This window comes from Polyodon spathula, chromosome 14 (assembly GCF_017654505.1).
Source record: "Polyodon spathula isolate WHYD16114869_AA chromosome 14, ASM1765450v1, whole genome shotgun sequence".
NCBI classification, from domain to species: Eukaryota; Metazoa; Chordata; class Actinopteri; order Acipenseriformes; family Polyodontidae; genus Polyodon; species Polyodon spathula.
The window spans coordinates 462,372-532,060 of NC_054547.1; the positions used below are offsets into that span (position 1 = coordinate 462,372).

Consider the following 69,689-nt stretch of genomic DNA (forward strand, 5'->3'; position numbering starts at 1 on the left):
TGTTGTTATGCGGTGCTGTGGTAGAGAAGGCGGGTGAAGCAGCGTGTGTGTGTGTTGTTATGCGGTGCTGTGGTAGAGAAGGCGGGTGAAGCAGCGTGTGTGTGTGTTGTTATGCGGTGCTGTGGTAGAGAAGGCGGGTGAAGCAGCGTGTGTGTGTGTTGTTATGCGGTGCTGTGGTAGAGAAGGCGGGTGAAGCAGCGTGTGTGTGTGTTGTTATGCGGTGCTGTGGTAGAGAAGGCGGGTGAAGCAGCGTGTGTGTGTGTTGTTATGCGGTGCTGTGGTAGAGAAGGCGGGTGAAGCAGCGTGTGTGTGTGTTGTTATGCGGTGCTGTGGTAGAGAAGGCGGGTGAAGCAGCGTGTGTGTGTGTTGTTATGCGGTGCTGTGGTAGAGAAGGCGGGTGAAGCAGCGTGTGTGTGTGTTGTTATGCGGTGCTGTGGTAGAGAAGGCGGGTGAAGCAGCGTGTGTGTGTGTTGTTATGCGGTGCTGTGGTAGAGAAGGCGGGTGAAGCAGCGTGTGTGTGTGTTGTTATGCGGTGCTGTGGTAGAGAAGGCGGGTGAAGCAGCGTGTGTGTGTTGTTATGCGGTGCTGTGGTAGAGAAGGCGGGTGAAGCAGCGTGTGTGTGTGTTGTTATGCGGTGCTGTGGTAGAGAAGGCGGGTGAAGCAGCGTGTGTGTGTGTTGTTATGCGGTGCTGTGGTAGAGAAGGCGGGTGAAGCAGCGTGTGTGTGTGTTGTTATGCGGTGCTGTGGTAGAGAAGGCGGGTGAAGCAGCGTGTGTGTGTTGTTATGCGGTGCTGTGGTAGAGAAGGCGGGTGAAGCAGCGTGTGTGTGTGTTGTTATGCGGTGCTGTGGTAGAGAAGGCGGGTGAAGCAGCGTGTGTGTGTGTTGTTATGCGGTGCTGTGGTAGAGAAGGCGGGTGAAGCAGCGTGTGTGTGTGTTGTTATGCGGTGCTGTGGTAGAGAAGGCGGGTGAAGCAGCGTGTGTGTGTGTTGTTATGCGGTGCTGTGGTAGAGAAGGCGGGTGAAGCAGCGTGTGTGTGTGTTGTTATGCGGTGCTGTGGTAGAGAAGGCGGGTGAAGCAGCGTGTGTGTGTGTTGTTATGCGGTGCTGTGGTAGAGAAGGCGGGTGAAGCAGCGTGTGTGTGTGTTGTTATGCGGTGCTGTGGTAGAGAAGGCGGGTGAAGCAGCGTGTGTGTGTGTTGTTATGCGGTGCTGTGGTAGAGAAGGCGGGTGAAGCAGCGTGTGTGTGTGTTGTTATGCGGTGCTGTGGTAGAGAAGGCGGGTGAAGCAGCGTGTGTGTGTTGTTATGCGGTGCTGTGGTAGAGAAGGCGGGTGAAGCAGCGTGTGTGTGTGTTGTTATGCGGTGCTGTGGTAGAGAAGGCGGGTGAAGCAGCGTGTGTGTGTGTTGTTATGCGGTGCTGTGGTAGAGAAGGCGGGTGAAGCAGCGTGTGTGTGTCGTTATGCGGTGCTGTGGTAGAGAAGGCGGGTGAAGCAGCGTGTGTGTGTGTTGTTATGCGGTGCTGTGGTAGAGAAGGCGGGTGAAGCAGCGTGTGTGTGTGTTGTTATGCGGTGCTGTGGTAGAGAAGGCGGGTGAAGCAGCGTGTGTGTGTGTTGTTATGCGGTGCTGTGGTAGAGAAGGCGTGGGAGAGAAGGCGGGTGAAGCAGCGTGTGTGTGTCTCGTTATGCGGTGCTGTGGTAGAGAAGGCGGGTGAAGCAGCGTGTGTGTGTGTTGTTATGCGGTGCTGTGGTAGAGAAGGCGGGTGAAGCAGCGTGTGTGTGTGTTGTTATGCGGTGCTGTGGTAGAGAAGGCGGGTGAAGCAGCGTGTGTGTGTGTTGTTATGCGGTGCTGTGGTAGAGAAGGCGGGTGAAGCAGCGTGTGTGTGTGTTGTTATGCGGTGCTGTGGTAGAGAAGGCGGGTGAAGCAGCGTGTGTGTGTGTTGTTATGCGGTGCTGTGGTAGAGAAGGCGGGTGAAGCAGCGTGTGTGTGTGTTGTTATGCGGTGCTGTGGTAGAGAAGGCGGGTGAAGCAGCGTGTGTGTGTTGTTATGCGGTGCTGTGGTAGAGAAGGCGGGTGAAGCAGCGTGTGTGTGTCTCGTTATGCGGTGCTGTGGTAGAGAAGGCGGGTGAAGCAGCGTGTGTGTGTCTCGTTATGCGGTGCTGTGGTAGAGAAGGTGGGTGAAGCAGCGTGTGTGTCTCGTTATGCGGTGCTGTAGGGCAGTACTGAAGCTATCCCACTTTCTAAATGCGCCAGATTCGTGTTCTAGACGGCGTGGAGCCGGCGAGCGGGTTTGTGCCAGAGCCCCGGCGTGCTGATTTTCCTGACTGGGAGTTTGTAGTTTATTTTTGTTACCGTGCCGGTCGGTAGGTGGGGATGCTAATGTGAAAGCTGTTTTCGTGTTCATGTTCATTGACCTCTATCGATATCTCTCTGTCTGTATTGTTACACATCTCCAATGCCAGCCTGTACCCCCTGCGCCAGGTACACAGCGGCTGCGTCACACCAGCGCATCGTACCAATTGTGTATTAGTCTTACCGTTCCTTTACAGTGGCATTATTACAGTAGTTTTAAATGCTTTCTTTGCTCAGATCGATCTCATTTGTTGCACTCGCTGCTTGACCAGGAAAAAACACAAATCAAAGTGCGTTTCAAACATGTCTGTTCACTGAGCCTGCAGCCCTGCCCTCTGATATTAAGCTGATCGACTCTGCACGCTTGAAAATGTGTGACTACACGCTGGCATCTAATAATATAGGGGCCGAGCCGCCCTGGGATCACTACCTCACCCAAATAGCAGCATTCTAAAAACTGATCTCGTTTCTAAACTATTTTAAAGCCACGGGTCTCACAGTGTGAGCTTTGGAATAGCACTGGATATAAACCGTGACACACTCTACCATATTACAGTAGCCGACAACTGCTTTGTAATTCTAGCATATGGTGCATTAAAACGCAACACTCCTCGTTCACGGCCACACAGACCCTGATAACGCTACCGCGACTGCCCAGCAGGGGGCGATATCGCCATTACATCCTGAGCACGAACTGTATTCTACACATGAGGCATTCTCTCAAACACTATCTCCTAGATTTGCTATAACTCAACATGAAATTAAATATATTTAAATAAGAAAAACGTCTTTATTAATGTCTTTTAGCATTTTCCTAAAATATGAACCGTCTCGATTATGCTTTTGAAAGGGTAGTATCGCCCCCTGCTGCTCACTGCAGACATGCACCACACAGGTTCTCTGGTCCATATACAGTACAATGTCTGTTTTAATATCGCTAGGCTAGTTTTGAAATCCATATTCGTTCTACCATTTCACAGCATTATTTTAGGCATTCTTGGCGTTTTTATATTACATCAACTGATATAAAATAGTTAGACCTTGTTTGTGAAATAAATAACAATAATACCACCAACGATAATGATATTAATAACACTAACACTAGTATTAATACTAAAAGCAATATCAAGAATGAAAATACAAACAACAACACTTGCATGTCTCTGGAGTGGATGGCATCTAATCACAGGATAGGGCTGTGTAGTACCTGGCATTACTGCTCCAGACCGGAGTGTCTCTCTGTCTGTATCTCTCTCTCTCTCTCCCTCTGCTCTGTCTATCTCTCTCTCCCTCTGCTCTGTATGTCTCCCTCAGCTGTTTCCCTCTGCTCTGCGGTATTTCCCTCTCTCTGCTGTGTGTCTGTCTCTCCCTCCCTCTGCTCCGTCTGTCTGTCTCTCTCTGTATCACTCTGTATCTATCGCTCTCTCTTTTACTGGTTTCTGATTTCTTCAGTTTCTGTTTCACAACATCAGACACAATTTAGGTGAGTCAAAACAAGTTTTTATTTCCATGTTTTTTACTTAATAAAAATACATTAAAACACGTCAGAATAACTCATTTGTAGTTCAGTAAACTCAATCTTGAACACACAGCAACAGCAGACAGAGGCTGCATGTAATCCCACAGCTTGGGAAGATTTCCTCAAGGGAGCCTCACAGTCATTTTCCACAGTTCAATAAGCACCTTTGCACTGAGGCTGCAGATTAAAACTATGCAGTCTAACACTAGTACCCCTGTTGTGTGCTGTGAGCTGTGCTGTGTGGTGTGTGCTGTGTGCTGTGCTGTGTGCTATGCTATGCTGTGCTATGTGCTGTGTTGTGTGCTGTGTGCTGTGCTGTGTGCTGAGCTGTGTGCTGTGTGCTGAGCTGTGTGTTGTGTGCTGTGTGTTGTGTGCTGTGCTGTGTGATGTGTGCTGTGTGCTGTGCTGTGTGCTGTGCTGTGTGGTGTGTGCTGAGCTGTGTGCTGTGTGCTGTGCTGTGTGTTGTGTGCTGTGTGTTGTGTGCTGTGTGCTGTGTGGTGTGTGCTGTGCTGTGTGCTGTGTGCTGTGTGCTGTGTGTGTGTGCTGTGTGTGCTGTGTGTGTGTGTGCTGTGTGCTGTGTGCTGTGCTGTGTGTTGAGTTTGTGTGCTGTGTGTGTGTGTGTGTGTGCTGTGCTGTGTGTGCTGTGTGCTGTGTGTGTGTGCTGTGTGTGCTGTGTGCTGTGTGCTGTGTGCTGTGTGCTGTGTGCTGTGTGCTGTGTGCTGTGCTGTGTGTGTGTGCTGTGCTGTGTGTTGTGTGCTGTGTGCTGTGTGCTGTGTGCTGTGTGCTGTGTGCTGAGCTGTGTTGTGTGCTGTGTGTTGTGTGCTGTGTGGTGTGTGCTGTGCTGTGTGATGTGCGCTGTGTGCTGTGCTGTGTGCTGTGCTGTGTGCTGTGTGCTGTGCTGTGTGTTGTGTGCTGTGTGTTGTGTGCTGTGTGCTGAGCTGTGTGTTGTGTGCTGTGTGCTGTGCTGTGTGGTGTGCTGTGTGGTGTGTGCTGTGCTGTGTGCTGTGTGCTGTGTGCTGTGCTGTGTGCTGTGTGCTGTGTGTTGTGTGCTGTGTGCTGTGCTGAGCTGTGTGTTGTGTGCTGTGTGCTGTGTGCTGTGTGCTGTGTGGTGTGTGCTGTGCTGTGTGCTGTGCTGTGTGTGTGTTCTGTGTTGTGTGCTGTGTGTGTGTGCTGTGCTGTGTGATGTGCGCTGTGTGCTGTGTGCTGTGTGCTGTGCTGTGTGCTGAGCTGTGTGGTGTGTGCTGAGCTGTGTGCTGTGTGCTGCTGTGCTGTGTGGTGTGTGCTGAGCTGTGTGCTGAGAACACTGCAGGACTCCTGCTTTGCTGTAATTTGCATTCAGTCAATCTACACCAAGTCCTGGCACCAGAGTGCAGTGTCTGAATGACTCCCTCAGCAGTGTCCTGCGCTTGGGTGAGTGAGCGAGTCTCTGATTGGTCTGTCAGTGAGTCTCTGGTCTGCGAGAGTGTGTGTCTCTGATTAGTCTGTCAGTGAGTCTCTGGTCTGCGAGAGCGTGAGTCTCTGGTCTGCGAGAGTGAGTCTCTGAGTGAGTCTGTCAGTGAGTCTCTGGTCTGCGAGAGCGTGAGTCTCTGATTGGTCTGTCAGCGAGTCTCTGGTCTGCGAGAGAGTGAGTCTCTGATTGGTCTGTCAGTGAGTCTCTGGTCTGCGAGAGAGTGAGTCTCTGAGTGAGTCTGTCAGTGAGTCTCTTGTCTGCGAGAGAGTGAGTCTCTGAGTGAGTCTGTCAGTGAGTCTCTGGTCTGCGAGAGTGTGTGTCTCTGATTGAGTCTGTCAGTGAGTCTCTGGTCTGCGAGAGTGTGTCTCTGATTGGTCTGTCAGTGAGTCTCTGGTCTGCGAGAGCGTGAGTCTCTGGTCTGCGAGAGCGTGAGTCTCTGGTCTGCAAGAGAGTGAGTCTCTGAATGAGTCTGTCAGTGAGTCTCTGGTCTGCGAGAGTGTGAGTCTGGTCTGCGAGAGAGTGAGTCTCTGAGTGAATCTGTCAGTGAGTCTCTGGTCTGCGAGAGAGTGAGTCTCTGGTCTGCGAGACAGTGAGTCTCTGATTGGTCTGTCAGTGAGTCTCTGGTCTGCGAGAGCGTGAGTCTCTGATTGGTCTGTCAGCGAGTCTCTGGTCTGCAAGAGTGTGTCTCTGATTGGTCTGTCAGTGAGTCTCTGGTCTGCGAGTGTGTGTGTCTCTGATTGGTCTGTCAGTGAGTCTCTGGTCTGCGAGAGTGTGTCTCTGATTGGTCTGTCAGTGAGTCTCTGGTCTGCGAGAGTGTGTCTCTGATTGGTCTGTCAGTGAGTCTCTGGTCTGCGAGAGTGTGTCTCTGATTGGTCTGTCAGTGAGTCTCTGGTCTGCGAGAGTGTGAGTCTCTGGTCTGCGAGAGCGAGTCTCTGAGTGAGTCAGTGCGAGTTGCTCCGGTTCTCACTGCAGGAAGCGGGACAGGTCCTCCTTGATCTCGGCCTCGTCCCAGGGCCCGTGGATGTTGTCCTTGTAGAGCTGCAGGCGGATGAGCAGGAGAGGGCAGAGCAGGGAGACAGAGAGCAGGAGCAGGGCGAGAAGCACGGCACCCACAGCTGAGACACTCAGCGTGCCCGCCACGGCCGCCATGCACACCAGCGCCACGGCCGCCACGTAGCCACAGGGGGCGCTGGCCTTGAGCCTGCGGAGCAGCGTGGGCCAGAGAGCGAACACCTGGATGGCGCAGGTGACGGTGGCGAAGGCGTGGAGCGGGCCGGGCAGCCGTGAGGCCAGGCAGACCGAGGCGAAGATGGCCACGTTGAGGGAGAAGCCGCTGGACACCATGTCGGGCGGGGCGCCGTATTCAAAGAACACCAAGTGGGCGAGCAGCATGAGGGAGGCCATGGCATAGACGGTGTCGGTGCTCACAGCCTCGGTCAGGGTCTTGAGCACGGGTGAGAAGCCGTACGTGAACGCCAGGAAGATGACCGTGCTCTTCAGGTCAGCCCAGCGGCTCCGCCCACACCGCACCCGGCCCCTCCCCCAGTCCACCAGGTCATACAGCACGTAGCCAACCAGGGAGCAGACCAGCCCAGCGACAATGAGCCAGTGCGGGGAGAGCAGCCCCTGGTCCATGTACCCCCAGAGAAGGACGAAGATGCACACGCAGGACAGCTGCTGCGCCACCAGCCCCGACTCGTACACCACGTTCCAGTACCGGTAGTGGCGCACGTACATGTTCTTGCGCAGCTCCTCCAGGAAGCGCCGGTCCACATAGTTGTCAGGGAAGGGCTGCTGCTCGTACAGGACCTTCTTCCAGGGCACCACGGGGGGGGGCCCGGGCTCTCCCTCCGCCCCCATCACACCGCAGTGAGGGGCCAACACACACAGAGCCTGCTGGACAAGCATTCCAATCAGAGTTACTGACGAGACAGCTGCATGAGCGATCACTGCGTCACTCTCCACAGTGAAGGGTCGTTAGTGTTGATTGGGCTGACTTACCATTCAGAGCGACACAAGTGAAGCAGCAGCTGCTTGGGCTTGTGTGGATCGCTGTTCTCCACAGAGTCTAAGCAGCAAACATTACAAACCCAAGTAGCTGTTTCTTCACTCTGAATGGTGGATCAGCCCGATCAGCCCGATCAACCCTCCCATGAGTGTTAGCAGCTCCCAGGGGCAGGGAGCTTGAAGCTGCAACTAGTATATATATCACATTAATATCACAATGAGCAGGTAACACAAGCTATTCATTATAGTTAAGGTTTTCATTTTTTTTTTTGTTCGGTTCGGGTGTGTTTATCGGTTTAAAAAAAAAAGACCTTTCTAAATAGGTCTTCGGGGTGTTTTTTCCCGTTATTATCGGTAAAAACCGAAAGCTTGAAGCCCTTATTATAATATACGAGCAAGAGCGCTCTCGCCTCTACCTTTGATATTATTTGACAGTGTATATAACTAGAACTATCGCGACGGCTTTTCTGTATGTGAAGAGAGCGGCTGCGTTCACGGAGATCTTTCTGTGCACAATCTGACCGATGGGTTGGATAAATTGGTCCGATTCTGCAATCTGCAGCGTGATCTCCCTGCACTCAGCCATGGGCTCTTTAATTCATCGCAAACATTTGCTATGCGTGAAATACAAACAGACGATACTCACCGACTGCTGCTGCTAAATCAGCCTCGTTCGCCGTCGGAATGGCATAAAAGACGCTGTCTTAGTCTGCTCTCTTGCTGCTCGTTAGTTAAAATAATAAATACATGAATTAAGTAATTAATAAATACATTTTAAACATGGCGAGAGAGAGAACTCCGGAAGTGTTGGTGCACTCCGCTGCCTGTGTGACAGTCTGCGCCTCGGCATCTTCATGATGTCACAGCGCCCTCTAGCGGCTTCAGATGCAATACTCTGCAGTGTGGATGTGCTGAGAATTGTGACGAGGGGGAGGGGAGGTGCCAGCCGGAATTAGACTCCCATTGCATAGCGGTTTGATCTGTTCCTGTTTTTACTATGAGTTTAACGAGACACACCTGAGCTTGTTACCTATACACACTGTGGCTGATCAATTTTGTGCTGTTCAGGTGCGGGTTTGTGTTGAGATTCTGAACAGCCCTTTCCTGTGCAGATCCTTCCTATTGGTGTGGGGTCTCCTCTTGTAAAAGCTTTCCAGGGTTGGGGTTAGGATTGGGATAGGGGTTGGGGTTAGGGTTAGGGTTGGGGTTAGGATAGGGGCTGGGGTTAGGGTTGGGATTGGGGTTTGGCTTAGGGTTGGGTTAGGGTTAGGATTGGGGTTGGGGTTGGGGTTAGCATGGGGTTAGGGTTAGGGTTAGGGTTGGGGTTAGGGTTAGGGTTAGGATTGGGGTTAGGGTTAGGATTGGCATTGGGGTTAGGGTTAGGATTATGGTTGGGGTTGGGGTTGGGGTTAGGGTTATGATTGGGGTTAGGGTTGGTATTGAGATTGTGGTTAGGGTTAGGATTGGGGTTAGGATTGGGATAGGGGTTAGGATTGGGGTTAGGGTTAGAATTGGGGTTAGGGTTAGGATTGGGGTTAGGGTTGTATTGAGATTGTGGTTGCGGTTAGGGTTAGGATTGGGATAGGGGTTGGGGTTAGGATTGGGGTTGGGGTTAGGGTTAGGATTGGGGTTGGGGTTAGGGTTAGGGTTTGGGTTAGTATTGGGATAGGGGTTAGGGTTAGGATTGGGGTTGGGGTTAGGGTTGGGATTTGGGGTTAGGGTTAGGATTGGGGTTGGGTTAGGGTTGGCGTTGGGGTTAGGGTTAGGGTTGGGTTGGGGTTAGGGTTAGGGGGTTGGTATTGGGGTTAGGGTTAGGATTGGGGTTGGGGTTAGGGTTATACTCTACACTTACTATAGCTTGCCCTGGTTTGTGATATTGTTTTTACAATTAAACTTTGCTGTTCTTTTACTATGGGACACTTTTCTAAGGGTTAGTTTTCCAGTGTGCTTCACCAGGGTGGGGTGTTTGCTGTTCTGGGCAGTGCAGGGTCTGGCTGCTCCCTGGATCCTCTGAGTGCTCCCCTCCCTTCTCCCCCACAGGTGGCCACAGTGCAGATCGACAGGCTGCCCCACACCTGGGTGCAGCCCAGCAGCTCGATTCCTGGAGAACAGGACGGGCAGAGAGACTCTTCACAGCAGAGACTGCACAGGTGGGGGGTGGGGGGGCTGGTGGGAGTGAGTGTGAGAGTGAGTGTGAGAGTGAGTATGTCATTGAGTGAGTGTGAGAGTGTGTGTGTCATTGAGTGAGTGTGAGAGTAAGTGTGCGAGTGGATAAACTGCACCAAAGAGATATGTAGAGGTTCGTATATTCAGCATTCCTGCATTGAAATTATATGTTTTAGAATTAAAGTGCTTGTATGAAATGAATGCTGCTCCTGTATGAGATTGCAGAGCAGTGTTTGAAGCTTGTATGAAATGAATGCTGCTCCTGTATGATTGCACAGAGCAGTGTTTGAAGTGCTTGTATGAAATGAATGCTGCTCCTGTATGATTGCACAGAGCAGTGTTTGAAGTGCTTGTATGAAATGAATGCTGCTCCTGTATGATTGCACAGAGCAGTGTTTGAAGTGCTTGTATGAAATGAATGCTGCTCCTGTATGATTGCACAGAGCAGTGTTTGAAGTGCTTGTATGAAATGAATGCTGCTCCTGTATGATTGCACAGAGCAGTGTTTGAAGTGCTTGTATGAAATGAATGCCGCTCCTGTATGATTGCACAGAGCAGTGTTTGAAGTGCTTGTATGAAATGAATGCTGCTCCTGTATGATTGCACAGAGCAGTGTTTGAAGTGCTTGTATGAAATGAATGCTGCTCCTGTATGATTGCACAGAGCAGTGTTTGAAGTGCTTGTATGAAATGAATGCTGCTCCTGTATGATTGCACAGAGCAGTGTTTGAAGTGCTTGTATGAAATGAATGCTGCTCCTGTATGATTGCACAGAGCAGTGTTTGAAGTGCTTGTATGAAATGAATGCTGCTCCTGTATGATTGCACAGAGCAGTGTTTGAAGTGCTTGTATGAAATGAATGCTGCTCCTGTATGAGATTGCACTGAGCAGTGTTTGAAGTGCTTGTATGAAATGAATGCTGCTCCTGTATGAGATTGCACTGAGCAGTGTTTGGAGTGCTTGTATGAAATGAATGCTGCTCCTGTATGATTGCACTGAGCAGTGTTTGAAGTGCTTGTATGAAATGAATGCTGCTCCTGTATGATTGCACAGAGCAGTGTTTGAAGTGCTTGTATGAAATGAATGCTGCTCCTGTATGATTGCACTGAGCAGTGTTTGAAGTGCTTGTATGAAATGAATGCTGCTCCTGTATGATTGCACAGAGCAGTGTTTGAAGTGCTTGTATGAAATGAATGCTGCTCCTGTATGATTGCACAGAGCAGTGTTTGAAGTGCTTGTATGAAATGAATGCCGCTCCTGTATGATTGCACAGAGCAGTGTTTGAAGTGCTTGTATGAAATGAATGCTTCTCCTGTACGAATCCCACATCTGTTTTGTCAGGTCATGGTTGGCAGGGCAGAGATGGAAGCCAGGGTTCACCCTGTCCCTTAGCGAGTCTGCTCGGAGGAAATCCTTCTACCTCATGATGTCCTCGCCCTTCAAGCACAGCTCCCAGGCATGTCAGCCTCAGACAGGCACTGCCAGAGGGACAGAGAAGCCAGGGGTAAGTGCCAACTGCCTTCACAAAACCAAAGTGTATAAGAATCAGCATGAAGCTTGCAGCAGCCCTGCTGCACCAAGTCCTGCATTTCAGAACTCAGATATACCATTGAAATGAGCAGGCAGGTGTCAGGAGGAGTTTGAACAATCAGACCCTTGTAAATGTGTTCTGAATGGTCTGATTGCATTTCTCATCACAGCACGAAGACTATCCCTAACCCTAACCTGTGAGTCTGTCCGGTTACTGTTAGGAGCAGTTACTCATGCAGCTGTAAGGGAGGAACAATGTATTTAACATCATCAAACTCCCAGCTCCTGATCATTTCAGTAATATACTTCATTGTAGGTAGAAACCCAGGACTGGGTGCAGGGCTAGGGTGAGTTTCAAGCCCTGCCAGAATGTGAAAAAGGAACATGACTCTGTATCTAATATAAGAGAGCACAGTTTAAATACCCCACCCATCCCCATCAATGATAGCTCACATTTTTGATGTGCTCCCGCAAATGATTTTCCGTAACTTTAAAAATACATCAAGTGAAAAGCGTCACTGCTAAGGTCACGAGACGACATGTCTGCTTAGGAAGGACCCCTCCAAACCGATGGGCCGGTCAGAACCGCTGTCAATCAGAACCGAGAATCAGCCACCGTATCCCGTGCGTGTGGCTCACAGGTCCAGTTTGACAGCGAGGTTCTGTTCTGTTGTGTTCAGTCACAGGACGGGCCTGGCACAGACCCAGGCATGGAGATTGTGGATCAGCAGGATCAGCCGAGGATGAGGGGAGCGCAGGCCAGGTGCAGCCAGCTGCGCAAAGCCAGGTGAGGAGAGGGAGTGGAACTCAACACGTCAATCGGCTCACACAATGCTTAATGAACACTCACACTCTCTCTATCATTTTGCTATTCATTCAATGCCAGCCTGCATGTAAAATGCACAAAATGACTTTTTTGTATAATATTGCTGGACACTGGGGTTATTATACAGGGGGAATTACAATTCTCGATGCATCACTGGAGGGTACGTGGTGGATGATATCCACAGGAAACAGGTGTGAGACACGGAGACTGTGACAGGAAACAGGTCTGTGATGCACTGTTTGCCACCCAGAGGGTCATTCCAATAACATCAACATTTAAAGTAGAAAACAATGCAAAGCAACCCCGCTTATCCTGTCTGCTGACCCTTGAGAAGGTGGCCCCTGGGTGTGCTGACTGACCCGTGTGTCTGTGTGTGTTCTCTCGGCCAGGCTGAAGCCCTTATGTCCAGTGGCTGTGGAGGGGCCGGGCATCATCCACTGCAAAGGGATCGTTCCAGGTGAGTGCCCTACTGCTTCTCACACACCCCCTGCTCTGCTCTGCTCACACACTGCTCTGCTGGTGCTGCTTGTGTAAAATACAAATTGGTCCCCTCCCACTGCCTGAGACCCTCCTCTTTCTGTCTGCTTTTAAGGTAGGACTGTCAACACCCTGGCCCTGCCCAAACTGTGCGGCGGTGGCTGGTACGACCTCATCGGCTGGAGCTGGGTCCCCCAAAGCAAGGGCTCTTCCACTGTGCTGCTGTCACCCCCACTGCAGAGAGGAGCCCCGACACAAAGGTAACTTGAGGAATTCATTGCCCTTCTCTACTGGAGATGCTGTCTGTCTGTGAAGTGTGGACTCCCCTGCCCATGTGTCTGTATCAGTGTGCAGTGACTCCCCTGCCCATGCTGTCTGCATCAGTGTGCAGTGACTCCCCTGCCCATGCTGTCTGTATGACTCTGTGTTGTCAGGGCTCACTATGGAGCTGCAGAGTCAGGTCCCCCCTTGCTGCCTAAGGATTCAATCTCCGGAGTTCAAACCCCACAAGTAAGGAAGCTCAGAAAAAAACAAAAACAAACAAAAAAAACCATCAAGGAGAAAATTAGGAGCATTTCATTATCCAAACCCACATCTTTACAGGTTCTGAACATTTCATTACAACCAGTTTGCTTTTCTCAGGATGAGTTACATTGTCTTGACAATGCTGCGCGGTAGAGCAGGACTTTCACCAGGACTCGGCCTGTTTTCCACTCTGTTGAATTTTCAGCAGCAATTCCTATTTGTCACTTTTTAAAAGGCACAAAGAGCTCCTGAATTCCCAGACTGGCCGATGCAGTCGATTCAGTACCTTTACAGATGGGAGCACATGGCTTTAAGCAGAACAGTTCACCATGAAATGCCTGTTTTCTGAAGCCCCAATGTTAAACTGCAGTGTTTTAGAAATCATTTGGATGTATAAAATCCAGGACAAACTGTGCAGAGATTATTCAACAAGAAAATCTGAATCAGGAAGCTGGGTCTGGGAAGATAAAAGATTTTATCTGACAAAGGCATGCCCAAAACTATCATCTTTACCCTGTCCCAGTTTGTCATTAATGGGTTCATTTCTGTTCCAGTCGGCAAGTGAAAGGCTGCAGCGCGCAGTCAGCCCAGCAGGTGGTGCTCGTTTAGATGAGGACAATGACTGCACTTCAGTGTTGAAGCAGCACTGTGACTGAGGGAGGGATTACCTGCTGAGAATAAATACCTGGACCAGGTTTTTGCTTCCAACATTGACTTGCATTTATTCCATTGTTTAAATAAAACCTTTACTTTGTGAAACTTTATCATTCTAGATTAGTAGAAGCGTTTCTAATTATTATTTTTTAACTTTTGCGAGTTACTGAAAGTGGATTTTACTCATAAGATCCAACAAACTACAGTTGATTTTTTTTTTTTTCTTGTATGTTTCATTTTCCAAGCGTTATTGCAGAATTGTGCAGTGCATGCGAGGAGGGTGCAGTGTGAACACATGCTCTACTCTGCGCTGGAGAGGACCTCTCTGCTGCACTAAATCAGGGCTTGTCAGCCCCAGCACTCCACCAACACTACAGCCGGTTTTTACTTTTGTTTCAACTAAAAATATATCTCTACGCATTTTAAATCTATACTGGTTTCCAGGGCACATACAAAGGCAGCACTCACAGACTTCAACGTCAGTCTGTAGCTGCAGTAACTGATCAATGGACTTTAAAAATAAAACATTATACATGTGAAGAGATTTTAAGAGAACCCTGGAGGCTGAGAGCCATGGCCGGGCACCTCCACTGCAATCAGCACTTCTTTAACTGGGGCTGACAGAGACTTGCAGTCTGCATCAACACAATGCAGATGACGAGTACAGGGCTCCCTTTACAAAGCAGATCTATTGCCTATAAAATATTCCCATTACAAAAGTGTGAGAAGTAGCTCTCACTGTCATTGTTTCTGTACTCCTTGTGTTACACTGTGAGCAGCAGAGAAAGTGTAAGGGCAATCTGAGAGGGGCGGGGCAGGGGCAGTTACTCTGCCTGCAGTACAGAGTCTTGTCTTTCCAGGCAGAAGCAGCAACAAGCTCTGGAGAGCCTCTATCTATGCAGGCAGACCAGAAAACTCTCGTAACAGTCCACTAGATAACTCCTGCATCTCTAATGCCGTGCAGAAGAGCTGGAACAACTGCTTGAAGGAATCTCTTTGTTTCTGATTATACAGCTGGCAGTGGGCAGCAGGATTGAGCAATGACTGCTCTCAGCAGCACAGAGGGTGTGGTTTGTGTTTGTGGCTTCTCGTCCCCAACACAGGGACAGAAACTGAAGGCCAGGCATAGACATGAGGGTGTGATCCTGTGAGGTTCTTTTGCTAGGAGGATCTGGGTAGCAGAAAAAATAAAACTAAAAAAACAAGTGCAGCTAAACCCATGAAGAAGCAGCCCACTTTCCAGTGGGGTCTCCCGAGAACGCCTCTCTACCTGAAAGTCTGAAAGACCCACAAGCAGCTAGAGAGAGGAGAGGCAGCTCCGGGACCCACAGGGCAGCTAGAGAGAGGAGAGGCAGCTCCGGGACCCACAGGGCAGCTAGAGAGAGGAGAGGCAGCTCCGGGACCCACAGGGCAGCTAGAGAGAGGAGAGGCAGCTCCGGGACCCACAGGGCAGCTAGAGAGGAGAGGCAGCTCCGGGACCCACAGGGCAGCTAGAGAGAGGAGAGGCAGCTCCGGGACCCACAGGGCAGCTAGAGAGAGGAGAGGCAGCTCCGGGACCCACAGGGCAACTAGAGAGAGCAGAGGCAGCTCCGGGACCCACAGGGCAACTAGAGAGAGGAGAGGCAGCTCCGGGACCCACAGGGCAGCTAGAGAGAGAAGTTGTATTGTTGTATTTAAAAAAAAAAAAAAAATTCAAAACCAGTAACAAAGTGGTTGTGTCCTCGTCCCGGGGCGGGTGGTGTGTCTGGGGGGCTGGCGCTACGTGCGGCTCTTCCTCTTGTCCTCGAACAGGCTCCGCAGCAGGTAGACCTGCACCCCTGACACCAGCACCATGACCAGCAGGTTAGTGAAGCTCCACAGGTTGACGCGCTGCGAGTTGCTCTCCTGCAGGTTGCGGTCCCGCGCCTCGAAGGCACGCAGCAGCGTCTGGATCTGCACACTCTTACCCAGCCGAGCCTTCACGCTGTTCATCGCATCCTGAGAGAGGGGGAGAGGACAGTCCAGTTACACTGAGATACAACAGCACACCGGATTCAGACTAAAGACACAAAACTAACAGTGGTTGAAATAATAATAAGGTGGACAGTTTAGGGTTACTGGATGTGTCTGAAACTCCTCACAGACTCACTGTTTCAGCCTGGCTATATGAGGAGCTCTGTAGTCACTCTACACACAGCCAACAAGTCAGGTAAGAGGGGGACTGATTCCAGCTGGTTTACTCATTAATCCGTGACTGTCACCCTGACTTCTCTCATGTTAAGCTGTTCTCATTAAATAAATATTCCCTCCTGAAACTAGAGAGCCACAGAATGCACATAATGCAGAGCTGGACTTGCCTGCCAAGAGACAGCCTGACCTTCCTGTTTGCAGGGCAGAGAGACCTTGCTGTGTATCCAGGAAGAGAAAACAGCCCAGTGCTACAGCCAATCAGCAGCAAGAACCCACTGAGCTACTCAAACCCAGTGCCCAGCACTGTACCCACTAAGCTACTCAAACCCACTGCCCAGCACGTTCTCTAACCACTGAGCTACTCAAACCCAGTGCCTTCTCTAACCACTGAGCTACTCAAACCCAGTGCCCAGCACCTTCTCTAACCACTGAGCTACTCAAACCCAGCTGCCCAGTGCCTTAACCACTGAGCTCTAACCACTGAGCTACTCAAACCCAGTGCCCAGTGCCTTCTCTAACCACTGAGCTACTCAAACCCAGTGCCCAGTGCCTTCTCTAACCACTGAGCTACTCAAACCCAGTGCCTTCTCTAACCACTGAGCTACTCAAACCCAGTGCCTTCTCTAACCACTGCGCTACTCAAACCCACTGCCCCCATGCCCATACCAGGATATCCTCCAGCTTCATGTCCAGCAGGTCAGTGCCGTGCACGTACTCCCTCCAGTCCTCGGGGTCCTCCCCTCCCTCGCCATCCATGTTATCCAGGATCAGCTCAAAGAAAATGATCTTCTCCGAGATCGAGCTGAAGGAGTTGTCAAAACAGAACATGTAATCCCCGTCCTCTGTCTCCACCCTAGAGAGAGAGACACGAACACACCAGGCATGGGAATAAGACTCCTACTGCACAGCAGACTCACCCATCCCAGATTTTACTACGAGCTTCATTAGCCACCATGTGTATAGACAACAAGCTCAGGTGTGTCTTATTAAACTCCTAGTAAAAACCAGGAATGGATCAAACTTCTATGCAATGGGAGTTGTATTCCCATCCACGCAATAGCAAAGGCAACATGATGCATTTACTGCCAAAGAAAAAACATAACAATGAAACACAGAAATGTGACATCCTGGCACTGTGATCAATACACCACTGGTCGGGGAAGAGGCTGGAGCAGAGAACAAGGCACAGGTGTGGACAGGGGAGAGGAGAGCGAGCCGGGAGGCCACGTCGATCCAGGAGTTCACTGCTTACTCACGTGTGGACTCCGTCCGACTTCCTGCGATCACTGACCAGCACATTCCCCGACGGAGAGGCGAGATAGAAATCCACATCCAGGCCTGCCCCGTCTAGTACCTGCGAGATCAGAGACAGAGAGGAGAGAGCAAGAATCAGCAATAGAGACAGAGGGGAGAGCAACAATCAGAAACACAGAGCTATCAACAGAGAGAGGGGAGAGCAAGAATCAGCCACAGAGTGCTATCAACAGAGAGAGGGGAGAGCAAGAATCAGCAACACAGAGCTACAAACAGAGGGGAGAGCAAGAATCAGCAACAGAGACAGAGGGGAGAGCAACAATCAGAAACACAGAGCTATCAACAGAGAGAGGGGAGAGCAAGAATCAGCCACAGAGTGCTATCAACAGAGAGAGGGGAGAGCAAGAATCAGCAACACAGAGCTACAAACAGAGGGGAGAGCAAGAATCAGCAACACAGCTATCAACAGAGAGAGGAGAGAGCAAGAATCAGCAACAGAGACAGAGGGGAGAGCAAGAATCAGAAACACAGAGCTATCAACAGAGAGAGGGGAGAGCAAGAATCAGCAACAGAGACAGGGGAGAGCAACAATCAGAAACACAGAGCTATCAACAGAGAGAGGGGAGAGCAAGAATCAGCAATACAGCTATCAACACTGCCCCAGCTTTGCTCTATGAGCAAGGAAAGAAAACAACAAAAAGTTAAATATGATCTGACATGCCAATCTTCGTGTGTGTGTGTACTGGTTTAATCTTCATGTGTGTGTGTGTATGTACTGGTTTAATCTTCGTGTGTGTGTGTGTACTGGTTTAATCTTCATGTGTGTGTGTGTGTACTGGTTTAATCTTCGTGTGTGTGTGTGTGTACTGGTTTAATCTTCGTGTGTGTGTGTGTACTGGTTTAATCTTCGTGTGTGTGTGTGTGTGTGTACTGGTTTAATCTTCGTGTGTGTGTGTACTGGTTTAATCTTCGTGTGTGTGTGTGTGTGTACTGGTTTAATCTTTGTGTGTGTGTGGTTTAATCTTTAATTGTGTGTGTGTGTGTGTACTGGTTTAATCTTCGTGTGTGTGTGTGTGTGTACTGGTTTAATCTTTGTGTGTGTGTGTGTGTACTGGTTTAATCTTCGTGTGTGTGTGTGTGTGTGTACTGGTTTAATCTTTGTGTGTGTGTGTGTGTACTGGTTTAATCTTTGTGTGTGTGTGTGTGTACTGGTTTAATCTTCGTGTGTGTGTGTGTGTACTGGTTTAATCTTCGTGTGTGTGTGTGTGTGTGTTTAATCTTCGTGTGTGTGTGTGTGTGTGTACTGGTTTAATCTTCGTGTGTGTGTGTGTACTGGTTTAATCTTCGTGTGTGTGTGTGTGTACTGGTTTAATCTTCGTGTGTGTGTGTGTGTGTGTACTGGTTTAATCTTCTTCGTGTTGTGTGTGTCTGGTTTAATCTCGGTGTGTGTGTGTGTGTGTACTGGTTTATTCTTCGTGTGTGTGTGTGTGTGTACTGGTTTAATCTTCGTGTGTGTGTGTGTGTACTGGTTTAATCTTCATGTGTGTGTGTGTGTACTGGTTTAATCTTCGTGTGTGTGTGTGTGTGTGTACTGGTTTAATCTTCGTGTGTGTGTGTGTGTGTACTGGTTTAATCTTGTGTGTGTGTGTGTGTACTGGTTTAATCTCGTGTGTGTGTGTGTGTGTACTGGTTTAATCTTTGTGTGTGTGTGTGTGTACTGGTTTAATCTTCGTGTGTGTGTGTGTGTGTACTGGTTTAATCTTCGTGTGTGTGTGTGTGTACTGGTTTAATCTTCGTGTGTGTGTGTGTGTGTACTGGTTTAATCTGTGTGTGTGTGTGTGTACTGGTTTAATCTTCGTGTGTGTGTGTGTGTGTACTGGTTTAATCTTCGTGTGTGTGTGTGTGTGTACTGGTTTAATCTTCGTGTGTGTGTGTGTGTGTACTGGTTTAATCTTCGTGTGTGTGTGTGTGTACTGGTTTAATCTTCGTGTGTGTGTGTGTACTGGTTTAATCTTGTGTGTGTGTGTGTGTACTGGTTTAATCTTCGTGTGTGTGTGTGTGTGTACTGGTTTAATCTTCGTGTGTGTGTGTGTACTGGTTTAATCTTCGTGTGTGTGTGTGTGTGTACTGGTTTAATCTTCGTGTGTGTGTGTGTGTACTGGTTTAATCTTCGTGTGTGTGTGTGTGTGTACTGGTTTAATCTTCGTGTGTGTGTGTGTGTGTACTGGTTTAATCTTCGTGTGTGTGTGTGTGTGTGTACTGGTTTAATCTTCTGTGTGTGTGTGTGTGTACTGGTTTAATCTTCGTGTGTGTGTGTACTGGTTTAATCTTGTGTGTGTGTGTGTGTGTACTGGTTTAATCTTCGTGTGTGTGTGTGTGTACTGGTTTAATCTTCGTGTGTGTGTGTGTGTACTGGTTTAATCTTCGTGTGTGTGTGTGTGTGTGTACTGGTTTAATCTTCGTGTGTGTGTGTGTACTGGTTTAATCTTGTGTGTGTGTGTGTGTGTACTGGTTTAATCTTCGTGTGTGTGTGTGTGTACTTGTTTAATCTTTGTGTGTGTGTGTACTGGTTTAATGTGTGTGTGTGTGTGTACTGGTTTAATCTTCATGTGTGTGTGTGTGTGTACTGGTTTAATTCGTGTGTGTGTGTGTGTACTGGTTTAATCTTCGTGTGTGTGTGTGTACTGGTTTTATCTTCTTGTGTGTGTGTGTGTGTACTGGTTTAATCTTCGTGTGTGTGTGTGTGTACTGGTTTAATCTTCGTGTGTGTGTGTGTGTGTGTACTGGTTTAATGTGTGTGTGTGTGTGTGTGTACTGGTTTAATCTTGTGTGTGTGTGTGTGTGTGTACTGGTTTAATCTTTGTGTGTGTGTGTACTGGTTTAATCTTCGTGTGTGTGTGTGTGTACTGGTTTAATCTTCGTGTGTGTGTGTGTGTGTACTGGTTTAATGTGTGTCGTGTGTGTGTGTGTGTGTACTGGTTTAATCTTCGTGTGTGTGTGTGTGTGTACTGGTTTAATCTTCGTGTGTGTGTGTACTGGTTTAATCTTCGTGTGTGTGTGTGTGTGTACTGGTTTAATCTTCGTGTGTGTGTGTGTGTGTACTGGTTTAATCTTGTGTGTGTGTGTGTGTACTGGTTTAATCTTCATGCGTGTGTGTGTGTGTGTGTGTGTACTGGTTTAATCTTCGTGTGTGTGTGTGTGTGTACTGGTTTAATCTTTCGTGTGTGTGTGTGTACTGGTTTAATCTTGTGTGTGTGTGTGTGTACTGGTTTAATCTTCGTGTGTGTGTGTGTGTGTACTGGTTTAATCTTCGTGTGTGTGTGTGTGTGTGTACTGGTTTAATCTTGTGTGTGTGTGTGTGTACTGGTTTAATCTTCGTGTGTGTGTGTGTGTGTACTGGTTTAATCTTCGTGTGTGTGTGTGTGTGTACTGGTTTAATCTTTGTGTGTGTGTGTGTGTACTGGTTTAATCTTCGTGTGTGTGTGTGTGTGTACTGGTTTAATCTTCATGTGTGTGTGTGTGTACTGGTTTAATCTTCGTGTGTGTGTGTGTACTGGTTTAATCTTGTGTGTGTGTGTGTGTACTGGTTTAATCTTCGTGTGTGTGTGTGTGTACTGGTTTAATCTTCATGTGTGTGTGTGTGTGTACTGGTTTAATCTTCGTGTGTGTGTGTGTACTGGTTTAATCTTCGTGTGTGTGTGTGTGTGTACTGGTTTAATCTTTGTGTGTGTGTGTGTGTACTGGTTTAATCTTGTGTGTGTGTGTGTGTACTGGTTTAATCTTCGTGTGTGTGTGTGTACTGGTTTAATCTTCGTGTGTGTGTGTGTACTGGTTTAATCTTCGTGTGTGTGTGTGTGTGTACTGGTTTAATCTTCGTGTGTGTGTGTGTGTGTACTGGTTTAATCTTCGTGTGTGTATGTGTACTGGTTTAATCTTCGTGTGTGTGTGTGTACTGGTTTAATCTTCGTGTGTGTGTGTGTGTGTACTGGTTTAATCTTCGTGTGTGTGTGTGTGTGTACTGGTTTAATCTTCGTGTGTGTGTGTGTGTGTACTGGTTTAATCTTCGTGTGTGTGTGTGTGTGTACTGGTTTAATCTTTGTGTGTGTGTGTGTGTACTGGTTTAATCTTCGTGTGTGTGTGTGTGTGGTGTTGGTTTCTTTGTGTGTGTGTGTGTACTGGTTTAATCTTCGTGTGTGTGTGTGTGTGTGTACTGGTTTAATCTTCGTGTGTGTGTGTGTGTGTACTGGTTTAATCTTCGTGTGTGTGTGTGTGTGTACTGGTTTAATCTTCGTGTGTGTGTGTGTACTGGTTTAATCTTTGTGTGTGTGTGTGTGTACTGGTTTAATCTTCGTGTGTGTGTGTACTGGTTTAATCTTCGTGTGTGTGTGTGTGTGTGTACTGGTTTAATCTTGTGTGTGTGTGTGTGTGTACTGGTTTAATCTTCGTGTGTGTGTGTGTACTGGTTTAATCTTCGTGTGTGTGTGTGTGTGTACTGGTTTAATCTTCGTGTGTGTGTGTACTGGTTTAATCTTCGTGTGTGTGTGTGTACTGGTTTAATCTTCGTGTGTGTGTGTGTGTGTGTACTGGTTTAATCTTCATGTGTGTGTGTGTACTGGTTTAATCTTCGTGTGTGTGTGTGTGTGTGTACTGGTTTAATCTTTGTGTGTGTGTGTGTGTACTGGTTTAATCGTGTGTGTGTGTGTGTACTGGTTTAATCTTCGTGTGTGTGTGTGTGTACTCAGAAGCAACACACCACACATACCAATTATAAGCACACACACCACACACACACATGTACCAAATTAGAAGCGTGTGTGTGTGTGTGTGTACTGGTTTAATCTTCGTGTGTGTGTGTGTGTGTACTGGTTTAATCTTTGTGTGTGTGTGTGTGTACTGGTTTAATCTTCGTGTGTGTGTGTGTGTACTGGTTTAATCTTCGTGTGTGTGTGTGTGTGTGTACTGGTTTAATCTTTGTGTGTGTGTGTGTGTGTACTGGTTTAATCTTCGTGTGTGTGTGTGTACTGGTTTAATCTTTCGTGTGTGTATGTGTACTGGTTTAATCTTCGTGTGTGTGTGTGTACTGGTTTAATCTTTGTGTGTGTGTGTGTGTACTGGTTTAATCTTTGTGTGTGTGTGTGTGTGTACTGGTTTAATCTTTGTGTGTGTGTGTGTGTACTGGTTTAATCTTCGTGTGTGTGTGTGTGTGTGTGTGTACTGGTTTAATCTTGTGTGTGTGTGTGTGTACTGGTTTAATCTTCGTGTGTGTGTGTGTACTGGTTTAATCTTCGTGTGTGTGTGTGTACTGTGTGTTAATGGTTTAATTTGTGTGTGTGTGTGTGTACTGGTTTAATCTTGTTTGTGTGTGTGTGTGTACTGGTTTAATCTTCGTGTGTGTGTGTGTGTGTGTACTGGTTTAATCTTAATCTTGTGTGTGTGTGTACATGTGTACTGGTTTAATCTTCGTGTGTACATGTGTACTGGTTTAATCTTCGTGTGGTGTGTGTGTACTGGTTTAATCTTCGTGTGTGTACATGTGTACTGGTTTAATCTTCGTGTGTGTGTGTGTGTGTACTGGTTTAATCTTCGTGTGTGTGTGTGTGTACTGGTTTAATCTTCGTGTGTGTGTGTGTACTGGTTTAATCTTCGTGTGTGTATGTGTACTGGTTTAATCTTCGTGTGTGTATGTGTACTGGTTTAATCTTCGTGTGTGTGTGTGTACTGGTTTAATCTTCGTGTGTGTATGTGTACTGGTTTAATCTTCGTGTGTGTGTGTGTGTACTGGTTTAATCTTCGTGTGTGTGTGTGTACTGGTTTAATCTTCGTGTGTGTGTGTGTACTGGTTTAATCTTTGTGTGTGTATGTGTACTGGTTTAATCTTCGTGTGTGTGTGTGTGTGTACTGGTGTGTGTGTGTGTGTGTACTGGTTTAATCTTCGTGTGTGTGTGTGTACTGGTTTAATCTTCGTGTGTGTGTGTGTACTGGTTTAATCTTCGTGTGTGTGTGTGTACTGGTTTAATCTTCGTGTGTGTGTGTGTGTGGTTTAATCTTCGTGTGTGTATGTGTACTGGTTTAATCTTCATGTGTGTGTATGTGTACTGGTTTAATCTTCGTGTGTGTGTGTGTGTACTGGTTTAATCTTCGTGTGTGTGTGTGTACTGGTTTAATCTTTGTGTGTGTGTGTGTGTACTGGTTTAATCTTCGTGTGTTGTGTGTGGTGTAATGTAGAAGCTTAGGCTAATAATGGTTAAATAATTACAATTTAAGCCAACACTCAGTGTGAAAGACCATAACGTTAACAGGTGTCGACACAACCCGTTTACAATAGGTATGCCCGGGCGTTGGGGAAGTGGGGGGGGAGGGGAGGGGGAGGTTGGTGCCCCGCTCCCGCTAGGCAGCCGTCGTCACGCTCAAAGACCTATTTTTTAATCTTTTATTGGTCCGACGTCGCAAAGGCAATAGCACCACAATAATGATCGTCCTACTATTTTGACATCTTTCGAGCTCCTCTGACAATAATAATAACAATAACAACAATAATAATAATAAATAATAATAATAATAATAACAAAATAATAACAATAATAATAATAAGCCGAAATGTATTCAAGAGTTGGAAAGCATTAGGAGTAATAATAATAATAACAGTACTCTTTATTTTTATATAGCGCCTTTCATAGTGGACCACCACCACAAAGCGCTTTACAAGCTACGAGACTAGGCTGTGTGAGCTGTGCATCCGTTACTATGAGCAACGTCTCACCCGAGAGACGCAGCACAAGGCGGTTCAGTGACTTGCTCAGGGTCCCAAGCCCGTTTCTTTATCCACTGGACACACTGCCTCCTATAAGGGTGAAACCTGCTCATGTGTGTGCACTAACCTTAAGCACAGCAGTAAGACCTATGATAAATCCCGATAGCGTGTTTAATAAAACAGACTGTTACACTTAAATACAGCCTTGGCATTGCCTCGGTAAGCGGGATCAGCCTGCGTTTGCGCATCCTCACCTGGTACTCTATCTCCAGCGAGGCGTCCTTCTTCATCGTCTGAAAGAAGCACTCCTTGCGCCCCGCCGGGAGGGTGAATGTGAAGTCGCTGTCCATCGACTGCGAGAAAGCGGCGGCGGAGAGACCCGCCCAGTGCGCCACAGCGACGAGCAGACACAGCTCCCTGCCAACCATGACTGAAAATACAACCCTCGCTTCCACTGAGAAATGAATAAACCGTAACCGTAACCGTAACCGCCACCACCGCCACCGCCACCGCCGCCGCCGCCTGTCACAAAGCGCGCCTCCCCCCGTGTCCTCCAATCACAAAGCGCGCCTGCCCCCGTGTCCTCCAATCACAAAGCGCGCCTCCCCCCGTGTCCTCCAATCACAAAGCGCGCCTGCCCCCGTGTCCTCCAATCACAAAGCGCGCCTCCCCCCGTGTCCTCCAATCACAAAGCGCGCCTCCCCCCGTGTCCTCCAATCACAAAGCGCGCCGCCCCCGTGTCCTCCAATCACAAAGCGCGCCTCCCCCCGTGTCCTCCAATCACAAAGCGCGCCTGCCCCCGTGTCCTCCAATCACAAAGCGCGCCTGTTTACGAAGGACACCGCCCCTCCTCCACGTCTCCTCCAATCACAAAGCGCGCCTCCCCCCGTGTCCTCCAATCACAAAGCGCGCCTCCCCCCGTATCCTCCAATCACAAAGCGCGCCTGCCGCACGAAGGACACACGCCCCTCCCCCCGTTCCCCACTAGGTCTCTGTTTCTGAAACCCGGTTTGTTTAGAATCCCGGTTTGTTTAGAATCCCGGTTTGTTTAGAATCCCGGTTTGTTTAGAAACCCGGTTTGTTTAGAATCCCGGTTTGTTTAGAAACCCGGTTTGTTTAGAAACCCGGTTTTAAGACACAGCTGTGAGTTCTGAACTGTTGCTTGAACTCAGGCAGGGGTAACGACACCCTGTCAGGAGCGTGACGCATGATGGAGCCTGGAGAGGTTTTAATGTAGAGGAAAATAAATAGAGAAATAAATAAAGAGGAGCCTGGAGAGGAGCTTGCAGAGGAGCCTGGAGAGGAGCCTGGAGAGGAGGCTAGAGAGGAGCTTGCAGAGGAGCCTTGCAGAGGAGGCTAGAGAGGAGCTTGCAGAGGAGCCTGCAGAGGAGGCTGGAGAGGAGGCTGGAGAGGAGGCTGCAGAGGAGGCTGCAGAGGAGCTTGCAGAGGAGCTTGCAGAGGAGCCTGGAGAGGAGCCTGCAGAGGAGCCTGGAGAGGAGCCTGCAGAGGAGCCTGCAGAGGAGCCTGCAGAGGAGCCTGCAGAGGAGCCTGCAGAGGAGCCTGCAGAGGAGCCTGCAGAGGAGCCTGGAGAGGAGCCTGCAGAGGAGCCTGGGAGCCTGCTAGAGAGGAGCCTGCAGAGGAGCCTGCAGAGGAGCCTGGAGAGGAGCCTGGAGAGGAGCCTGCAGAGGAGCTTGCAGAGGAGCCTGGAGAGGAGGCTGGAGAGGAGCTTGCAGAGGAGGCTGGAGAGGAGGCTAGAGAGGAGCTTGCAGAGGAGCCTGGAGAGGAGGCTGGAGAGGAGCTTGCAGAGGAGCTTGCAGAGGAGCCTGGAGAGGAGCTTGCAGAGGAGCCTGCAGAGGAGCCTGCAGAGGAGCCTGGAGAGGAGCCTGCAGAGGAGCCTGGAGAGGAGCCTGCAGAGGAGCCTGCAGAGGAGCCTGGAGAGGAGCTTGCAGAGGAGCCTGGAGAGGAGGCTGCAGAGGAGGCTAGAGAGGAGCCTGCAGAGGAGCCTGCAGAGGAGCCTGCAGAGGAGCCTGGAGAGGAGCTTGCAGAGGAGCCTGGAGAGGAGGCTAGAGAGGAGGCTAGAGAGGAGGCTGGAGAGGAGGCTAGAGAGGAGCCTGCAGAGGGCAGCGTTCACGAAAACACGGTCATTTATTACAATTACAGCGAGCCCCTTCACAAGCGAGGGCTCAGAGCTCTTTAAAACTCCACGCGAAGGGGTTAACTAAGCCGGCGAGGATGTTCGTTTCCGTGGGAAGATGATGAAAGAGGTTTCGTTGGTGTGTCTGATTCTCTCGGTCTTGTGCTGGTAAGCAGAACGCGACATCGTGTTTCATTACAGTGCTGGCGCTGCTGTGTTGTTTTAATAAGCGTGTAAAGCGCTCTCAGCTCGGTGTACAGTTTCATCCTGTTTACATGCTTCACGTTGTGACCCTGCCATCACGAAGGCCCGATAATGAAGTTTATATTCGCAGTGCCGCCCCACACCAGCCATCAAGGATCTGTGCCGGCAGAGGATCCAGTTTGTCAGGTTGTTCGGATTAATGCAATGCAATTTTTGTTAAAATTATTATTAAGATTCTAAACCGCCTGATTCTGCTAATCATTCAGTACCGTATGTTAATATTGCATTTAATGATTTGACTCCTGGATATTTGCATAATGAACATGACAGTCGTTGTAGCTACCATTTATATGGGATTTAACGCTGTGTGTTTTTCAAACTGTGTGGGAGTTCATTTTATGGGTGGGGTGCAAAACGCATTAACCAAGATCACTTGATAAACAGTGTGGCACTAGTCAGGGTGAGAGCGATCTGAAAGAACCCATATTGTGCTGTACTGTAGATCCAGTTTAGTTTTACAGTAAAAGACCACAGATTAGAAACGGGACGTGTACCGAATCCTATGGAAGCTGGTGACCCTCTTTCTGCCTTGTGAGGATGCTAGGGATATACTGTGGTATTGATACGAATGGGAATTATACTAACGAATCCCGTCTGTACAGTTTTAATGTGCTCTGAAAAGTAACTGTGGCATTTAAACATAAAGGACAAGCGGCAGCATCACTGTAACACAGGTACTGAGGAGAAGCTGTGTGCGGGGTGCCTCTGTGTGCGGGGTGCCTCTGTGTGCGGGGTGCCTCTGTGTGAAGGGTGAAGCTGTGTGCGGGGTGTCTCTGGGTGAAGGGTGAAGCTGTGTGCGGGGTGTCTCTGTGTGCGGGGTGTCTCTGTGTGAAGGGTGAAGCTGTGTGCGGGGTGTCTCTGTGTGAAGGGTGAAGCTCTGTGTGCGGGGTGCCTCTGTGTGCGGGGTGTCTCTGTGTGAAGGGTGAAGCTGTGTGTGGGGTGCCTCTGTGTGCGGGGTGTCTCTGTGTGCGGGGTGTCTCTGTGTGAAGGGTGAAGCTGTGTGCGGGGTGTCTCTGTGTGAAGGGTGAAGCTCTGTGTGCGGGGTGTCTCTGTGTGAGGGGTGAAGCTGTGTGCGGGGTGTCTCTGTGTGAAGGGTGAAGCTGTGTGCGGGGTGCCTCTGTGTGCGGGGTGTCTCTGTGTGAAGGGTGAAGCTGTGTGCGGGGTGTCTCTGTGTGAAGGGTGAAGCTGTGTGCGGGGTGTCTCTGTGTGCGGGGTGTCTCTGTGTGAAGGGTGAAGCTGTGTGCGGGGTGTCTCTGTGTGAAGGGTGAAGCTGTGTGTGGGGTGTCTCTGTGTGAAGGGTGAAGCTGTGTGCGGGGTGTCTCTGTGTGCGGGGTGTCTCTGTGTGAAGGGTGAAGCTGTGTGTGGGGTGTCTCTGTGTGAAGGGTGAAGCTGTGTGCGGGGTGTCTCTGTGTGCGGGGTGAAGCTGTGTGCGGGGTGTCTCTGTGTGTGGGGTGTCTCTGTGTGAAGGGTGAAGCTGTGTGCGGGGTGTCTCTGTGTGAAGGGTGTCTCTGTGTGCGGGGTGTCTCTGTGTGAAGGGTGAAGCTGTGTGCGGGGTGTCTCTGTGTGCGGGGTGAAGCTCTGTGTGCGGGGTGTCTCTATGAAGGGTGTCTCTGGGTGCGGGGTGTCTCTGTGTGAAGGGTGAAGCTGTGTGCGGGGTGTCTCTGTGTGCGGGGTGTCTCTGTGTGAAGGGTGAAGCTCTGTGTGCGGGGTGTCTCTGTGTGAAGGGTGAAGCTGTGTGCGGGGTGTCTCTGTGTGAAGGGTGAAGCTGTGTGCGGGGTGTCTCTGTGAAGGGTGTCTCTGGGTGCGGGGTGTCTCTGGGTGAAGGGTGAAGCTGTGTGCGGGGTGTCTCTGAAGGGTGTCTCTGTGTGCGGGGTGTCGCTGTGTGCGGGGTGAAGCTGTGTGTGGGGTGTCTCTGTGTGAAGGGTGAAGCTCTGTGTGCGGGGTGTCTCTATGAAGGGTGTCTCTGGGTGCGGGGTGTCTCTGTGTGAAGGGTGAAGCTGTGTGCGGGGTGTCTCTGTGTGCGGGGTGTCTCTGTGTGAAGGGTGTCTCTGTGTGCGGGGTGTCTCTGTGTGAAGGGTGAAGCTGTGTGCGGGGGGTGTCTCTGTGTGAAGGGTGAAGCTGTGTGCGGGGTGTCTCTGTGTGAAGGGTGAAGCTGTGTGCGGGGTGTCTCTGTGTGAAGGGTGAAGCTGTGTGCGGGGTGTCTCTGTGTGAGGGGTGAAGCTGTGTGCGGGGTGTCGCTGTGTGCGGGGTGTCTCTGTGTGAAGGGTGAAGCTGTGTGCGGGGTGTCTCTGTGTGAAGGGTGAAGCTGTCTGGATGCGTCCCCTTTACTGTCGGTCTGATTCCAGCTGCTGGTTACTGCCTCTCATTTGAACCCAGTTATGTGTCTCTACGAAGTCTTTGCTGTAACGTTTTCATGAAGGCTGCTGGTTTGCCGAGGACACATCATTTTGTAAAGAGACATCAACACTGGCGACCTGAATGTAAAGATTTGCTCGGCTACACGTGTGATTGTTTTTTTTGTTTTCACTTGTGACTGCAGATGCATTTTTCCTGCAATAAACTATTTAAAAAAATGGTTAAACATTGAGATACTGTTTTAATAAAACTTGACAGAACAGTGATTTCTAATGGTTTGTATTAATTAGTACAATACTGTTGTAAATGCACCTATATGAGTGCTCTCTGAATACTGTAACTGGCCTCCCATGTGTCTGATAATATGCTGGGAGGGAGTGGGGGGTTGGCTGGCTAGTGCAGGCGTGAGAACAGAAACCTGTGAATGTTTAAATAAACATGTCTGAACTAATCTAGTCTCTTAGTTACAGATGTTTTTTTTTTCGCTGCTCTCATTCTCTGTTTGGCTGTACAGTGTACTGATAGAAGGCTATAGTGTTTGTTGTTGACCATTTCTCATCTGGACTTGTGAAAATAATTCTGTGGGTTGTCTCGGAAACAAGCCCACCTTTACGTCTGGCCCTATTCGACTCCCATGTCATTTGACATGCTTGTAGTGCAATCGCTTTACTGTCTATGAAGGTGCTGTGCTTGCACACCTGGATCTACAGCTTATTACTACTCCACACAGCTCAGACTGTGGACACTGGATCAGGCCATTCAAATGGCCATCATGTATTTATTAAGTTAAACAATAGGCTGACACTAACTGATTTGCATGGGTGTGATTTCTAGAGGCCTTTTTCATCAGTATAGCAATTCAGAAGGAATGTCCCTATTGGTTGCCAGTGAGGTCAGGGTGTTTTTAAAAGGTGTGAGTGTGTCTGTCTTTCTGAATGTGAAATCAAGTTGTGTATGACCTAACAAGGCAAGCTAGGACTAATCCATTACTCAGAATTCATTGGTAGCCTCCTAACTGATTTGGAGAACATGCTGGCAAGCATGTGTTGCGGAGCACGCCATCTCTGCAGTCATATTGGCTGCCACCCTGTGTTCATTTGTTCTAATTGCACTTTACCCTGTTGGCTTTTTCTTCGTTTGACAGATGCATTCACCAAAGTGTCAAGAGTGCAGATTTAATCAATAAATACAGTCGTGGGAATCTGCATGCCTACAAGCAGCCAGTCTCGTTCGATACTTTAATTAGGTACTGTGTATCCAATCTGCATAAAAAGTTTAGCACAACTAACTTTAGTGTTGGAAGTATCAGAATGTGGGGGGATGTGTCGGTGTGTTGCACAAGCGTATTTACTTGTACAGTACAGAGATGCACTGGATACACTAAAGGTCCTGGTCTTTTTCATGGTAGTTTAATTGGTGATGTACAGCAGTGACTGGGGATGTTCGTTTCAACTTGGTAGCGTTTTTTGTTTCGTCAAACCCTGCAGGGTTAGAAAGGAGCAGTGCTTGGCACCCAGTCCTGGGTTTTGCAGAGCTCTTTTTAGACCTCCTGTTTAAAGGAGCAGTGCTTGGCACCCAGTCCTGGGTTTTGAAGAGCTCTTTTTAGATCTCCTGTTTAAAGGAGCAGTGCTTGGCACCCAGTCCTGGGTTTTGAAGAGCTCTTTTTAGACCTCCTGTTTAAAGGAGCAGTGCTTGGCACCCAGTCCTGGGTTTTGCAGAGCTCTTTTTAGACCTCCTGTTTAAAGGAGCAGTGCTTGGCACCCAGTCCTGGGTTTTGAAGAGCTCTTTTTAGACCTCCTGTTTAAAGGAGCAGTGCTTGGGACCCAGCCCTGGGTTTTGAAGAGCTCTTTTTAGATCTCCTGTTTAAAGGAGCAGTGCTTGGCACCCAGTCCTGGGTTTTGAAGAGCTCTTTTTAGATCTCCTGTTTAAAGGAGCAGTGCTTGGGACCCAGCCCTGGGTTTTGCAGAGCTCTTTTTAGACCTCCTGTTTAAAGGAGCCTTGCCTTGGGACCCAGCCCTGGGTTTTGAAGAGCTCTTTTTAGACCTCCTGTTTAAAGGAGTCTTGCCTTGGGACCCAGCCCTGGGTTTTGAAGAGCTCTTTTTAGATCTCCTGTTTAAAGGAGCCTTGCCTTGGGACCCAGCCCTGGGTTTTGAAGAGCTCTTTTTAGATCTCCTGTTTAAAGGAGCAGTGCTTGGGACCCAGCCCTGGGTTTTGAAGAGCTCTTTTTAGACCTGTTTAAAGGAGCAGGTATCAGAGGTCTGAGCAGTCAGGCAGCTGTTGATTCTGTTCAGAACTGATCACTCTTCTCGCATGTATATCCCGTAGACGTTTTCAAAGATGGACAGTAACACTGCACTTCTGGGATATTTATGATTTAATCATCACGGCATCTACCGTGTGCTGAAGAGAACCAGCATTGCACTGTAGGTATCGACACTTGAAACATTTGACTCTGATTTATTGAACAGTTGTAGTAGTGGTTCGAGTTCCCAGTTGTGTTTTACTGGGCTAGCCAGCTACTCCACGACATTAATTAACATGCTGATTGTAAATGGGCACTTACGCCTGGTGTGATCGCATGTGAATTAGACCAGCTTTGTGAACATGGGTCAGGCATTCAAATAAAGAAAAAAAATGCATCTGTTAGCAGTTTTCAGTAACAACAGGGTAAGAAATGACTTGAGGCCCCATACAGAAGGCTATTCATGCACAGGGGTGTAGGCAACTCCTGACTGAATCTGTGCTTGGTGTTTTATGCTTCATGTGCTAGCAGTAGGGAGTTAATGTGATCGGAGGAATGTGTGTAGCCATGCCTTCCTGTACAGTGGGGGTGTATTCTTCTTGTAGGACTGGGATTCAGGATTCCTGGGATATTTACTAGAAATTAATTTGAAGCCAGAAAAGAACATGAACAGTTATCACTGCAGCTGGCCCTTGCCACTGTGTCTCTCTTTTCACAGTCTTCATTAATCGTGTGACAACAGAGGCAACGCTTTGCTAGAGCGTGTGTTGCCATACGTGACTCTGTGTATGTGTGTTTGTATAGTGCTCTTGCCTAAAGGGTTTATTTAACAGATGAGAAAGTGAAGATGTAAACTTCAATCAAAGCTGAAGGAATTACTCACGAGAAGGCTGCTATTCAGACTTGTGCATGTTGTAAAATCTCAGAGTAAGTGTGTTGTATTAGGGGTGGGTCATTTCAAATCAAAACGCATTAGAAAACTCGAGCATTGCATGCTAGCTCAGTCACCAGTAGAGTAAAGCCTGCAGGCGTTCTTTATTTATTGAGGAATGAATAGTAAACAGCAAGCTTAATATTACTCAAAATACATACTGAGGGCAAAACAATACAGTCAGGCAGAGCCATTGGGTAGAGAGTGAAGTCTAATAACAGCTTGCACTGGTGACTGAGACCTGGGGCTCTGGTATTATATCACATCTTCATTGTTTCTTCAGACAGTAATAGAAAATATTCAAATGACTATTGAGCCCTCTGCATTCTGCAGTAAATAGTGCTGCAAACAGTGAAGAGCATTGCGAGGTGTGTGTATTGAGCACTGTGCACCCATCCAGAGGAATGTTTACTGGACGAGGCTGAGCTCTTTTATTCTGTTTTATCAAGTGGAACAATCGGACGAGGCCTGGTTTTGTGTGTGCTGGTTTCAGTTGTTCTTGCTTACAGACCATTGGGAAGACATTAAGCTCTTTCAGTGGTTCAGCAGCCTAGCGACCCTCTCTGGCAGACAGTGGCTTTTGGGCTGCATAGAAAATTCATTTGAACTTCTATAACGCATACTTTTTGTTTTTAAAGGTGTAATTACTTCAGGATATGAAATCCTGTGGATCAGGGAGCTTGCAAAGGGTTTGAATGAAGGGGCATGCCTGTCTCCTTGGTGGTCTCCTCCAATTGCACTTGGTGATCCAACAGTGTAGCATTGCTGCTGTTTGCTTCTCAACTACTTAAATGTGGTGTTTTTCTATTCACCTTTCTGTCTCTTCCTCTCGGGTACTCTGCATCTCCAGAGATGGGGAGCTGTGCCACTGCTGTCTTCCAGGACCCTCTTGTAAATGACAGGAGACTCTCGTGGGTTCCCTCCTGGTTACATCAATAGATTCAAGTGTTCTCAGGAGTGCAGTTCAGTTTGCTGGGGTTGGCATGCTGTGTGCTTCCTGATTTGCCTGGGGTTGATCAGCCTGTTCTGCTGCTCCGCTGAAGCACAGTGCTGACAGAATGCCTTTCAGATCGCTTCGGATCACATGATGGGTTCAGCCAGGCTCTCCCAAGGGCAGTCTCTCTTCTCTTTCGTGCTTTAGTATCATGTCTGTTCTCTCTCCCTCCTCTCTTCCAGCTCTTGTTCAGTGTTGATGCCCGATTAGTACAGTATAATTCTAGCTCAACAACTTTACCAGCCTTGGATTTATTTATTTCCTGACAGTTTTTATTGCATTTTTTAAATGTATACATTGAAACTGTTTGTTTTTTAAATGTAGTCCAGTAATTTCACAGATTGTTAGTTGATAACAATTGATAGTTATCCCTGTAAAACAAAGTCTTTCAGAAGTATTTTACGTGTACAGGGCTGATAATCTGGGGATTGCGAAAATGCAAATTGCAGTTCTGGTTTCTAGGAGTAACATGCTCTAGTGTTAAGTTCAAGGTACTTTATCTTGAAGAGATTCATCTTTACATAACAAGGATACCAAGTTTGAAAGGCAACGAAATGTCTTTTGAGACTTTGCCATGCTTTCTAAGAATACCATATTCCTTCGAATTTAAGACGCAGCCCAAATTTCCCACTCAATTTGAGGAAAAAATAAAACCTCAAATATGCAGCTACAAAGATACAACCTCAATTGTATATATGGAGACAGTTCACATCCGTCTGCTATCACACACAGCAGTGCAGTTAAGATGTGCTTCTCATTTCCAGTCATGGTTACTCACACTTGTTTTTTTTGTTTTTTTTTGTTTTCCAGTTTGTGAACTGTGGTATTGCTTGGCTTGTCAAACTACGGGCGTCTGATCAGCATTTCAGATCTGTCTGTACTGGGACTGACTCTTAGAAACGCTGAAATTGTAAAAGTTTCTCTTGGAATTCTTAATGAAGCTAATGACGCTTGTTCAGGGACCCAGCTGAAGAAGCTGCAGCAGATTCCTGTGTTTATACCAGCTGGGTGTGAATGCTCAGTCTACACACCACTCTTCTTACCACAGGATTGCTGTATGATTTTATTAAATCAGATTTTTAGTAAGTCTGTTGGTCTAATAGGCAGAATTGACATCATACTGCTGCCATGATTGGGGGAAGTAATTAGGGGGGAAACTGCATGTTGAAAGATTGTAGAGATGGCTGACAAAGTCAGTTTCCCATTCCTACAGTATGCACACTAAATTGATCATGCTGTATTCAAAATCGACAATGTTCCGCACGTATCATATCTAGAGAATGGCTAATCTAATTGTGATGGACTAGCTAAAGACTGAGTTTTTTCTTATTTGAAGCCTATGACTCATGACGTTGATGTTAGTCATCATGACCTATTCTTCTTTACAGTGAACACCTGTAGAGGTTTTAAATGTGTCTGTGCTTTATGTACTCCTGACTTGTTCTTGATAGCAGCATGCTGAAGTCCTCCCTTACAGTGCAATGCCACGGTTTACTTCTTGATAACCTTCTTGATTAATTTGTTTACTGCATTGTATAAATCCCTTCATCACAGATCAGGCAAAACCTGAACAGCTGCAACTGCCCCCACAGCTAGCCAGTGTCCTCCTGCACTGTGAGCTGAGTTAAACAAGGGATATTTGAAAGTGTCTTTCCATTCACCAAGGACTAGGAGCCCCAAACAAGCACAGCTGAACACCCGTATCTCACACAGTGTACAGCACGCTATTTTGAGACTGTGTGCCAGATCTTTCCTATTCTGTTTTGTAATTGTATTGATCCGGACCTCGAGGTTCATTCCCTTCTGGTGAGAGTGGGAATACTGTGGTAGTGGGATTGCACAGTAGTGAGTAAGGGCAGCTAATAAAGACAGCAGTATTTATGAATCCGTAGCCTGGGGTGGTTTGTCATCACAAAGCCCCACATTAAAACATTTGTGTACTTTTCAATTTTTCAGCTGGATCTCCCTTTCTGTGTCAGTGGGAACATTGGGAGGATTAGAACGGATGAGGTGGATTTGTGTTTCCATGCAGAGCGGTGACTGATAAGAGCTGTATCTAATACTGAAACAAGTGACCAAATGCGTCTGCCTGACTTACTCTTCAGAGCTTCTGATCTGTCGGGACAGCACAGCACCAGCCATGCGTTGAGCAGGCATCTTTACAAATAAAATGTTTTGAGTGTGACTTTAAAATATCTCTTTGTAGTGTAGCCATTTCACAGACTACTAAGAATAGATGGTCAAAGTGCTTTTTGGCTCATTATACTGAGAAGTATAATACTTGATACTCTGCTTATCTGGCTAGATATTTGACACTATAATTGCACACCGTCTTTTAGAGGAAACCAACTTGGTGTGAAACTGATTAGCTCAAAAGCTATGTTGATACATTGAAGAGTTCATGAAATGTGTAACCTCATATTTGGCTATTTTGTTTCACTTGGTTGCTTTCAGAGGAAATAAGATCCCCCTATATGTAGATTTTGTTCCTTGTGGATATTTTCTTATTGTTCTTACTGTAATTTGATTAGTATTTCAGGCTCTTCAGTGCATGGCAATTTTGGCAAGTGCCTTCATTTGTATAAACAGCATCACAGTCAATACTGATGCAGCTTTACTGCAACTGGTCATCACCAAAAACAAAACCAGCAGAAGTGAGTTTGCTTGAATTTCATTTAGTTATTGTGGCGCTGCGAACGGCCTGCTTTAAAAGCTGTGCTCACATGACAGCTGTAACTGCTTTCCCTTTGTGCTCTTTGCATTTGTGTTTTTTGATTTTTCTCGTTTCAACATGACAAAACAATCTGGTAGTGCACTTATGGGGACGTGATAAAGCCTTTCACACACTGCTGATTGAGTGAGAGCACTGGGATTCAAACAATGCTTCGGTACAGACAGTCTGGCCATAGAGATATCATTGCACTGGAAAGGAAGCCATACAGCAGTTGCACATACTGTAACTGTGGAGGCTTCTGCTTTGCATTTCAACAGAGCTCCCAGTTACTTCATTGAACCAATTATTGTTTTACTTAGTTCAGATTAACATGTTCCAGATGTTTAGCCATTGCTGAACTAGACACCTGGAAAACCTGCAGGATTAGAGCTCTCCAGGACCAGGGTTGGAGACCCTTGCTCTATACTGTGCCTATTAAAGCTTTACAGTTCTGTTGTAATGTATTGCCTCATCACTAATTAACATGATAGCCTAATATTGCTGTGTTTATATGTTCGGCAGAGTGACAGTTAAAACAAGCCCAGCTGCCATAGCACTTCCCAATGTTGTGTAAACTTACTGCATAGTGTCACTTGTTGCTGTTGGCTGTATGAGTAAAAGATGAGCTGATAAACACATGTGCACGTGGAGAATGGACCTGATAGCACAGGCGGAGTATGATCTTTGGACAAGCATGTGTCAGGTTTCAAGGGCATTTCCCAATGTAAGTCATTGAGGTGAACCACTACAGCCTTATTTAGGCAGCTCCACCATCATGAAGTCTTTAAGGTATTTATAAAAAATAATAACAAATAACCAGAAATCTGACCCTGATGAAGCACTGGTGAAACCAGTATCATTATAACTTCAAGTCAGCATCATCCCAAAACCTGTACCTTGTGTTTGCTGCTATACCTGGCTGTATTTCTTTTGCACCGCAGACTAGTAGACTACCTGTGTGAATGACTTGAGCAGACCGTGGGCTTTGTCATGCCCCTGTCCAGAATGAAAGATGGCAGGGCTCCTTTCGTCTCTGGGCTCGGTTGGCAGATGGCATTGTGCTGTTGTCATTGGACCCTTCTGGGTACTGTCGATATTTAAACTGTGTGACAGGATTGAGAGGGAGCCAGCTGTGCCACTGGAGCTGCCTATTAAACTCCATCCAAATATTCCATTTGTGTTGCTTCAGCAGCCTTTCTACACAAACCACTTCCACCTCACTTAGACTTTAAACCCTCTGGTATGATAAGAGCTCGGGCACAGTGCTTTGTTCATCCTTACTGTAATTTCATTTTTAGATTTCTTTATACTCTGTTAATATTTTTATTTTTTCTTTGGGCTCTGTTTTTCTGTTTTGTGTATGATGCAGTAGACCTCAGCATTGGAATGCCGGAGGGCAAGGTCTTTTCAGATTTTCCGCGAGTTCTTTCTGACAGACAGCTTGTTTCTGCTCTCCAGGTGCTCCAGTCGACATGTGTGTTGTTCGGAAGAGGGCTCTGCTGCCTCAGCACAGTTTGCACAGGATAGCAGACCCCAGGAAAAGCATGAGGAGAACATTGACTCAACGGTAACACTCCCACTGTCCACCATCTCCTACTGTTAACAGGCCACAAGATCTCTGTTGTGATTCTGCAATATACAAAGGGGAAGGGGGCAGAGTTTAGCTATGTTTAGCACTACAGTGCCTGCCAAGATGCTTACCGATTTTACAACCAGCCATACATTTCCTGAGCTTCAAAATGAAAGGGTTTAACAGTACTGCATAGGATGCTTTTACTGAGGGAGAGCCTGGGTAAGTGAAGTAAAATGTAATAGTTATTGCTTTAGTGCTGCCAAGACTCGTCGGGCTGGCTTGCTCACCCTCCTGACTCTCTGAGATCAGCAGGTTTGTCTAACAATATTACCTCCCAACAGGGTGCAGATGAGAGGTCCACAGAGATCCAGTCATCCTATGATGTTGGATTGAGAGCAGAACTTTCTTTGCAAATACACACTTTAGCAGAAGACTGCACGAAAGATGAAGGGCAGGAGCAGGTAAAGTATTTTTCTTTTCGTTTTTTCAAACAGAGTATAGAACTAGCCAGATTTGTTTCTAAAATCTATGAAGTTACAGCTAATTACAAGCGTAATGACAGTTTGCTCTTAGTTGGGATCCTGCAGACTAGCAGGTATATCAGCTGGCTCAAGGTGAGTGTTGATTGGTGCGGATCCTGGCTGGTGAAGCCAACACATGCTGTTGACCCTTGAGCAGCCATTCACTCACACAGCAAGGGGGAGCCTGTATTTTCAGCAATCCCGCCTCTTCTCACAGCTAGTCTATTAGGCTGAGTTTTGTGTTAATATGAAACGGGAATCTTTAGTTTGACATGTTACAAACTTATTTTTTAACTTTGCCTGCAGAATGTGAAAGCAGATGAGCCAGAGTCTGCGTCTTTATCTGAATCTGTGACTGAGGCAGAGTCTGCGTCTTTATCTGAATCTGTGACTGAGGCAGAGTCTGCGTCTTTATCTGAATCTGTGACTGAGGCAGAGTCTGCGTCTTTATCTGAATCTGTGACTGAGGCAGAGTCTGCGTCTTTATCTGAATCTGTGACTGAGCCAGTGCCAGAGCCGGACCTGGACCCGGACCCGGACCCAGACCCTACATCCAGCCTGTATGAAGCTACTTCCAGTGCTTCTGCTACGGCTGATAACATTTCCAGCACACCTACCTCAGAGATCCCTCCTGTTACTCAGCCAAGGTGAGGATTCACACCCTGCTTTATTCAATGGTATTTAAGTTGGTTAGATTTGAGAGACTGGGAGGCAGTGTGGCGTAGTGGTTAGATTTGAGAGACTGGGAGGCAGTGTGGCGTAGTGGTTAGATTTGAGAGACTGGGAGGCAGTGTGGCGTAGTGGTTAGATTTGAGAGACTGGGAGGCAGTGTGGCGTAGTGGTTAGATTTGAGAGACTGGGAGGCAGTGTGGCGTAGTGGTTAGATTTGAGAGACTGGGAGGCAGTGTGGCGTAGTGGTTAGATTTGAGAGACTGGGAGGCAGTGTGGCGTAGTGGTTAGATTTGAGAGACTGGGAGGCAGTGTGGCGTAGTGGTTAGATTTGAGAGACTGGGAGGCAGTGTGGCGTAGTGGTTAGATTTGAGAGACTGGGAGGCAGTGTGGCGTAGTGGTTAGATTTGAGAGACTGGGAGGCAGTGTGGCGTAGTGGTTAGATTTGAGAGACTGGGAGGCAGTGTGGCGTAGTGGTTAGATTTGAGAGACTGGGAGGCAGTGTGGCGTAGTGGTTAGATTTGAGACACTGGGAGGCAGTGTGGCGTAGTGGTTAGATTTGAGACACTGGGAGGCAGTGTGGCGTAGTGGTTAGATTTGAGACACTGGGAGGCAGTGTGGCGTAGTGGTTAGATTTGAGAGACTGGGTGGCAGTGTGGCGTAGTGGTTAGATTTGAGAGACTGGGAGGCAGTGTGGCGTAGTGGTTAGATTTGAGAGACTGGGAGGCAGTGTGGCGTAGTGGTTAGATTTGAGAGACTGGGAGGTAAGATGTCACCTAATGATTCTGATGACTCCTTCAGCCCTACAGTAACTGGTGTAAACATACATGCTGCTTCATTTAAGATGCTTTTTAAAGCATTTAACCTTCAAAGATGTCGACTGTTAATTTAGCTGCACGTCAAAATATGGAAAACCTCCAAGCTGAGCTCTTTTTGGACTCTTTTTACCAGTATTGGGGTCACCCAAGTCATCAGCTTGAGACTTCTTTCCCGTGTAAGCTGCTACTCCTATTCTTTTACATGCAGGAGTACTGCTGCGTTTTCAATCCACTGAATGATGAAGAGTGATCAAAATGATTCTGGCTTTCCTGATGAAGCCGTTTTTTTTTTTTTTTGTTTAAATATAATTATCAATGCAAGGCACTGCAGCGTAAAAAAATAGCAGCTTGCGTGTTATGAAACAAAGACCCAGCAAGAAAGAAGACTCTGAAGTAGTCTGTTTGGATGCTAACTAATCATGTAATCACCAGGCAGTAAATGAACTCTCTTCTGCAGCTGTAAAGCTAAATCACTAGCCTGGCTCCTGAACATCATGTACTACAATAGTGGCATTTGTTGCTGCAGAAAGGCGCTTTTTCTCCATGCCTTCCCTCCATGCCTAAAAGGGCAACCCGGTAAATGGCGTGTTATTTCTTTCCCTCAGTGCAATAGAGAATTCCAGTGCTGATACCCCTGTAGGCAGCTCTAATGATGCTGAGCAGTCAGCTGCTGACTGTGAGGCTGGAGGGACCCCTGTGGCGGCCCCTCATAGCGAGCCCCCCTCCTTTGGCAGGCTACCCACCAGGTGAGTACTGAAGCCGGCCTGTCAACCACGCTGAGCCACATTCCAATAGAAGGTATCATTTTCTCCGCTCCGCTCAATAAAGCTCTGCTCCGCACACCTTGCTTCTCTCTCCCTGTCGTCATCGCTAAAGAGATAATCCTGTTATCAAGCTAACATATTTCATGCATCGCTTGCTTTTTTTAAGATCAGCCCACTCAGAGGATTCTGCTTTCCCTCCTCTTTCTGTTGTGTTGTAAGCAGCCTCTCGGAAGAGCTTGTGGAGAACATCTCCAGCACTCCTGCCAGGGGAAGGGGGACAAAGACAGACCTGGATACCAAACTCACGAGAGTGGGCAAGGAGACAAGCAGGGACTACAACTCTAACACTTCTCACGAAATCAAGGTAAGCCACTTAACTCTGAAAGGGGTTTGTTCTGTACAAAACATCAACAATACACACTCACAAAAACATTCTTGTGCTGTACTGCCCATCAGTGCACGTTTCTTCACATTTAGAAGTACTTTAACCCTAAATAGGGTGTTGAAAATGTAGGTTGTTGAACTGCAGTGAACTTTTTGTTTTCCATCTTCTGTATGGATTGCGTTTCTGTCCATGTGCTACTGAACTCATTACCAGAGTTTGTCTTTGTCTTTCATCTTGGTGTATCGCTGCACTGTCAATGTGTGACCACACTCCATTTATTTATTCATTGATATCTTTCTTTGTATCGTTCTCCCTGACTATCCAGAACGCGGACCCTCGCAAAGTTGGTGAGATAGACCCCACTGCTGTCCAGCCCAGCAAAGACCCAGAAGATATTCCCACGTTCGACGAGTGGAAGAAGAAAGTTCTGGAGGTGGAAAAGGAAAAGAGTAAGCCCTGGCACTTGGGTCCCTCAAGATAGTGGGGTTGCCGTCACAAAGACTTGGCATTAGAAGGACGATGCCACTGCTCCACTATTGTGTAACGGCAGTGTGCTGTTCAGTGTCGGCTTTGAAACTGATAACGCTTGTGTTGTAAAAGTAACTGTTTATTGAGGGAGTTCAGGTGAGGCAGTCATCAATTCATAAGGGACATGGATAAATTGTTTCATTGTTTTGCAGATTATTACAGCTAAAGCCCTGTGCAGTTGTTTTTTTTTTGTATCTACTTGTAGAAACTGTATACAAGATCAGTATCTCAGGCTGTTTGGTCTCTCATAATTGTGTGTCGAGAGGAGCTGGAGCATGCACAGTGCAGCACTGCATTACATAACACTGCTCTGCTGTTAGAACAGGAAGATGACGGCTCTTTCACAATTCATACATTATAGTGTTTTTCCACACTATGCATTCTTATGGATGTTTTTATTGTTTTTTAGTGGCCAAATAAGAATGTGGCGATTATCTGAAATAATCGAAGGGTCCAACTTAGATTTTTTTACCTGAGAAAAAGCATTTTAGGAATCTAAAGTCAAGCAGCTAACTGCAAATGTGGACCACGTTCTGTTTCGATTAGTTTGCATGATTGGGGATGTGGTTTTTCATGAACTCCTGAATTGACGTTTGTTTCCACTCAATTTGACAATAGGAAATGGGAAAGGAGTTTTTTTTAATTGGTTTTAGTGCAAAGTTAAAGCGTTTAGCAAACGTCAAATAAAGCTGAATACTTGCACAGAACGAGCCAAAAAGTTGCTTAATTAAGTTCTAAGCAGCTGACAGAGCAATATCCCAAAGAGTTGCATGAAAGTGGAGGGAGCAGCTTTAATGAGAAACAAACTTCAAATAAACTGAAGCCTTTTGTGTGGAAAATATATACCTCTGCTTACATTTGCTAATGCAAAGCCTAAAGGGAGGGCGGTTTACAGTCCTGGAGAAGCATGAACCAGATTTCTACCTGCCAGCAGTGGAAATGAGAACCAGCCTTGTACTCTTTTAATGTACATCCTGTAATACCAAAGCCACAGCTGTGTTTAAATAGACGTTAACAGAAAGCATATTGTACAATTCTCAATATACAACCAGAACATGTATTTAAAAAAAAATTGTTACATCAGACAAGGTATACATGTTAAAATGAAAAGGTAAGCATATTTCTGTTATGATTTTTGTGTGAAAGGTACTGTTTTTTAAAAGCAAATACATGTTAAATACATTAGATATGTTTACAAATACTAAAATTAGTGTGTGTGTGTGTATATATATATATATATATATATATATATAATTTTTTTTTTTTTTTTTTTTTTTTTTTTAATTTTTAAACGGCACCGGTAAAAATTGACTTTGACTGTGATTTTTTTTTTTTGTTTGTTTTTTTTGTTTTTTTTGACATTTTTACCATGACAAAATCACAACCCTATGCATGATGTGTAAATCAGATTTGTTCTTTGCATGTATTTCTAGATTCCTAAAAACAAATTGAATTGGGCCCTGAGAGATAAGTTGATATAAATTGCTTTCTGCTAACTTGGAACTGAAAGTCATAAAACTGTGAATGAAAAAATGCTAAATCCTGTCCACAGGTCAGTCCATGCACCCCTCCTCCAATGGGAGCCCACACATTGTAAAGAAAGTACAGAAGAACTTCAATAACTACGCCTCCGTGGAGTGTGGGGCCAAAATCCTAGCAGCCAACACAGAAGCAAAGGTAGGGCTCTTCACACAGGGGCTGTTTCTGCAGTGCTGTGTGTGTGGGGGTGGGGGCTTGCTAATCCCTCAGCAAGTGCACTTCATTTGTTTCCCCTCTATTTCTTCTCAGAGCACTTCGGCTATATTGATGGAAAACATGGACCTGTATATGCTAAACCCCTGCAGCACTAAGATATGGTAAGTTGGAGAATCAATCAAATAATAGATGGTCCTCAGGAGATTTTAACTTGCCTTGTCTTTTGTAAGTGTGTTGCAATACTAGTTTTAAACTTCAACATTGGAAAACCACTTGTGTTTTAGTCTTTGTTTCTCCTGTTTTTATTTGAGGTCTCCCTGTGTTCTATCTCCCAGCAAATAAACAATTTTTGTTTGTTTCTAAAAAAAAAACAAAAAAAAACTCAAGCCTGCTTTTCTACACAGGCCTGTTCACATCTCGGGAACGATTTTTGTCGTCTCCTTAAGGTAGCTTGTATTTTCTGAGTAAGAGCGAGTCCAGAAGGTCCTTCACAGGAAGTGTTTCTGGGATGTGTGTTCTCCATGTTTGTTAAAATGAACTCCCCTTGGTGTACTAGATCACTTTGTAAACAAGTGTGAGGACTCTGAATACAGATGGGTGGGACTGTGCACACCCAGGCTGACTCTGAATACAGATGGGTGGGACCGTGCACACCCAGGCTGACTCTGAATACAGATGGGTGGGACCGTGCTCACCCAGGCTGACTCTGAATACAGATGGGTGGGACCATGCACACCCAGGCTGACTCTGAATACAGATGGGTGGGACCGTGCTCACCCAGGCTGACTCTGAATACAGATGGGTGGGACTGTGCACACCCAGGCTGACTCTGAATACAGATGGGTGGGACTGTGCACACCCAGGCTGACTCTGAATACAGATGGGTGGGACTGTGCACACCCAGGCTGACTCTGAATACAGATGCGTGGGACTGTGCACACCCAGGCTGACTCTGAATACAGATGGGTGGGACTGTGCACACCCAGGCTGACTCTGCACTCTCAATTTGCATGCACAGTTCTATTTTTATGAAGTTCTCATTTTCAGTTCAATGTGTGCATTTCCTCAACTTTCAGGTTTGTGATTGAACTTTGTGAACCGATTCAAGTTAAGCAGCTGGACATCGCAAACTTCGAGCTGTTCTCCTCCACTCCAAAGGACTTCCTTGTCTCCATCAGTGACCGGTTAGTTTTACCCTGAGCCAGAGAGATCTGGGAGATGTTGTTTTACATTGCTGTGCAAGTGCAGGGGAAAGCACAATGTCTTCTGTGTACATAAATATATATCAATCCAGAATGTGTTGCTTAATATAAAGAAAGAAGTGGTCTAGTCACTGCCATTGAATATCACATTTTCATTGTGTAGACCTCCCATCCCCCATTTAGGTGGTTTATTCTGCACTTCATTTTATTCATTGTTTTCCTTTAAGGTACCCAACCAATAAGTGGGTTAAACTGGGTACTTTCCATGGCCGAGATGAGAGAACAGTGCAGACATTTCCACTGGATGAGCAGCTCTATGCTAAATATGTCAAGGTAATCTCTAAGCCACCTACTGACTCTGCTTTCCTTTCTAATTGCTTTGTTGTTTGGGTAGACTGTGCCATGAATGCATTTCAGAAACCGCTTGGGTATGGTTGAGGTTTTTTGTTCAAACCTTCACTTCACTTTTTATTTTCTAACCAGAATTTATTTTTCACCCGTGGCTTTATTTCTCCTATCTCCAAGTCTCCAGACAACTTGCACACCAGTTATACTGCCTCTCAATAGTGTACAAATTCAGTTGTGTCATGATTGGCCTGGCTAGAACTGAACCCCATTGTGAATCCTTTACCCTTGAGTTATTCTCACTGGACAGCCTGCACTGTTCAGCTGGAGGGTGTATTTATACTACGTGGTAGTTAATGCTAAGAGGTAATCCTACACCAAATACTCAGTCTGTCGTGTCGGTGATAATAACTATTGAATACGCTAGCAGTACTTCTGCCTGTAGTCAGGATGGACAGATTTTATGCATTGCTTTTAACACAACTGCATATTTCCAATGTCTTTAGAATTGGCATTTCACTGTGCAGTCACTTTAATAGCTGTTTCCCTCATTCTTTCCACCTGTAGTTTGGGTAACTGTTTGTTCAGTACCCATTGTGATCCCAAGCCACTTCCCAGTTTTAAAACAGCTATCTGAAAAAGTGGTTATCCCAGATCAAAGCAATGGGTCACAAAGACATAAAACTATGCTAATGTCTCGATTTCCTCACTGCTTATGAGAATCTTGCAATTCCCTCTCGGCTTGGGTTTCTTGGAAGCTCTTGTCTCCATTCTCAATGCTGCACTGAACAATCTGAACAATCTTTTATTGTTACCACATTAATATGACGAAGACATTAACCGTACTGTCCCAGCTAAATTCTCCATAGTGCATAGCTATAGGCTGCAAGTGTACATGCTACCTGGATATTCTTCCATTGCATTCCCAGGCTTGTAGAATGTTGCTTGTAGATTGTAGTACTAGTAGAAATGTTGCTTGACTTGCCTGTGGCATGAATCGGGTCTTTAACTGACTCTTGTTTTCTTCTCTCTTCTCTTGCGTCAGATGTTCATCAAGTACATAAAGGTTAGCATTCCTCTCTATTAGAAGCTTGGACTATACCCTGAGTGCTCAGTAATGCATGGCTAGATAAGGGCAATTTTAAATAATTCAAAGCTTTGCAAAATGTGCATTATACTGTACTTAACCAGAAGCATGGTGCAATTTTAAAGAAATCTAGAAATGCATCTCCTGCCAGGATTGCACTGTTTGAACTGGCTTGTCATCTTTAGGTGGAACTTGTCTCCCATTTTGGATCTGAACACTTCTGTCCACTCAGCCTCATTCGGTAAGTCAGTGTAATGATCATCGGGATCACTGAAGAATGGGGTAAGGAGTAATACTGGATAAACCCCATCCAGCTACAACCCAAAATATATGTTCTGTATATTGATAAGTGCAGCACAGATCAAAAACCTCTCACAAAACCAGTTTAATCACCCAAACTAGGAGACTGGTGGGGGGGTGGGGGGGGGAGTCTATTAAATTGATAGAAACTGTGGCCAATCTGAAAACTGGACGTTTATTTCATTATAACAGAGCTCTTTGTATGCCATGGTTATGCAGTTCAAACAAGTGCATGCAATCTCTTCAATCAGTAATAATCTGTCAATGCCACGGCACATTCTACTCTGATGGAAATGATGGCATTCAAATCTGCCATCATTTAGCTACATTGAATAGATCTCTAGGGGGTTAATGTGGTTCTTAATTCTTGAGTATTTAGAAGTTCTGCAGTTACATAAGCAAAGCTTTAGCAGGCAGAAATCTGATTGCTGATCTACACTCCCCTCTCATTTCATCCCCCTGTTCCCTGCTGCTCCACAGCATTTCATATACTCTTAGCAAGAATGTGCAGTTTGTGGTTTGCAGTTTTTTGATGTTCCCGAAGGCTCGGTTCCTCTATTAGTAGAATCTTTGTTTTGTTCCTGGATATGAGACCTTCATTCTACCGTCCTTGAATTCAACAAACAAAGTCATGAATATTTAGTACAGAGTGCAGTGTGACTCTCACGGACCCGGTCTGTGTGCTTCAGAATAACTGTGCTGCTTGTCCGCTGGCAGGGTGTTTGGGACCAGCATGGTGGAGGAGTATGAAGAGATTGCAGAGTTGCAGTACCCCTCCGAGCGGATGGAATATCTGGATGAAGATTATGGTAAGGATCGGGGGGCATTCCCTCCAATTCCAGGGTGTGGCTCTTTTGAAGAAACATTCAAAGGCTGTCTGGAAGCTCAGGTGTTGCCAGTCAGACAATATCAAATCATTTGTCTTGCTTTCTGGTCGGCGCCACTACACACCTGTCATGCCAGGAGCACAGCTGGCAGCTTCAACCTTGGCCAGTTGAACTGCATGCCAGCAATGTTCTTATGTAAGCATGATTTCCAAATATTTCATTTGTATTGTATTTTATAGATTACCCTCCAGGCTATGTGCCACAGGAAGACAAATCTTCCAAGGACCTGCTCGGCTCTGCCACAAGTGAGTAAGTTCAGTGTGGAGGATCTCTGGAAAGGTGGAAACCATGACGAAGACTGGGTGGCTTTGAGATGAAGCCTGAAGAATGTGAAGTGGTGTGACTGGAAGGCAGTGTGGCATTGTGCTTAAACCTGTGTGCTGGATTGCGTTTTTGTGCTTGTTTCTCTCCGCGCAGTAATCGCTGCTCTATCCCAACACATTTGACCTGGTTTATTCTACACAATGTGTACCAGGCTTGTTGTAGTGGAATTACGTTCTCACAGGGAAGCATGTAGCCACATTGCTCCCTCAGGACAGGGGTTCAGTACAAACTGTTCACTTCATTTTCCCTTTAGTTGTAAACAGAGGAGTAGTACTGCTTTTCAAAAACATGCACTCGCTATAAAAACCCTTCTGTAGTGAATAGTGGCTCAGCCTGCCAGCGCTTTTGGTTTTTTTTAGGTTTCCTGTAAAGTCGAGTAGACTGGCCTGCTTGTTTTTGTAGCATGCTGCTTATGAAGGAAGCTATTCATCTCTCTGTGTTTGCATTGCAGATGCTATCTTGAATATGGTAAACATAGCTGCTAATATGCTGGGGGCAAAATCGGAATTGGAGGCAGCTCTGAGAGAAGGTATTGCATTTAAAAAAGTTAATTAATAAATAAAATAATTAATGAAACTTTGTATAAACAAAGAGCACATTGAGTTACTCACTTTTTTTTTTAACAGTATACGGTATTTAAAGTGTTTGTCAGACTCTTCAAATTGCCTCTTTTTGTTTTGTACACACAGTGTGTGTTTCAAAGTGCAAAATCTGTTCCCAGTTTCATGTTCTGCACACACTCTTCCCAGACTCAAGGGTCTTCTTATTCAGGTTGATGGATCATGACCATGGCATTGAAGTCTTGCATGTTTTGTCAAAGTGCTTTATTTGAACCTGCTAATATTGCCTCTGCTACTCCTCAGTGAAGCAGACACCAATGTTTCAGTTATGAGCCCTGTTTACATCACTCCTGGAACCTCTGAAACCCCCCTTTATTAAGGCAAAGGCTGTGCAAACGCCAAGCCTTCAGATTCCAAGTGGTGTGTGGTGTGCGGTGTGGCACCAGAACAGCTGCTTAAACTTGCTGTAAGCAGTTGAATGCTCAGACTCCTTGTAGAAGAGCTTTTGTTGAAAACGGTTGCCCAAGAGGTGAAAGATTAACTACATGGGGGCTGATTCCCATTTCATAACCACGGAAATGGTGGAGTGTTGCTTTACCTGTGTGATGCACTCGGTCAATGCAGGCCTCCAATAAGAAATTCTGAAACTGGGCTCCAATCTGAGTAGGGTTGAAATTTGTCTGGATCTGTTCAGGATAATAATGCTGTTCTTTATGGTGATTAAATGAGTCCATTTGTCATCTTGTGTAATAAATCAAGAAATTATTATCTGTAAACTGTAAATGTATTTGCAATTTCTTTGCACTGTGCACAAACAAAACTAGATGAATGTGAAAACATGTAATATTTTTATTCAAGAAAACCTCTCTGGTGAAGCCGTGAATATGACAGGAACATCCGAGGCATCCCAGCCTATTCCCACCTCTCCTCCAGTGTAAGTCGTGTGTGTGTGTGTGTGTGAGGGTCTCTAAAACAACGGAAAACATTTGAATGGTCTCGGCAATACCCAGATCCCCCCCCCCCCCATACAGTTCAGATGTGCATATTCTCCCATTATGTACTGTGCATTTCATACTAATTTGAATGCATTAAAACGCTCCAGTCATTTGCATAGCTGTGCACATTAATACATACAAACCAGTGCATGCAATGTATTCCAACAGGTTATTCTTCACTCAAGCAAGAATGTGTTTATTCACACTGCAGAGTTAAATAAGTGTTTCATACGAAGTTAAAAGGATTTCCTACAGCGCTTCCATTGTTCATAATCTAGGATAGCAGTATTTCTGTTCAGAGTTGAGAAATGTTCTTATTTATAGGAGAATGGGTTATATTTTTCTTCTTGTGCATGTGCTGTTAGCCTCGTCTTGTAAATTGCTACAAGCTGTAGTAATGTTATTTGCCTCTCCTGTGTTTGTTTCTCAGGCTGGAGACTGTAGAGGGGATCCCCCCGGTTTCCGGTGAAGACACTGGGGAGCAGGCAGTGCCCACACCGGCCCCCCAGGAAGAGATCCTGATCGTGCAGCTGGTGCAGGAGGAGGAGGAGGAACCCAGCCAGTCCACAGTCACCCTCCTGGAGGGAGAGGAGGAGGAGGAGGGTGCTGCAGACAGGCAGGACTCCTACCAGCTGGACAGCCTCACATACTGTGGGGAGACCACCACCTTCTCCTGCATGGCCAGCTTCTCTGAGTATGTGCAGCAGCGGTGCTCCGTCGCTGTGGCTCTTCAGTGGCAGCAATGTAGAGCCGCAGGCCAGCAGGAGCTGGAGCCAGGCTCCTTCAAGAAGCATCAAGAGACCCCACCTCCCATCCCTGAGCAGCAGCAAGAGACCTCGCTGCCCATCCCTGAGCAGAGCGAGACACGGGAGCCTGCTAAAGAGGAGCTGCCACCATCTAGCGAAGTTCAGTTCATCCTTATCGAGAGGGACATTAAAACTACTCCTACAGTCTCCCAGCAACAGGATGTTCGGCACTCGGAGACCACAGTGGAGCAGACTGCAGAGCCCATTGATCTGGAACCCAGCCAGTCCTCCTCTCTGCCTCAGGGTAGCATCTCTGATACCCCCCATGTGAAGGTAACCCCTACAGAGGAGATACCGGACTCCTCCACTGGAGACTTGCTTGAACAGACCCCACTGTACCTCGAAAACACCCCTGAAACACAGGCTGGGACCGGGAAGAAAATTGCAGCCAGCAGCACTGCAGAGGAGCCATCCCCGAGCTCTGAAGCTGAACCCCCCAGCGAGGAGAATCCCAGTCCCACCCTCGGAGAGCACACGGACACTCCCCAGGCCCTCACTAACCCCACAGAAACAGTGCCCCCAGTGGAGCTCGGCACCGCTGCTGTGAATACAGAGGCTGTGGTTGGCAAAGGGACCTCAGAAGAGCCGTCTGTCTCGGTGGAGCCTGCTGAACCCCCCGTTATGCTGGAAGTCAAAGGAGACGAGCAGTCCTCTGAGGACATCCTCCTCATGGTCCCCTCTTCCAATGGCCAGCTCCAGAGGACCGCCACTGACTTCTACGCTGAGCTGCAGAACTCCACTGATCTGGGGAACACCAACGGCAACCAGGTGCACGGCTCCAACCAGAAGGAGTCTGTCTTCATGAGGCTCAACAACCGCATCAAGGCTCTGGAGATGAACATGTCCCTGAGCAGCCGCTACCTGGAGGAGCTCAGCCAGAGGCGAGTGTCTGGCTCTCTGTACCACACTCTGTCTGCACTGTCTTGCTGTCTGTTGTGGCAGCACTGATCATTTTGAATAAGTTATCCATGTACCCACTGAGTTTTATTCCTGTTGAAATGTGTGTGTTTTAATTGATGTGCCTTTCCTTTTCATTGGAAGGTATCGGAAGCAAATGGAAGAAATGCAGAGGGCTTTCAACAAGACCGTGATCAAACTCCAGAACACCTCCAGGATTGCAGAGGAGCAGGTTACTATTTTAGCCTCTTAACATTTCTGCAGGCTGCTTACATGTGCAATTACTTCTGAAATAAATGAAACAAGATATGTCTTTTATGCTTTTAGTCGGTACGACGCCAGATTTTTTGGGGTTTTTTTTTGCCTGCTGTTAAACCAGAATATCCAGCTGTAAACGGCAAAACCACCTCCTTTGCATGTCCTTTAGGACCAGCGGCAAACAGAATCTATCCAGTCACTGCAGAACCAGCTGAAAAACATGACGCAGCTCGTCCTGAACCTGTCTGGCACGGTGGGCCAGCTCCAGAGAGAGGTACTGCCCAGCACAGCTCCCTGCTCATTCATTGTGTTCATTTATAGTACAGGAACTTGTCAATTTGTTCATTTGGGGTTTAATCTTAACTATGTCTGCATTCAACTATGTAGCTGTATTTTTAATAAGTAGTGTTAATGAGGGAGTTAAAGGGCACCAGCATTGTCTTGCCAGGCAGGTACTGTGTGTGTTCTAGTGCTGTATGTGGTTTTGTGATGCAGATACAGTCTTCAAAGCGCACTCTCTACCCATTTCACTAAAAAGCTTTTACTGTTGTGCTGGTATGTTACTGTGTTTTATTCCACACCTGGTCCTTCCTCCTGGTGTTTGTGATGCTGTGCAGTGTTTTCTCAACCCTCTCCCTGTGTGCAGGTCTCGGATCGTCAAAGCTACCTTGTCATCGCGCTGGTGCTGTGTGTGTGCCTGGGCCTGCTGCTGTGTGTCCAGCGCTGTGGGAGCAACTCCCCAGCACAGGAGGTCTTCTCTTTACCAGTCCCCAAGAGCAACCACTACCCCAGCCCCAAGAGGTATTGCAGCTCACCCAGTCTGCAGGGCAGCTTGTCATTTTGAACCAAGCCATGGGAGTGGCTTAACAGGAGCCTGGAAAGACTAAACTTGCTGTGTTTTTTGCCAGGTGCTTTTCTTCATACGATGACATGAGTCTCAAGAGGAGGGTATCTTGCCCCCTTGTTCGTTCCAAGTCATTCCAGTTACCTGCTTCAGAAGGTAAATGCAATGTAGCCACGTAGTTGGATTTTCACTTGTAATCCGCTTTGTGGGCAACATTTAAAGGTCTTTGTTTTCACTGCGGTTGATGGAGGACCTGGGTGTTGAACAAATCTGATTTACCCAGCCCTTCTCTGGCATGTTCTAGAACCAGGTGTCTTAACTATTTGTGTGTTTGCTGTGTTCATTGGAGTTCCATGAAAAGACTCAAGAAAAGACTGCAGTTGTTTATTAGCTGGATCATGAGTTACAGGAACCCATGAAAACAAAATTATGCATTTGATTAGATACTCAAGAAAAAAAAATTAAAATCGCAGCCAATAGAGTGCAACAGCCAGATAACATTTGGCTGTTGCACTCCATTGGGCCCCTTAGTGTCACCTCTTGCAGAAGAGTGGGAGCTTGGAGTGGTAGGTAGGCAGAGAGATCCAGGGACTCTAATGCAATGTGCTCTCACTCTTTCCAGCCCTTGCTAGATCTCGAGGAAGGGGCTTGTCTCCCCCAGAGCAAGGAGCCGTGGAGCAGTGTGGTAGATCAGGAGAGTGGAGTGTGCCCTCAGCTGGCCCAGAGATCACTCGGGAGATAGAGTTCAGCCTGCAGAAAGCAGAGTTGTAAACTAGAATAACCACAATCTAGGCAGCATTTAGCTCTGCTTTTTAATTTGCGTGGGTTTACATGCTCTACTGCTCTGCCATTGTCTGTGCCTGGCCCGGCAGTGCTAGATTAGCAGTGAGTATCTTCCAGATGTTCCTGAGACTCTCCGCCAGGACTGAAGCAGCTTCAGTGCAAAACTGAAAAAACCTTGGCTGGACCTGTAGCCACTGTAACAATGCTGATAAACCCCTCATTAAAAATGGCATGAAACATTTCCTTTTCTCCCATTATTGCCTCTGTTTGCCAGACATTCTCCATGGCAGCCAGCCCCCACTGCTGTATGTTTTGTTTTTTTTTTGTTTTTTTTAAAGTATTGGCTTAAGATGCCCATTGCTGGAACATTAATTCCATTTGCAAGTAGTAACATGTTTCCAGCCCCTAAGGGAGGGGGAGCAGTGGTATTGCAGTAATTATTGCTACACTGCATGAACAATGGAGAGGGCTGAAGCAAAATGCAATTGTAATTGCTTCCATGACTTGACAGTTTATCTGCTGTACACCTTTCTGCTCTGTGCTACCTTCTTAGCACATTCTATAAACTGATTAACTGCAGGGGCCAGTTTGAAAATACATGCATACAAATTACTAGTATTCTACCAAAATCTGAGTAGGTCCTGAATGACCGACTCATTTGTTAATAATATTAATTTCCATGTGTGACTAGCTTGAATGCACAATAAACTAAACTTTACTAGTGTCTGTGTTAAAACATAAGGCTATACAGTAATTGAAAACTTTCCCAAGCTTTATGCACAAATAAGTTCATACAGCAGTGCCACAGACCAGATCCTTGGAACACAATGGATCTGCAAACACTCCTAGCTTCTAATGCCATAATGATTTCACTCTGAAATAATATCCATATCTAACTCCTTCACTTGGCGATGAATACACCCCCTTTAACAACAGTATTATTATTATTAATTTATCCAAAACGACTTGGAGACTAGGGGTGAACTGTGCATCAACGCTGCTGCAGTCGCTTCCAGTAGACCTTGGGTTTTTATGTGTCATTCGTAAGACGGAGCACAAGGAGGTTAAGTGACTTGCTCAGGGTCACTCTCGCACAGTGAGTCAGTGGCGGAGCTGGGATTTGAACCGGGGACATCTTGGTAACAAGCCCCTTTAATGCAGCAAATGGCCAATCTGTTTGTGTTTCTGTTCTATAAAGTGCAGATAATCCGATCCATTTCTTTGGGAATAAAGTTCTTTTCTGAAGCATTTGTTGTTCTGTGGACAGGCACACATTTAGGACCTCCATGTTGAGAACAATTCTTTTAAATGACAAGAAAAAATGATCCGTTCAAATGAATCCATGGATGCAGAGACTCCTGCTGTCCATCACTGATTACTACTTGCAAGTGCATAGCATAGCTCATGCTTCAATCTGTTCTTGTGTTCCCCGTACCATCATTTAATCTCCACCCCTCTCTCCCTTTTTAGTAGGTTCTGATGACTTGTACATTGTAGAACCTCTAAGGTTTTCGCCAGAAAATAAAAAGGTACAGTGTCACTTTAACTACTGGTGTTTGTTAACACACTGGACAGATTCCATATCAGCAATGTGCTGATTATCCAGTCCCAAGATAGCGCTGTAACATTCTACTCAGCAAGCATTGAGATTAGCCACTTCACTGCTAGGGAGGGTGGGGAGGACGACGACTGTATAATCCTTATTAGAGGAAATTCTATTGATGGATTAGCACCACAAGGTGGCAGTGTAACCTGCAGAATAGTAAACCGCATTTAATTGCACAGTGCTAAGTAGAATTTATTTGTGTGATATTTGTCACGATTTAGTTTGGAAATAACCATTCTGTGCCAGCACAGCAATGAAGTGGTTAAAGCTGCTTTTTAAGTATTTTGTTTCTGTAATTTATTTGTTTATTTATTTAACCTTCCAGTCAGCCTAACACTTTTTTTTTTTGCTTGTTTTATTTAGAAAAAACGTTGCAAATTGAAGGTGGAGAAGGTGGAGACTCTGAAGCCCTCCGTCCCCACGCCGCCAGTAGCTAACGGAGGAGTGAAGAGCAACGGCCCCCTGCAGCGCCACAGTGCCTTCCTGCCATCGGGGGAGGTGTGTACATCCTCCTACAAGGGCCCCCCCTCCGAGGGCAGCTCCGAGGGCTCCTCGCACTCCGAAGAGTCCTACTTCTGCGGTATCTCCTCCTGCACTCACCTCTGCAACGGCCAGCCGCCGCCCAAGACCAAGACCGAGAAGAGAGCCTTCAAGCGCAGGCGCTCCAAGATGGACCCGAGGAAGTACATGGCTGGGCTGATACAGACTGAAACCGGGTCCATGCCCAGCATGCAGGACTTCATGAAGGGGAACAAGGAGATGAGCATGGGGACGTTCGGGCTCCCGGCCGTGTCTGGGCAGGTCTGAGACCCGTCTAAACAAACACTCCTCCTCCCCATGTGGCAGGGCCCCACTTTACTCCCCACTCCCCACTGATCTGTTCAAGGGGGCTGGGGGTGGTAACACAGAGACGCTGTTCCTGCCTGTGTTTACTTTGAACTCGGACTCTTGGGAGGTGTACCCAGTGTTTACTGGGTGTGGGGGGCGAGCAGTGGAGCCGCATTTGTTAGAGGGAACCCCCCCCCACCCCCCTTCTCCCAGAGTTCATTCCCTTGTTCTCGCACCTTTCCTTGTTTATGTGCCTTTTCTCTGTTTAGAAACAAAAAAACCTTTCTTGTACAGAAAGCAAAATGTGTACATTTAGATGTTAGCAGTTTATGCTACAAGAGTTTGTAGAAGACTAGCGGCTTTCAATGTGACGCTCCGCAGGTAGCATTCCATCATCTCCCTGGTTTTACAGAGACTGAAGGAGGGAAGGCAGTTGGTGTGTTCTGGAGCCCTCCTGTTTGCAGTGCTGCGAGGGTATCAGATGTTGTTGGCTGTGACAGTGTTGTGCAGCAGCCCAAGCAGTTTGCTTTGCTTTTCATAGTTCTTGTTCAGTTTACCGTTTTTGTTCAGCGTTTTAATTTGTGTGGTTTGAATAGTAGAACACTACACAGCACAGTCAGATTTGGGACCAGGTGGCTGTCACTGCATGTGGTAATCCCCAGGTATCTAAAGCAGCGAAGGATTGACTGAATTCATTGCAGTTCATCTGGATTGCAGCAAGGTTTGTGTGTTTTTTTTTTAATTGAAGTCTATGTCAGTGTTTCAGTGATGTCAGCTGGTACTTTTTTGTGCCTAGTTTCCTCCCCGAGCCAGTGCTAGTTCCTAAATCCTGAGGGGTTATTTACACCTGTTGCAACAATTACTGAAGACAAAACTGTGATCACAAATGACTGTTGGAAATTCATGACATGAATTGAATTGCATTTTGTGATTTGGTGGGGAACCCGTTGTGACGTGGGCATGTCCTGTGGACTAGTTTTTCCAGCTGCTCTTTCACGACACCTACAGTCCCAGTCATCATGTTGAAGCTGTGTGGTAGAGCCTGCTGGTGGGAGCCACAGAGTATCTCTTTGCTGCTAATCTATATTTATTTGTGTTAAAGTACTTTTAAACATGTAATATACACCCCTACATTTAATGAGTGGCAAGGTTTCTAAGGGGAGGATTGTTCCCCAAGCCTGCCCTTGCATTGTGCTGTCCTGGAGTCAGTGCTATGGGAAACAGTTTGAAACCCTGAATGCAGGGGTTCACCTGTCACTGCTCAGTGATGGGTGTCTCCCTGGGAGTGCCTGAGAGACAGCAGAGCTATCGCGGTTCAGCCTGGTCATCATCAGCGATGTTTGTAAAGAACAGCCCCAAAGTACAAGAAGATTCAATTGCAAGTTCCCCCAAAGGCTGCCCTAGTTTCTAATCAGGGGTCACTCCCTGAGCAGAGGGGAGTTAAACCTGGAGAGGAGCTGTGAATTAAGTGTGGACAGCTGAATCACAGCACTACAGACAGGGCTCCAAGCACAGCACTGCTGCAGGCTGGCACGCACTACAGACAGGGCTCCACGCACAGCACTGCTGCAGGCTGGCCGGCACTACAGACAGGGCTCCACGCACAGCACTGCTGCAGGCTGGCACGCACTACAGACAGGGCTCCACGCACAGCACTGCTGCAGGCTGGCCGGCACTACAGACAGGGCTCCACGCACAGCACTGCTGCAGGCTGGCACGCACTACAGACAGGGCTCCACGCACAGCACTGCTGCAGGCTGGCCGGCACTACAGACAGGGCTCCACGCACAGCACTGCTGCAGGCTGGCCGGCACTACAGACAGGGCTCCACGCACAGCACTGCTGCAGGCTGGCCGGCACTACAGACAGGGCTCCACACACAGCAGCATTACCAGACTTTTTTTTTCATTCCCTCTTTCTAAAATGTGTGCTTAATAGGCCATTCAGAGTGGGTTTACAATATAAGGAGTATTGACTGGTATTCCAGCTAATGCACCAAGCAGAGACAAGTGAGCTTTTTATTTCAGTACGGTACATCTACATCCTGTGGGGTTAGACTCAGAAAATACACTGAGAACACAGTAAGCTGGAATAGGTGTGTGCTGTGCAGTCCTGAATGTTTTATAAATTGAATGTGCTGAAGAGGCCGTGGGAGTGGATTGGTTTGTTTCGTGTAGAGAATATAAAAGATTATACTATTATTAAAAGTTTAAGTTCTTATTCAATGTGCACTTTTCTAACTTCTGATATTTTCCGTTTTCTGCTATACCTTGTATGTAAAGTGACTTTCTGCTTTGCCAGGCTTTGTCTTCAGTCTCAGTCTGATGGGATTGGGGGCCTTTCTCTCCAGGCCAGTTTTGTTTCTGTTTGTGAGGTCTTGCTGCACAGTACTGTGGAACTGGAGTGAAGTGGAACTACACAGATGTAGTGCTGTCAAACTGTGAATTTCTAAATAAAACTGAACACTTCATTGTCTACGAGGTGAATTTGTTGACTTTTTTTTCTCCATGCGAGTTCACCGTAGGTAGTTCAGAGTTTCTCTACTGCTGTAGTACTTGACACAGATCGGACCAGCCTTGGTAGTTTGTCACTGGATTGGCAAGATATTGTATGACAGCAGCTTGTCATAACAAGGATTGAAATTGAAAGGAAGTGTTATGTGTTAGTGTTATGATTCATAGCTCTGTTGTGCACATATTAAACAAGTTACATCTTCTACAATATTGTTCCTCTGTGTGGTTAGTGACTGCCCACAATATGATGCTAGACTCCTCTGCACTGCATGGAGTGGAAACATTGAACTACTCTTTAGAGCGACTTCAAGCAATACAAGCAGAAGGGTGGCAAACTGCTGCAGTCATTTACTGTGATACAATGAGATACAAGACTTACAAAGAGGAGTCAATTCCTGCCTGTATACCCTTTACACCGAGGAGTATTGTACCTGCCCTCACACACACCTAACCCATCCCTGCATGCTGTACCCTTTACACTGACCTGCCCTCACACACACCAAACCCATCCCTGCATGCTGTACCCTTTACACTGACCTGCCCTCACACACACCAAACCCATCCCTGCATGCTGTACCCTTTACACTGACCTGCCCTCACACACACCAAACCCATCCCTGCATTACCCTTTACACTGACCTGCCCTCACACACACCAAACCCATCCCTGCATGCTGTACACTTTACACTGACCTGCCCTCACACACACCAAACCCATCCCTGCATGCTGTACCCTTTACACTGACCTGCCCTCACACACACCAAACCCATCCCTGCATTACCCTTTACACTGACCTGCCCCCACACACACCAAACCCATCCCTGCATGCTGTACCCTTTACACTGACCTGCCCTCACACACACCAAACCCATCCCTGCATGCTGTACCCTTTACACTGACCTGCCCTCACACACACCAAACCCATCCCTGCATGCTGTACCCTTTACACTGACCTGCCCCCACACACACCAAACCCATCCCTGCATGCTGTACCCTTTACACTGACCTGCCCCCACACACACCAAACCCATCCCTGCATGCTGTACCCTTTACACTGACCTGCCCTCACACACACCAAACCCATCCCTGCATTACCCTTTACACTGACCTGCCCTCACACACACCAAACCCATCCCTGCATTACCCTTTACACTGACCTGCCCCCACACACACCAAACCCATCCCTGCATGCTGTACCCTTTACACTGACCTGCCCCCACACACACCAAACCCATCCCTGCATGCTGTACCCTTTACACTGACCTGCCCTCACACACACCAAACCCATCCCTGCATGCTGTACCCTTTACACTGACCTGCCCTCACACACACCAAACCCATCCCTGCATGCTGTACCCTTTACACTGACCTGCCCTCACACACACCAAACCCATCCCTGCATGCTGTACCCTTTACACTGACCTGCCCCCACACACACCAAACCCATCCCTGCATGCTGTACCCTTTACACTGACCTGCCCCCACACACACCAAACCCATCCCTGCATGCTGTACCCTTTACACTGACCTGCCCTCACACACACCAAACCCATCCCTGCATGCTGTACCCTTTACACTGACCTGCCCTCACACACACCAAACCCATCCCTGCATGCTGTACCCTTTACACTGACCTGCCCTCACACACACCAAACCCATCCCTGCATGCTGTACCCTTTACACTGACCTGCCCTCACACACACCAAACCCATCCCTGCATGCTGTACCCTTTACACTGACCTGCCCTCACACACACCAAACCCATCCCTGCATGCTGTACCCTTTACACTGACCTGCCCTCACACACACCAAACCCATCCCTGCATGCTGTACCCTTTACACTGACCTGCCCTCACACACACCAAACCCATCCCTGCATGCTGTACCCTTTACACTGACCTGCCCTCACACACACCAAACCCATCCCTGCATGCTGTACCCTTTACACTGACCTGCCCTCACACACACCAAACCCATCCCTGCATTACCCTTTACACTGACCTGCCCTCACACACACCAAACCCATCCCTGCATGCTGTACCCTTTACACTGACCTGCCCCCACACACACCAAACCCATCCCTGCATGCTGTACCCTTTACACTGACCTGCCCCCACACACACCAAACCCATCCCTGCATGCTGTACCCTTTACACTGACCTGCCCCCACACACACCAAACCCATCCCTGCATGCTGTACCCTTTACACTGACCTGCCCTCACACACACCAAACCCATCCCTGCATTACCCTTTACACTGACCTGCCCTCACACACACCAAACCCATCCCTGCATGCTGTACCCTTTACACTGACCTGCCCTCACACACACCAAACCCATCCCTGCATGCTGTACCCTTTACACTGACCTGCCCTCACACACACCAAACCCATCCCTGCATGCTGTACCCTTTACACTGACCTGCCCCCACACACACCAAACCCATCCCTGCATGCTGTACCCTTTACACTGACCTGCCCCCACACACACCAAACCCATCCCTGCATGCTGTACCCTTTACACTGACCTGCCCTCACACACACCAAACCCATCCCTGCATGCTGTACCCTTTACACTGACCTGCCCTCACACACACCAAACCCATCCCTGCATGCTGTACCCTTTACACTGACCTGCCCTCACACACACCAAACCCATCCCTGCATGCTGTACCCTTTACACTGACCTGCCCTCACACACACCAAACCCATCCCTGCATGCTGTACCCTTTACACTGACCTGCCCTCACACACACCAAACCCATCCCTGCATGCTGTACCCTTTACACTGACCTGCCCTCACACACACCAAACCCATCCCTGCATGCTGTACCCTTTACACTGACCTGCCCCCACACACACCAAACCCATCCCTGCATGCTGTACCCTTTACACTGACCTGCCCTCACACACACCAAACCCATCCCTGCATGCTGTACCCTTTACACTGACCTGCCCTCACACACACCAAACCCATCCCTGCATGCTGTACCCTTTACACTGACCTGCCCTCACACACACCAAACCCATCCCTGCATGCTGTACCCTTTACACTGACCTGCCCCCACACACACCAAACCCATCCCTGCATGCTGTACCCTTTACACTGACCTGCCCTCACACACACCAAACCCATCCCTGCATGCTGTACCCTTTACACTGACCTGCCCTCACACACACCAAACCCATCCCTGCATGCTGTACCCTTTACACTGACCTGCCCCCACACACACCAAACCCATCCCTGCATGCTGTACCCTTTACACTGACCTGCCCTCACACACACCAAACCCATCCCTGCATGCTGTACCCTTTACACTGACCTGCCCCCACACACACCAAACCCATCCCTGCATGCTGTACCCTTTACACTGACCTGCCCCCACACACACCAAACCCATCCCTGCATGCTGTACCCTTTACACTGACCTGCCCTCACACACACCAAACCCATCCCTGCATGCTGTACCCTTTACACTGACCTGCCCTCACACACACCAAACCCATCCCTGCATGCTACCCTTTACACTGACCTGCCCCCACACACACCAAACCCATCCCTGCATGCTGTACCCTTTACACTGACCTGCCCTCACACACACCAAACCCATCCCTGCATGCTGTACCCTTTACACTGACCTGCCCCCACACACACCAAACCCATCCCTGCATGCTGTACCCTTTACACTGACCTGCCCTCACACACACCAAACCCATCCCTGCATGCTGTACCCTTTACACTGACCTGCCCCCACACACACCAAACCCATCCCTGCATGCTGTACCCTTTACACTGACCTGCCCTCACACACACCAAACCCATCCCTGCATGCTGTACCCTTTACACTGACCTGCCCCCACACACACCAAACCCATCCCTGCATGCTGTACCCTTTACACTGACCTGCCCTCACACACACCAAACCCATCCCTGCATGCTGTACCCTTTACACTGACCTGCCCTCACACACACCAAACCCATCCCTGCATGCTGTACCCTTTACACTGACCTGCCCTCACACACACCAAACCCATCCCTGCATGCTGTACCCTTTACACTGACCTGCCCTCACACACACCAAACCCATCCCTGCATGCTGTACCCTTTACACTGACCTGCCCTCACACACACCAAACCCATCCCTGCATGCTGTACCCTTTACACTGACCTGCCCCACACACACCAAACCCATCCCTGCATGCTGTACCCTTTACACTGACCTGCCCTCACACACACCAAACCCATCCCTGCATGCTGTACCCTTTACACTGACCTGCCCTCACACACACCAAACCCATCCCTGCATGCTGTACCCTTTACACTGACCTGCCCTCACACACACCAAACCCATCCCTGCATTACCCTTTACACTGACCTGCCCCCACACACACCAAACCCATCCCTGCATGCTGTACCCTTTACACTGACCTGCCCTCACACACACCAAACCCATCCCTGCATTACCCTTTACACTGACCTGCCCCTTTACACACACACCAAACCCATCCCTGCATTACCCTTTACACTGACCTGCCCTCACACACACCAAACCCATCCCTGCATGCTGTACCCTTTACACTGACCTGCCCTCACACACACCAAACCCATCCCTGCATGCTGTACCCTTTACACTGACCTGCCCTCACACACACCAAACCCATCCCTGCATGCTGTACCCTTTACACTGACCTGCCCTCACACACACCAAACCCATCCCTGCATGCTGTACCCTTTACACTGACCTGCCCCCACACACACCAAACCCATCCCTGCATGCTGTACCCTTTACACTGACCTGCCACACACACCAAACCCATCCCTGCATGCTGTACCCTTTACACTGACCTGCCCTCACACACACCAAACCCATCCCTGCATGCTGTACCCTTTACACTGACCTGCCCCCACACACACCAAACCCATCCCTGCATGCTGTACCCTTTACACTGACCTGCCCTCACACACACCAAACCCATCCCTGCATTACCCTTTACACTGACCTGCCCCCACACACACCAAACCCATCCCTGCATTACCCTTTACACTGACCTGCCCCCACACACACCAAACCCATCCCTGCATGCTTACCCTTTACACTGACCTGCCCTCACACACACCAAACCCATCCCTGCATGCTGTACCCTTTACACTGACCTGCCCTCACACACACCAAACCCATCCCTGCATGCTGTACCCTTTACACTGACCTGCCCCCACACACACCAAACCCATCCCTGCATGCTGTACCCTTTACACTGACCTGCCCTCACACACACCAAACCCATCCCTGCATGCTGTACCCTTTACACTGACCTGCCCTCACACACACCAAACCCATCCCTGCATGCTGTACCCTTTACACTGACCTGCCCTCACACACACCAAACCCATCCCTGCATGCTGTACCCTTTACACTGACCTGCCCTCACACACACCAAACCCATCCCTGCATGCTGTACCCTTTACACTGACCTGCCCTCACACACACCAAACCCATCCCTGCATGCTGTACCCTTTACACTGACCTGCCCTCACACACAACAAAACCCATCCCTGCATTACCCTTTACACTGACCTGCCCTCACACACACCAAACCCATCCCTGCATGCTGTACCCTTTACACTGACCTGCCCTCACACACACCAAACCCATCCCTGCATGCTGTACCCTTTACACTGACCTGCCCCCACACACACCAAACCCATCCCTGCATGCTGTACCCTTTACACTGACCTGCCCCCACACACACCAAACCCATCCCTGCATGCTGTACCCTTTACACTGACCTGCCCTCACACACACCAAACCCATCCCTGCATGCTGTACCCTTTACACTGACCTGCCCCCACACACACCAAACCCATCCCTGCATGCTGTACCCTTTACACTGACCTGCCCCCACACACACCAAACCCATCCCTGCATGCTGTACCCTTTACACTGACCTGCCCCCACACACACCAAACCCATCCCTGCATGCTGTACCCTTTACACTGACCTGCCCCCACACACACCAAACCCATCCCTGCATGCTGTACCCTTTACACTGACCTGCCCTCACACACACCAAACCCATCCCTGCATGCTGTACCCTTTACACTGACCTGCCCTCACACACACCAAACCCATCCCTGCATGCTGTACCCTTTACACTGACCTGCCCTCACACACACCAAACCCATCCCTGCATGCTGTACCCTTTACACTGACCTGCCCTCACACACACCAAACCCATCCCTGCATGCTGTACCCTTTACACTGACCTGCCCTCACACACACCAAACCCATCCCTGCATGCTGTACCCTTTACACTGACCTGCCCTCACACACACCAAACCCATCCCTGCATGCTGTACCCTTTACACTGACCTGCCCTCACACACACCAAACCCATCCCTGCATGCTGTACTTTTCTGCCAGTATCACTTGTTCCTATTTTTCTAGCACTATTTGCTCAAGGGCAGAATGGAATTGCTTTCAGAGCAGTGGCTTCCCTTCACTCAGTAAACTATTGCATGCATGTGTTACTGTGTATGAAAGTGGCGTGTCCTGACTGCGCTCACTCGGCTCTCATTCGTGTTCTTTGCTCAATTGAAACTTGATCTAGAGTTATTTTCAATGTGTTGCTGCTTGTTACTGCAGCTGCTTCTGTTCCTACTGAAGAACGCTGCAGGGAAAGAAGCTTTTAAAGTTGTTGGTTTGGTTTTGTTTTATGTTCGATTTACAGCTTGTTTCTCAACTTTTAGAAGAGGGATCAGGAGAATTGCCACACTGTATGAACTCTTTAAAGTTAGCGGCTTACTTTCTGCCATTAGGATTTCTGTTACAGGTAAGGTTTAGTTCGGTCTATTCTTCATAACGTTCTTCTCTTTCCTGCTGTGTGAAAGGGTTTCTTCATAACCATTCTTCTCTTGTGCTGTGTGAAAGGGTTTCTTCATAACCATTCTTCTCTTGTGCTGTGTGAAAGGGTTTCTTCATAACCATTCTTCTCTTGTGCTGTGTGAAAGGGTTTCTTCATAACCATTCTTCTCTTGTGCTGTGTGAAAGGGTTTCTTTGTTTCCGTTTCCAGCTGCAGCGTGTCATGATCTCTCCACTCAGGGCAGTACTCTGTCTCTGAGAATAGCGGAAAGCTTCTGTGTTATTTTGCAGTGGCTATGAATCACAGTAGACTTATGCATTATGGCAAACCACAGCATAGCAATATTGTAGAAATTACTATGGTTCATTTTGTAGCAAGACATTTATGAGAACTGTGCTATGTAGACCAGTTGGAAACTATTTGTATCTCAAAGAGATGAATGTGCACGTCTGTACATTTGATTAGTATTAATTTTACACTTCCTAAGCCCTTAAAGATTACATACTGTATATTAATGTGTATGCTTTTTATATGAATCGGAGCAAAAGCTCAGTAAATGCAACTTGTGAATTTTGTAACATGCTTTCCTTTTCTGTATAGTAACAGTAAACTGTCCTTCCAGCAGCTCCCCATCTCGCATCACATTGTATAGAGTGCAAGAAACAGGAGCTGCTTTACCCGAGAGCTGAAATAGCATTGAGAGAGAGACGGGCTTCTCTAGACTCTTCAGCTGCACCTCTAATGCTGTCTGACGTGAGCAGTGTAAACAAGGGACCACAAATCATGTCAGGATTCCCGTATCATTGGTCTTAACTAACAGATCATTTCCACAGAATACCCTGTCGCTCTTTGTATTCCCCACCACACCTGGGGCAGTTCCTGTAACTGACAGCTGTGCCAGTCTCTGCGTGAAACAGCTCGCCCCAATTACTTAGCTGATGAAATAGTGCGATAGTGATGACCCCATTGCTTCCAATTTATTCCTGTTAGAAAAATCTTTTTCGTTATTACTTAAAATGTTCCCTTTTGAATGGGTGTTGTGTGACACACTTTTTCTAGAGCTACAGTTAAATAAGAAATGAGAACACTTGGCAGTGTTGTAGCTGAACCAGTTGACAAGTCGTGACTGTGCTGAACATAAGAAAATGTACAAACAAGAGGCCGTTCAGCCCAGCAGCGCCCGTCCGGTTAGTAGTAGCTGCTTTGATCTCCTAAAGTCGGGTCTTCAAGAGACCAAATGATTCCACATGAACAACATGACTAGGCAACCTGTTCCATCCGTGAATGCTTTGTGTGAAAACGTGTCTCCTTCCCTCTGTCCCAATTAGATCTCCACCTGATTGCCGACTGACCCCTGGTCCTAGAGCCATTAACTGTTGGTGATTGGAAGTGTCTTTATATGGGAAGACCTTGGCTACAGAGGGTGTAACATGTGAAAGGTGTTCAGTCATGTGCACAATGTGATCACATCTGCTGCCAATAATTTCACTGTAACAATAGTGAAGTGTCATTGCACTGATGAAGCCATTAGCCAAACCTCATCTTTTTCTTATCACCGGAGTGATAAGAAGAGTCGAGGCCCGTTGGTTCCAGTAATGAACGGTGACATTGAGAGACGGTAGATTTTCTCACAGAGATACAGAGGGGGGGGGAGCGCACCTCAGGCAGCACAGAACCACAGTTTCCTTCCCCTATCCCCATTTGACGGCCTGTTTTGAAACTCTCGTCAGATCGGCGAGACCTGTGTTTTCATGTGGCAACCAAGTTTCCTCCTGCTGTGGATCCTAGAGCCTCAATGAATCAGTCAGTGTTTATTAACAACCCAGCGGCTGTGCCATTCAGAAAGAGACGCTCTGCCACTGGCACACACCCAGGCAAGGTTGTATCACTCTCTGAAGAGACTCTTTGCAGCGTTTCCTTTTGTAGAGCCCCCTGTACTGATATAGAGAAATACAAAGGGTGAACTCTGCAGGAGCTGGTAAAACATGAAGAACATACGCCAGCTCTGCCAATAAACAGAGAGTCTGAATTCTGATCTCTATAGAAAACAAAACTGTGAACAGAGAGGGGTTCAGTTGTAACTCTGCCAGCCTACTGTTCATGTCGTTGTTTGGCTCTGAGGGAGGGACATTGCAGCAGATCGCTGCTCTCGCAGGAAGTGATGAGGCCAGGTCTGCTCGGAACATTCAGTATTGCACGGCTTGCATTTCACACCAACTAAAACTGTAACACTTCTCCTGCAACGTTGCCAGGCATTTGTGTTCAGTAGCCAGAGACTTCAGTGGTTCTGCTGAAGGGTTTCCTGCTGCTGCTCGGAGTTTTCCTCGACGCCAGCATGTCCCTCTTGTTTATTGGCAAGGCTTCATGAATTTTGCCCTAGTGGCATCCTCACACTGGTGCCTGCAATGGCCCTGTATCGAATTTCCTGCCAGCGAGGCGCACAATGATAGTACATGCTCTTACACAATGATAGTGCACGCTCTTACACAATGATAGTGCACGCTCTTACACAATGATAGTGCATGCTCTTACACAATGATAGTGCATGCTCTTACACAATGATAGTGCATGCTCTTACACAATGATAGTGCATGCTCTTACACAATGATAGTGCACGCTCTTACACAATGATACCGCACGCTCTTACACAATGATAGTGCATGCTCTTACACAATGATAGTGCATGCTCTTACACAATGATACCGCACGCTCTTACACAATGATACCGCACGCTCTTACACAATGATACTGCATGCTCTTACACAATGATAGTGCATGCTCTTACACAATGATAGTGCATGCTCTTACACAATGATACTGCACGCTCTTACACAATGATAGTGCACGCTCTTACACAATGATACCGCACGCTCTTACACAATGATATGCATGCTCTTACACAATGTGCACGCTCTTACACAATGATAGTGCATGCTCTTACACAATGATATGATAGTGCATGCTCTTACACAATGATAGTGCACGCTCTTACACAATGATAGTGCACGCTCTTACACAATGATAGTGCACGCTCTTACACAATGATACCGCACGCTCTTACACAATGATACTGCACGCTCTTACAGAAGGGTGCTGTGTAGCTATGGCTTCTACACAATGGTGTTGTGTACCTTAGAGTGTAAGGGCAGGCTGTGTTATTACAGACTTAAGGGCCCTTCCTGAAGCTTAGCTTTGCTTCTTATAAACAGTTTCTGTGGAGTAAATCAGATTTGTACTGAATAGTTAACTGCACATGCACTGGTCTCTTGCTGGGCCCCCAGCAGGTATAGAAGGACCCAGGCAAGGAGTACAGCAAGTGGATCCATTTAGGGGTGAAGCAACACACATTTTTTTTAGAACTCGAGGTTAAAGGGATTTTTAATGGACCAACTTAACCAGCTCCTAAACCAGCACGATCAACAGAAATCAATACTGGTATTTCCATAAGGGATGAGCAAGTTTAACACAAAGCCAGTTCTGATGAATTTCGACTGCAACTTCAACCAAAGACTGCCAGTTGGCACTATTACCATCCTGAAACAGGACCTCTAAATTAAGAATCATCCCTGGGAGCACAGTGGTTGATCTGTAGCTCTTTACAGTCCTGTAAGCGTGTCCATCAACACAACGAACAATGCAGCAAGCTGTGTGTGGAATTTAGGGGTGGTTACATTGGTGTAAACCTGGGCTTGCCATCCATACCTATTACTTGATACAGTCTCAAACACCAATAAAACAGTCTTCTAGTGCTGGCTGAGCGTCTCTCTTGCTCTTTCTGGGGATATGAGTCTTGACCAGTGGCTTGAGTCTCCAGGTTGTGGTAAATCCAGCAAAGTAAACTTATAAAATCAAAGAGCATGTCTAACCTGAGATCACAGAGCCTATCGGGGAGTGTGAGCCAGGCGTGGGAGGAAGCTGTGGCTATTGAAATGAGTGCGAGGCACGTTCCTCTACAGCAGTGCAGCGCAGAGCAGAGAAGAGGAGGGTTACAGAGCGACTGGACGCACACACAGACACTCAGTGAGGGATCGTTCCAGGGAAACTTGTCGAAATGCAGCAGAACCTGAACTACGTGTATCCCCAAATCTTCTTGGTGGACCGCGGGGGGGCGGGGGCTCCTGGCCCAGAGACAGCGGCCCTGCCAGCCTGGCCAGTGCTGCCCCCGCAGCTGAAGCAGGAGAGGGGAGGGAGAGGGGGCTGCACTGCGCTCCTCCTCACCCTTCTGCTCCTCACCATGGCTGGGCTGGGGCTCGGAGCGTACTACATCCTGAGACTGCAGCAGGAGCTGACTGAGCTCCGACAGGTGGGTGGACGTCTGTCTCAGTCTGTCTGTCCAAACAGACTCATGTCAAAACCTACATTGCCAGTAGTTGCTTTCAGAAAGAGATCTGTTTTTTTTCAGCTTTATTGTAGCATGCCCCATACCTTTTAGGTTTCTAGTAAGTTGGATGAGTTAGTTATTGTAAAAAAATAATAAAAATATTTATCAGAATGTGTTTCCTGAAAACATCATTTATCAGTACAGGGTTATTACAAGCTGTGGAGAAAGTGAGAAATAGGGTTTACTGTTTATTAATGACTTACTGTTTGAATGAGTGGCATGCCAACAATTTTTAAAAAAATCAAATTAACTAACACCTTAAATTTATTTTCCATGCAAAAGACAGCATAAAGCACTGTCATTTTAGAACTTGTTTGTGTTTGTTTTAGTCCTTTTATTTTTATAAATGTAATTGACAGAAAAAGCAACTTAATGTTACAAAAGTGAGGAGAGCAGTTTGAGAAAACGAGTGCTGAAGAAAGAGCTCTTATTGAACAATGTTCCTTCTGGTCATTGTTTCTTGTTTTGTAAAAGTTAAAGAGCTGAAGAGACACTCAATCCAGCCAGCCCAGTACATGGCTCTTGGAAAACTGCCTCATTTATTATTGTCATTAAAACCGATCGTCCCGGGACAGCGGCGGCCCCCCCCCTCCCCCCCCAAAAAGGAATACAGACCAGCCCTGGATTGCATCAGCAGGTTGCCTAAAACTATCCGAGAAACACACCACACCAAAGAGAGTTCACTGTGGCCCAACACTGTGGACACACATGGCTAATGGGAATACATAGACGTGACTGCTGTGCACGAAAGGGCTCTGCTTGTGTTTTCAGTTGGTGCAGAATCATGTTTAGCATCTTAATGTGTCGCCATCACAGGATCACAAGACCCTCTCCTGAAATTCTGTGACAGAGACAGAGAATTTCCATTGGAACAGGGTGCACTTCACATAGTTTATTAAAATATTAAAACGTGCTTTCTTCTTGCCTTTTCCAGGGTTCCACAAGTACCAGCACCAGGAACCTGATGCCAGTCCTGGAGAAACAAATTGGTGAGACCCCCTCTATATTCAAATTCATTTCTCAAGATAATTCAACAGCCCTGAACCCACCCGAAGGCAGCAGCACCAGGGCAGCTTCTGTGCAAAGTGTTAATCTTGTGGTCTGCTGAAAAAGCAGTTTATCTTGAGGCTGTGTTTTTAGATCTGGTAAGTGATGGAAGCTGTATTGTTTTCAGGCAGCAGCAGTTTGCTCATAGCTGGGGTGTTCACAAGGAGTGGGAAATGATGCAGTAATAGTTTCCACTTCCTGAAGGAGGGGGGGGGGGGAACTGGGTAGTGATGGGACTGGGGTTGGGGGAGTGTAGGAATAAGTTTAAGATTAAATTAAGGTGGGAAGAGCAAATCTGTTGTCCCTCCCACTACACACTCTTATTAACTCTATTTTCAAAAGAATTCTCATATCGTTGAGTCACTTTTTATACATTAATTGATATGATGTAAAAACAATTTGATTGGAATATAGTTGAAATGAAAGAGGCTCCTAATAAGACCCAGATTACAAGTTGACTTTAAGTAGAGTGTGTAATATTGGTAAACTGGATTTAAAAAAAGAAAGGGATATAAGAGGGCAGGGAAGAATTTATACTTTTTGACTTGAAGTAGTCTGATAGTATGCTGTAATCTGGTGATCCAGGTTAGGGTTAGGGTTAGGGTTGGGGATAGGGCCAGGCTTGGGACTGGATTGGGGGAGGGTAGGATATGCCTGCTTCCCTCCTGCACGTGGTTCACTGCTGTTGTTCTGTTTTCATAGGACTGGCGGTGGAGAAAAAGGAAACCAAGAGAATGGCGCATCTGACAGGTAAGCCCGATGCACACTTCCTTCCTTGCTCTTTGGGGTGTGGGGGTGAGGGGAGACCCATGAAGACCTGTGGGGCTCTGACTGACCCCCGCAGCACCAGCACTGTCCCTGTGTGATTTAGGAGGGGTCAGTTACAAGATCAAAACAAACCTGTGCAC

At 47.3% G+C, this 69,689-nt stretch overlaps 4 protein-coding genes across 12 annotated transcripts in view; 2 read left to right on the top strand and 2 right to left on the bottom strand.

The window, feature by feature from the left end:
- Nucleotides 1-5,079: 5,079 nt before the first annotated feature.
- pigc (phosphatidylinositol glycan anchor biosynthesis, class C) lies at nt 5,080-8,544 on the bottom strand. 2 transcript variants are annotated; one of them, XM_041271331.1, is made up of 2 exons: nt 7,967-8,544; nt 5,080-7,206 (listed from the first exon to the last, which is right to left on the bottom strand). In XM_041271331.1, exon 2 carries the CDS (start codon nt 7,171-7,173, stop codon nt 6,277-6,279), a length of 897 nt encoding a protein of 298 aa, XP_041127265.1. In that variant the 5' UTR covers nt 7,174-7,206; nt 7,967-8,544; the 3' UTR covers nt 5,080-6,276. The 2 variants fall into 2 exon arrangements, with proteins under 2 accessions (XP_041127265.1, XP_041127266.1); XM_041271332.1 differs by having other exon boundaries at nt 5,080-7,209.
- Nucleotides 8,545-12,878: 4,334 nt separating this feature from the next.
- On the bottom strand, nt 12,879-24,197 carry LOC121326796 (transmembrane emp24 domain-containing protein 5-like). Its single transcript, XM_041270305.1, has 4 exons — nt 23,926-24,197; nt 16,923-17,020; nt 16,333-16,519; nt 12,879-15,474 (listed from the first exon to the last, which is right to left on the bottom strand). The coding sequence occupies exons 1-4, from the start codon at nt 24,097-24,099 to the stop codon at nt 15,256-15,258; spliced, it is 678 nt and encodes a 225-aa protein (XP_041126239.1). The 5' UTR covers nt 24,100-24,197; the 3' UTR covers nt 12,879-15,255.
- A 1,505-nt stretch (nt 24,198-25,702) lies between these two features.
- Nucleotides 25,703-56,454, top strand: LOC121326653 (SUN domain-containing ossification factor-like). Of its 8 annotated transcripts, none has more exons than XM_041269987.1 (25): nt 25,703-25,973; nt 36,763-36,871; nt 37,219-37,338; nt 37,705-37,866; nt 37,903-38,045; nt 39,491-39,631; nt 39,872-40,013; nt 40,360-40,483; nt 42,115-42,239; nt 42,351-42,418; nt 43,334-43,441; nt 43,687-43,792; nt 44,850-44,870; nt 45,077-45,132; nt 45,909-46,000; nt 46,258-46,323; nt 46,854-46,931; nt 47,821-47,896; nt 48,388-49,644; nt 49,805-49,892; nt 50,088-50,192; nt 50,565-50,719; nt 50,827-50,918; nt 53,016-53,074; nt 53,515-56,454. In XM_041269987.1, exons 1-25 carry the CDS (start codon nt 25,924-25,926, stop codon nt 53,956-53,958), a joined length of 3,987 nt encoding a protein of 1,328 aa, XP_041125921.1. In that variant the 5' UTR covers nt 25,703-25,923; the 3' UTR covers nt 53,959-56,454. The 8 variants fall into 8 exon arrangements, with proteins under 8 accessions (XP_041125921.1, XP_041125922.1, XP_041125918.1 ...); XM_041269988.1 differs by having other exon boundaries at nt 37,705-37,830; XM_041269984.1 differs by having other exon boundaries at nt 37,705-38,045.
- A 9,855-nt stretch (nt 56,455-66,309) lies between these two features.
- Nucleotides 66,310-69,689, top strand: part of faslg (Fas ligand (TNF superfamily, member 6)) — a 6,391-nt gene continuing 3,011 nt past the window's right edge. The window contains exons 1-3 of the mRNA XM_041269690.1: nt 66,310-67,656; nt 68,669-68,723; nt 69,484-69,531. Coding sequence (XP_041125624.1) covers nt 67,405-67,656; nt 68,669-68,723; nt 69,484-69,531 — 355 coding nt within the window. The 5' untranslated portion in view covers nt 66,310-67,404. The remainder of the gene's footprint in view (nt 67,657-68,668; nt 68,724-69,483; nt 69,532-69,689) is intronic.

What these genes read in the sequence shown, in the direction of transcription:
- pigc (XM_041271331.1), bottom strand. Translation starts at nt 7,173, where the DNA reads ATGGGGGCGGAGGGAGAGCCCGGGCCCCCCCCCGTGGTGCCCTGGAAG.
- LOC121326796 (XM_041270305.1), bottom strand. Translation starts at nt 24,099, where the DNA reads ATGGTTGGCAGGGAGCTGTGTCTGCTCGTCGCTGTGGCGCACTGGGCG. An exon ending in CGCTGGAGATAGAGTACCAG is followed by an intron (nt 17,021 to 23,925) that starts GTGAGGATGCGC and finishes CTGATCTCGCAG; the next exon opens with GTACTAGACGGGGCAGGCCT. An exon ending in TGAAGCTGGAGGATATCCTG is followed by an intron (nt 15,475 to 16,332) that starts GTATGGGCATGG and finishes CCCCTCTCTCAG; the next exon opens with GATGCGATGAACAGCGTGAA.
- LOC121326653 (XM_041269984.1), top strand. Translation starts at nt 25,924, where the DNA reads ATGATGAAAGAGGTTTCGTTGGTGTGTCTGATTCTCTCGGTCTTGTGC. An exon ending in ACACTTCTCACGAAATCAAG is followed by an intron (nt 40,014 to 40,359) that starts GTAAGCCACTTA and finishes CTGACTATCCAG; the next exon opens with AACGCGGACCCTCGCAAAGT. An exon ending in TTTCGCCAGAAAATAAAAAG is followed by an intron (nt 53,075 to 53,514) that starts GTACAGTGTCAC and finishes TGTTTTATTTAG; the next exon opens with AAAAAACGTTGCAAATTGAA.